The sequence below is a fragment of the Thamnophis elegans genome, chromosome 3, assembly GCF_009769535.1.
Source record: "Thamnophis elegans isolate rThaEle1 chromosome 3, rThaEle1.pri, whole genome shotgun sequence".
NCBI classification, from domain to species: Eukaryota; Metazoa; Chordata; class Lepidosauria; order Squamata; family Colubridae; genus Thamnophis; species Thamnophis elegans.
In genome coordinates, this window is record NC_045543.1 from 128,646,814 (window position 1) to 128,718,902 (window position 72,089).

A 72,089-nucleotide genomic window follows, 5' to 3' on the forward strand; every position below is an offset into this window, starting at 1 on the left:
CGGCAAGCCACTTCTACAAAGCAGGCCAACCTACAGAAGAGGTTCTTAAACTTTTTGAACCCCACCACTGATTGGCCAGCTGGTCTTTGGGTTTCCAGCATTCCAGCATGCACACATGCACGGGCATTCCAGTTTGGGCACTTGGGGCCGAAAAGGTTCGCCATCATTGCCTTAGAATGATAAAAAGCACTTTTGTTTTGCCTAGGCAAACGAAGTCAGAGTACTATCAAAACTAATTCTGAATTTGTCCAGACAAAACTAGTGGAAAACATAACCTATTAAACAAAAGTATATGCCCCCACTAAGTTGCTTTCAATCCTACAGTGAGTTGTAAATTATACATTGAGAAGTTCCATGTCTTTGCGTATGATATGAAATCAGCCAGTAGCTCTTTATGGTCTCCTCCAGAGACATTGTCCATCAGGAAAGGACATGAATCACGCGTGGAATCATTTGATGGGCATTTTTAACACTGTTAGCTGTTTTAAAGTGTTCAATTCCTTTAAAATTCTTGCAAATCTTCAGCTGGGATCTGGCTGCTATTTAATTGGTTTCATTTTGTTTGCTCTGCGTGTGTGCATGAATTCAATATGTGTTTAACTCTTCTTGTAAACTCTCTAATTAGCCATCAAAAGCATTTTGGGAACAAAATAGACAAGCTAGAAATGGCTGTCTTGAATTATAATTGGTTGAGCCAAAGTATCTGAATCAAAGAATAAAAATTTTAGTAGCTTATATATATATATATATATATTTACTGTAATATTTATACATGGTTCACTCCATGTGAATGCCTCTACCCATAAAATCATAAAAACTGTAAAATATTCCATTCAACTATAAACACAGTCTCCCTTGGTGCTCAAGCCAGAAACATCACAGATTAAAAGCTCTGTGAAACAGTTCTGTTTTTGTTGCCTCCCTTACAATCGTTAGGAAGGGAATCCAGATTATCAGTGTTCATTGATAAGACTTGGTGGCACAGTGGTTAGAGTGCAGTATTGCACGCTATGTCTGCTGCCTGCCGGCTGCCTGCAGTTCAGCAGTTCAAGTCCCATCAAGCTCAAGGTTGACTCAGCCTTCCATCCTTCTATGGTTGGTAAAATGAGGACCCAGATTGTTAGGGACAATATGATGACTCTATAAACAGCTTAGAGAGGGCTGTAAAGCAGTATATAAGTCTAAGTGCTATTGCTATAGCTATTGCTAACTATTCTATGGGGTATGAAATAAAACCTGATAAATTGTAACTTCCTCCTCTCCCTCTTACATCCAAATCTGAATGCAAATCTACTCCAAGCAGCTTTTCCTGAAGTCAAAGCACATCAGCACATAAGGAGCATTTTGAATTGTGCTGGGAAATCTACTAACTACCATGCAATGCTCACAACTCTGGTCATATACATTTTCAGCAAATCTCACTCCCCAGTTTGGGGACTGCTGTCAGCTAACTTCCAAGGAGCCTGCAAAGACAACCCCATGTAGAACACATGGCAATTATCCCTTGTGGAAGTGTCATGAGCATGGATGACTTGAGAGACTGCCTACTGCCAATTACCTCCACTAGACCAATAAGATCCCATAGATTAGGCCTCCTCCGAATTCCATCAGCCGGGCCAATGTCGACTGGCAACTACCCGGAGGAGAGCCTTCTCGTGGCTGCTCCAACCCTCTGGAACGAACTCCCCATGGAGATTCGTACCCTCACCACCCTCCAGACCTTCCGCATAGCCCTTAAAACCTGGCTGTTCCGACAGGCCTGGGGCTAAAGACTTCAACCCCACTCGAATGGTATGACTGTTGTGCTTTTTAACGGTGTATTGTCTTCATGTTTGTAACTTGTCTATTCTTCCCTTCCCTTGAATTGTGAGCCGCCCTGAGTCCCCCCAGGGAAAAGGGCGGCATATAAATAAAGTAAAATCTAAATCTAAATCTAAATCAGACTATTGCCAGAACCTCACACATTCCAGGAAGTCCTCAAACAAAGGAGAGAACCAACCTAGAACTAAGGATAAATTTCCTGACAGAATCATTAATCGGTGGAACGATTTGCCTCCAGAAGTTGCAGGTGCTCCATCACTGGAGGTTTTTTTAAGAAGAGGTAGGACAGCTGTATGTCTGAAATTGTACAGGGTCTCCTTCTTGAGCAGGGGGCTGGATTAGAAGATCCAAGATCCCTGGCAACCCTATTATATTGTAACTGGTGCACCAGTCAGAGGTGGGCAAAAGCCATCCTAACCACAGGATCTACCTGCCTATTCAACAATACTATGAATGCAAGAAATTTCCCAAGTGTCCATTCCGGGGGAGCAGAACCACAATCTGAGCAAATAAAGAAGCACTTTACTAACAGAAAAAATATATATTTGTAGCTCAGGATTGAATTGTGGGGTCTTGGGTACTCTCTGAGTTTGGTTGTTTTCTTTGAGATATTTCATTACCAAACTAGGCAATAACAACAGTCCTAGCAGGGAATGGGGTTTGGTCTCATTTTATATATTAGTGACTTGCCTTATCAGTGTGGGTAGAGCATTAGTAGATCCTTGATTAGGCTATTGTCTAGTGTTAGCTTGTTTAGCAGTTTCTTAATTGGGGGGTATCATTTGCTTCTTGATTGTAAATCTAACGTTAATTCTGATGTTAATCTTGCTTCTTTGGGTATTGGTTGCTGGTGAAAAGATGGTTGATCTTTTTGTTTCCTTTTGACTTTTTGATTGTCTCTTTTGAATGGTATTGTAGATGTTGTTTAGATCTGTGTGCCTGTTGATTGCTGATTGTCTGAGTGTGAGGCTTCCAGGAATTCTCTAGAGCCTAGGAATTCTAGGATGCTCACAGTTTCCCAATTGAAACTATGGTTAAACCTATTCATATGTTGTGAAATTAAGGGAATTAATTTCAATTCTATTCATCGTGAAGACATGGTTCACTTGATCTGAAAAGCAGATGTAACAATGTAGATTTCCCATCAGCATCTTATACATTGGTTTCAAATTTCTCAACACTAAAGACCCTGTTTTATGCTTAGGTAAAGGTAAAGCTTCCCCCCGCACGTATGTGCTAGTCGTTCCCGACTCTAGGGGGCAGTGTTCATCTCCGTTTCAAAGTCAAAGAGCCAGCGCTGTCTGAAGACGTCTCCATGGTCATGTGGCCAGCATGACTAAATGCCAAAGGTGCATGGAATGCCTTTACCTTCTCACCAAAGGTGGTCCCTATTTTCTACTTGCATTTTTACATGCTTTCGAACTGCTATATACTGCATTCAGTTTTGGTTGCCACGATGTAGAAAAGATGTGGAGATTCTAGAAAGACTGCAGAGAAGAGCAACAAAGATGATTAGGGGACTGGAGGCTAAACATATGAAGAACGGCTGCAGGAACTGGGTGTGTCTAGTTTAATAGAAAGAAGGGACTAGGGGAGACATGATAGCAGTGTTCCAATATCTCAGGAGTTGCCACAAAGAAGAGGGAGTCAAACTATTCTCCAAAGCACTTGAGATGCAATGGGTGGAAACTAATCAAGGAGAGAAGCAACTTAGAACTGAGGAGAAATTTCTGTCAGTTAGAACAATTAATCAGTGGAACAACTTGCCTCCAGAAGTTGTGAATGCCCCAACACTGGAAGTCTTTAAGAAGATGGTGGATAGCATTTGTCTGAAACAGTATAAGGTTTCCTGCCTATGCAGGGGGTTGGACTAGAAGACCTCCAAGGTCCCTTCCAACTCTGCTATTGTATATTATATTGTATTGTATTACTAGGTTGGCTGAAGCTGGTACAAGTAACGGGAGCTTACTCTGTTATGCGGTGCTAGGGATTCGAACCGCCAAACTGCCAACCTTTCTGATCAACAAGCTCAGCATCTTAGCCACTGAGCCACCACATCCCTTTTGGTGCTTACTGCTTTGTTGATGACTTCTTGCCTCCAGTTTTTTTTTCCTACTGATCGGGGTCATTTTCTGAACTACATCATGGCTTTTAGTTTGAATTTTCTCTACGGCCTTCACATCTTTTTGAAATTGTCTTCCTACAATATATTTTAAGGGACCCAAGAATCCTGAAAATTGTAGCTAGCTGAATATACAGAAAAGGTTCTAGTAATATAGGGAGGATTACTGATTTTCCAGGATTATGTATCATCTGGAAAACTCTTTATACTACACTGACATTCAAAACAATTAGAACAATGCAAGGAGAATAAGTTAGTGCTTTGTCTTCTCTTCCCTATTTGTGGAGAATGCCAGAAAATGATTCAAAGGTTATTTCTTTTTTTTAAAAGGGGGTGCAGTTGAACAGAGGGCACACTTTTCTTTTTGTATATATTTTACTGTGTCTGTGAAAGTATGAAAAGTATGTTCTGGCATGATAAGGTAACCGAAATTTTTAAGTCTTGTGTTAAAAATATTCTTAGGGTTTAGTGGGATTCTTTTAAAAAAAAAATCACATAAATAGAAATTTTAAACTCCTCTATTATTTCTGCTCTTAATGGTATTTTTTTAAAAAGACAGAAAATTGTGCTGCTTATTTTTGGCAATTTATTGCCAAATTTTAGCAGTTGATTTCATGAGATCTATAGATGTACAAAACTATGAAGAAAGGGGGGCAAAACTAGCATATGCTATCAGAGTTTGTTGCAGAAAAATCAAATCCAGAGAACGCACAGAGATACTGATTCAGCTGGATTCCTTAACTTCTTTATATACATAATAACAGATGAATAATGTACACTACCAATAGTAGATTCTTTCAACGTGGTAGAAGTTACAGCAGAACACAAGCAGGAGAGAACAGTTAGTTTCATTTCAGAGTTCAGAGCAGACAGAGGAGTTTCAGTTCGATTCTCAGCACAAAGTTCAGATCTGTTAAAACTCCCATTGGCTGACTTAGTTGCTGTGCCTATCATTGGCCTCACCTTGTAACCACGTCTCTCCCAGTCATAAATATTCTAACATATGCAGTATATAATCTACAGGTAGTAAAGCCTCCACCTTCATTTATTTAATTAAGCAGAACAGAGAAAGAAACAATAGAAAAAGAAAAACAATAAAAGCAAAACACCAATACAGCAAATCAATTGTCTGCTCTTTTCTTACCCACAAAACCAAAGAAGAAGCCAGCGATATATCTAAGGTGAACCCAACTGAAAAATAAGATAAAATAAAGGGTGAAAAACTGCTGGCTAGTGAGTATCAAGAACATAAAATAAATGAAACGAACTAAGTTGGCAGGAGGTTGTAGTAAAGTAATATGGGAAAGAGATTAGAGGGGAGAGGGACAGAATGCAGAAGGCAAGAAATAAGGACGGGGAGGTAATAGAAGCTGAATCCAGTATTACAATTCTGGAAACCTGATATGTGAATCATAGTTGTTCGATAAAATCAGCATTCGGTTTGCAAAGGATCTAGAAATAGTTGAGACATTTTAAAAAATAGCCTTGCATTTAAATACACATTGCACTTTAATTCTGAAAGTAAATGTAGGTTTATCTTTATTTTCTGTGTTATTGATTGTAATGGAAAGCATCTTTCTTCTTTTCTCAGACCTCACCTGGAGAAATACAAGGAATTGGCTATCACGTTAGGAGAACTAATTTGAAATGAAAGGCATTCTTGGAAACAAAGGTGATGTGCATTGCTGGCAGTATGCCAGTTTCTTCCCTTTAAAAAAAAAATTAAGAGAGTCCTTTTGCAAAAAAAGGTCAATGTGGAGGAGAAAGCCTGGCAGATGCCAAGGAGGATAGCCTTGACCATGGGAGATTATGGGGGCTGGGAAAGTAATATGAATAATGTGCAATAAACAATTAACCGATTGGAGTTAATTACCTGCTTATCTCATATAGAGTCGTTTAGTTTGGGTGGTAAAAAAAAGCCCAAGAGGAAGAGATTCAGAACCTTCAAGAGGATCCAACATACGAGTGGTGGGATTCAAATTTTTTACTACCGGTTCTGTGGGTGTGGCTTTGTGGGCATGATGTGGCTTTGTGGGTGTGGCAAGGGAAGGGATACTGCAAAATCCCCATTCTCTTCCCCTCCTGGGGGAAGGTTACTGCAAAATCCCCATTCCCTCCCCATCCCACTAACCTGCTTTCCAGCTCCGTTCTCCTGTCCAGGGCAACAAAAGAAGATCAGATGGGAGGCAGGGAGGCAAAGGGGGGCGGGGCCAGCCTATTTGCTGGTTCTCTGAACTACTCAAAATTTCCACTACCGGTTCTCCAGAACCTGTCAGAACGGGCTGAATACCACCTCTGCAACATAGTGAAGTACATGAGGCCTGGAAGACACTGACTGACATCCTGCTGTAGTGCTGAAGAATTCTTGATGATTCACAGATATAAATAATTAAAATAATTAATAGTTGAATTACAATTGGAACACACAAATCTATATAGAACGTAAGCAATCCTAACTGTTTATGAAGTTCATCCAAGATCTGCTTCCCGAAAGCAATTAGAATGGAAATTAGCTTAATTTCCGCTCATCCAAAATGACTAGTACTACGTCTGAGAAGGAACTTCTTCGAGCCTCTCCGCCACTCACCTCCCAAAAGTGGGGGAACCACTAGGAGCTTTGCAAGCATAACTGAATTTGTTGCAATTGGATTTTGACACTGGAGGGCATTTATGATGACTTCACAGCATCCTGTGGCCACAGGATAACCATTTGCGATGGTCCCAACTGACTTCTGACAAGCAGAGCAAATGGAGAAGCCAGCAGTAAAATTGCAAGTCTCAGTCCTGTGATGCTTTGCTTAGTGATGGAGTTGCCGATCCCAGTTGTGATTGCTCAGCAAAATTATCTAAATCAATTTATCAACAGCCCAAATAAGTGAGCTGCAGGAATTTTTTTCCTTGGTTATTTTTTCACCAAACAACTCAGTGACTTACAGGTTGCTAGAAAGGGTTACGTTTCCTAAATATTTTGTTGGATCTCAGCCAAAGTATTTTAAGGTCCCTCAAGAATTTAAGGAATTAAGCATTACCACATCAGCTCCTTGTCACTGATACTGTGGTGTAGCTTACTCATTTCTTTCCCTGTGGCCACTAAAAACACACATGCGCTCTCTCTCCCCCCCCTCTCTCTCTCCCTCTCCCTCTCTCTCTCTCTCTCTCTCTCACACACACACACACACACACACACACACATACACACAAGATATGAAATGGTTTCAATTATCATTTTACAATGAAAATCAGCTATTTCATTTTCCAATTTCTGAATCGTGAAATAAAACCTTTAACAGAGTCAGACTGCATATCTACTGTATTTCATTTGTTTGGAATAGTTCTCTAAAACTTTCTCCTTCACCTCCCAATTGTTTGAGATGGAGATGTCAGAGATTTAGACTTGCGTGGTATATAGTATACTTCTACATGTTCTTCTACAGAGGCCATGACTTCTACCCAAGCCTCAACAACATAATTCAATTTTGGTTGTAACTGTGGTGTTACAAAAGCTTTCTGGCATCAACCTGTCTCTTTAAAAGTCTCATTCACTTAACTTGGTTAGGCTTCTACGTTTAGGGTCTGAAAACTCATTAGAACTTAGCCATCTATAAAAGTTGATGAGCCATACAATGGTTACAGGTGGGGCAGGGTTCCTGCCAGTTCTAACCTCTTCTGTAGAAGAGGTTCCACAAATCTACAGTGTCATTTAGAACTGGTTCCAGCTCCCCTCCCCTTGCCCGTCCACACATCATCAAGATGAAGAGCAAGAGGAGGAATTCTGGGAGTTGAAATCCACAAGACTTAAAGTTGTCAAGTTTGAACACCCCTGGGTTTTTTCCCCAAAGGGTTAGAGGTGTAAGGGTCTTGTAACTTGACAGCTTTAAGACTTGCATGCTTCAAATGCCAGAGTTTCTGAGTCAACATTTTGGTTGCTAAGCAAGAGTGTTGTTAAGTAAGTGTCACCACATTTTAACAAGTTGGCCACGCCCACCCAGTCACATGGCTGGCAAGCCACTCCCACCCAGTCACATGGCTGGCAAGCCACTCCCACAAAGCAGGCCACACCTACAGAAGAGGTTCTAAAAGAATTTGAAACCCACCACTGAGGTGGGGGGGGATCTAATGTGAGGCCCAACAGACTCCACTTCCTTGGGGTCTTGCGTAAAAACAAGGTAGAACAACTGATGACTTCCTTTTACCAGTCCACAATAGAAAGTGTCCTTGCTTATTGCATTGTGGTATGGCATGCCAGTTTGACAGCTGCAGATAGAAAAACATTACAGAGGGTGGTGAGCACAGCACAAAAACATCGCGGGCTGCTCCCTGACACCACTAGATGAGATCTCTAGGGCTCGCTGCCTTAGAAGAATGAGGAAAATCCTCAGGGACGACCTCACACCCTGGGAAGCCTTTCTTTACCCTCCTACCATCAGGAAGGAGATGTAGAAGCACAGCCAGCTGCACAACAGGCTGAAGAACAGTTTCTATCCATGGGCTGTCAGACTCCTGAATGTGAAATAACATCATAACTACATAGTATGATGGACTTGCAGGGCCGACGCAACGTGTAACATGTACACACTGGTGCAATAGGACTGGGTGTTTGTTGATACGATTTATGGGGTTAGGGATTTTTCTGTCTTACACTGTGAGTTGTATTGTGTTGGGAGGGGGCACAACCAATCTCATTGTACATATGTTGTGCACTGACAAATCAATTATTATTACCATATTTTTTCGGACTATAAGACATACCAAAGTATAAAATGCACCATGATTTTGAGAGGTGAATTTTTTAAAAAAAGTTTTTGCACTCTGCAAGCCTCCCAAACCCTTTGCATGCCTCATTGTTTGCAAAAAAAAAATGGGGGGCAGTATGCAAAGGCTTGGGAGGCTTGTAGAGTGCTTCTGGAGGCTTGGGAGGGGAAACGGGCTGGGGGTTTTTGCTCTTTTTTGCCCTCCCCAGCCCTCAGGAGCACTCTGGAAGCCTCCAAAACCCTCTGCACATCCATTTTTGCAAAGGGGGCGGGGTTTTGGTAGGCCAAAAATGCTGTATTCAGTGTATAAGATGCATCCAGATTTTCACCCTTTTTTTCTGAGGGAAAAGGTGCATCTTATAACTCTGACAAAAACAGTATCTAATGTTAGAAAAATTCTTGTTAATAAAGGTCTGCATTAGGGAAAGATCTAAGACATCAAGACATTGGTCCTACAAAGGGTATAAACTGCATAACAAAAACGCCATCATTGGGAAAAGTTTGTAAATAAAAATGAAGGCAGTATTTTTGTATGGAACTTTTTTTAAAAAGATCTGTCAGAGCAACAAACACCAGAATCCAGGAGGAAGAGGGGGAGAAGGAGAAGAGGGAAGAGAGGAAAGGAGAGAGAGAAGGACAGGACAGAGGAGACAATGAAGGGAGGGACAGGAAGAGGAGGGGAGAAAGGGGAGGGAAGGGGAAAAAGGTAGGGAGAAGAGGAAGAGCCGGAGAAGAGAAGGCATTATTCATTCATCCAAAATGTCCCAATTTCATTCTTATTCATTTTAGCTGTTTTCATATTTATCTTTCCATCATTTTGCAAGCTGCCCAGAGTCATTCCATCAGTGAAATGGCAGCATATAATTTTAATAAATAAATACAATTGACTGTTTTGGGTTGCTTTTGTTCCTTTCACAATCCCATCACAGGGCTGTCATGCTGTTCAGGCATTAACAGAATGCCTAAAGTGAAGGACCAATGTCGGAATTCAGGAATTGAAATGCTCTGAAGCCATTGCACAAACTTCCCGTTTTCCCATCTGATGGGTAAAAGCTACCTTATGGGAACGACCAGAATTTCAAATCGAGAGCAAGATCGAGCAGAACAAAATGTAACAAAAACATTAAAAGACAAGCAGTTAAATCGTTTTCTGTCCTTGGGGGGAAATAATCATGCTTGTTGTACGAAAGACTTTTTTAAAAAGGAAAAACCTTCGTCTGGGCCTGATTCCAGTTCTCCAGCCCAGGTGTGAACGATGCCTTCCCCAAGGCACAGTCTTGTCCTCCGAGCTGACAAGCAGCAAATGCCTCAGCTTCTAGCCTGCACATCTGTTGCAACCGATTCTGGAATTAACCCTTTTCCTGTAGCTCAACTAGCCCAGTTTCTCCTAAGGGCCTGAAATGATCCTTCAGCAAGAATAAATGAGGCAGAGAAACAGGTCCCTGGGCATCAAAGGCAGAGGGGGGTTGCTACCGGTTCGTACCGGTTCAGGAGAACCGTAGTGGAAATTGTGACTGGGGGTCGCCGAACTGGTAGGGATGACAGGCTAGCCACCCCCTGAACTGGTTCCGGTCATCCAAGCCATTGCCGCCATGTTTTTTAGTCATTTTATATGTTCTGTGCATGCACAGAACAATGTACAGAAAACTGCGCATAGTGCAAGCAAAATGCGGCTGGCACGTGCAAGAAGTTAACTGGCAGAAATGCCAGCAGCAACCCACCCCTGATCAAAGGGATTCCTGGTGGAATGCTTCATAAAGGTAAAGGTTTCCCTCACACATATGTGCTAGTCATTCCGACTCTAGGGGGCAGTGCTCATCTCTGTTTCAAAGCCAAGAGCCAGCATTGTCCGAAGACGTCTCTGTGGTCATGTGGCTGGCATGACTAAACATGAAGGTGCATGAAACATTGTCCCTATTTTCTTCTTACATTTTTAAATGCTTTCGAACTGCTAGGTTGCAGAAGCTGGGACAAGTAACAGGAAGCTCACTCCATTACGCCGCATTAGGGATTCGAACGCCGAACTGCCGACCTTATCTGATCACAAGCCCAGTGTCCCCCGAGTTCTTCATAAAAGAGGACAAAAATAAAGAATTAAAGGGGGGGCGGGTGGTAGACCTTGCATGCTGTCCTTAAGACCATGGATATTATTAGGGGACATACAGTAGATGGAGCAGCATGGGAAGCTGTGGATGAATTTCATAGTGGGAAGGACAGAAGTTTAATGCATGATGATAATAATAATCTAGGTCAGTGATGGCTAACCTTTTTGTTGTTGGGTGCCAAAAAATGTGTCTGTGCATGCTGATAGCACGCATGCGTGCCAGCACCCATTATGCAAAGTGCACCCCCACATGTCCATGTGTGCACTGCTTGCTTCCAAGCTGAGCTTGGTATTTCCCCCGGGATTGCGCACGCCAGCCAGCTCATTTCTGAACTTCCGGTAAGCCCATTGGGCCCATTTTTCACCCTCCCCAGGCCTCCGGAAGCTGTTCTGGAGCATGGGGAGGGTGAAAATGGCGTCCCCGACCCTCCAGGAGGCTGAAAATGAGCTGGCCAGCATGCGCATGCACGTTGGAGCTGACGGCTCACATGCGGCAGATATGGCTCCGTGTGCCACCTATGGCACACATGCCATAGGTTTGCTATCACAGATCTTGGTCAATGGTGAAAAAATTCTGACCTTTCTTTCAGCTGGTTTAAATAGCAATACCAAATAGTCTTATATACCACTTCATAGTGCTTTACAGCCCTCTCTAAGCGGTTTACAAAGTCAGCATATTGCCCCCAACAAATCTGGGTCCTCGTTTTTACCGACCTCGGAAGGATGGAAGCCTGAGGTCAATCTTGAACCTCAAGCATTGAGAATGATGTCATAGCTTCAAATACTGGATATGTAATACTAATAGGTAGTCCTTGACTTTGTTGTAGTTGTTAGTTGCAAAGTCTCTGTCCCACCTATTGCGACCCAGGACAACGTTCCTCCAGGCCTTCCTGTCCTCTACCATCCTCTGAAGTCCATTTAAGCTCACACCTACTCTATGCCTAGTGTCTCCATCCAGCCACCCCATTCTCTGTCGTCCCCATCTTCTTTTGCCCTCCGTCTTTCCCAGCATTAGGCTCTTCTCCAGTGAGTCCTTCCTTCTCATCAGTGGCCAAAGTATTTGAGTTTCATTTCCAGGATCTGGCCTTCTAAAAAGCAGTCAGGGTTGATCTTCTCATAAGCATTCATTTAGCAACTGCTTGAAGTTAGAATGGCCCTGAAAAAAATGACTTAGGTCCGGTCCTAAAACTTACAACTTTCACAGTTTTCCTACAGTCACATGGTCAAACTTTAGGTGCTTGGCAACCAGTATGTATTTATAAACCGTTGCAGCATCCCAGGGTCATACGATTGCCAGCTAATGAACTTCTCAGGTGTCCACCAAAAACGAAGACAATGGGGAAAGCTGCCTTTCCTTAATGGTCCTGTGATTCACTTGACATGCAGTGATTTATTAACAACCATGGCAAAAAAAAGTCATAAAGGGTCATAAAATCAGGTATGATTCACTTAAACCACTTGATTTTGGCAACTGTTCCTAATTGTGATCAGGCATCCCTAGGCTTCCCCAAAAAGCACAGAGCCAATTCCTGGTCCCGACAAAACTCCTTTTATTAAATGAATGTGAATTCCCTCTCATTCACATTCAGCAAAGGCCTGGTAAACAGTGTTTCAAAGGTGAAGTTATGATCATAGACCTTATCTAGCTTGGAAAGCTGCCATGTAAATATTTTCCAAATGCAGTTGTTGTGCAAGGAAAGACTTGGCACAGAGTCTCTGAGATTCACGGATAGATCTTCACACTCCTGAAAGGAACTAACGAACAAGCAAACAATTTGTTTCCTGCAAAAAAGCCCACTCCCCTTTCGCTCCTCTTTTATTTCCTATGGGAGGGGCCATTCACCATCCACCTGTGGCTTTACTTTCAAGTGATCCTGATTTCTTAGCTGTTATTTTCTCTGGCAGCTCTGCGCATGTGCACATGGGAACAGCCTCCAGCTGTTCCTCTACCTCACTGCTATCTAGCTCTGAAGGCAGCTGAGAACTGCCAGATGGCCTTGGCCCCATCTCTACCTCTGATGCAGAGCCCCATCCGACCTTCCCCAGCCTCCATGACTGGCCCATGTTCCTTCCCAACTTCCTCCGTATCTGACTCCGTTGCCAGCTCTGCTGGCCGCTGGCAGGCCACAACAGATCATGAGTCAAGCACTGGCTGTATATTGTCAAAAATAAATTAAGATTTCTATCTGCAGTTTGGGGTTGTCCTTAATGATAGTAACTGGCATGTTTCATATTATGCCAAACTCTTCCTTACAGAGCTTTTTTCTGTCTTTCTCCTATTCTCAATGTTTTCAAACTTGGCAACTTGAAGTTGAGTGGACATCAACTCCCAGAATTCCCCAATCAATATGCTGGCTATGGAATTCTGGGCATTGAAGTCCACATATCTTTTAAGTGCCCGAGTTTGAAAAAGACTACTATAAAGCAACTTTTTAAAAATGTAAAAGAGATTTGAGAATAGTGCAGGCAAGGACAGAGCAATTATTTCTTCCTAAAAGCTTTTACGTGAGCTCAAGAGGGAGCTAAGCAACTACTCTGAATGCTGAAGTTTGGAGCACATGACTTGCAGGGCAATGAGGATTTTAATAGTTTGAAAAGTAATCAGGTATTCTCAGGTGTGTAATTGATTTCATTAATAAACTGACAGTTCTTGACTGGAAAATATAGTGGATTTATTTTGACCTAGATACAAAAGGGAGGTTGAACATAACATGTATTACAATGCATAGAGCTATCAGATTTTACTGCTAAAATATGGCTGTCCAGAGGATGGCAGCAAAGGATACAAATTTTCCAGTACTAAACCTCTTTGCTGCCATCTTGTGGCCTAATGGATTTTGAAGGCTAGATCTAGTAGCCCTACAATTCCAGAGACATATCAGTAAATATAGGTGATTCAAGCAGTTATATTATTTAGGGAGTGAGACTATACAAAAGAATGGAATAGCTATAATACTTGAAAGAACGTTGCGAAATAAATGTTTCGCTACTACCTAACAAATAATATGTGTGTGTTTGTGTGTGTGTGCGTGCGTAAGATTGCTCTTACACGGGAAAAGACCTGAATACAACAAGACCAGCATATTATGAATTACTAGATATCTAGTGACATTGTTACCCAAGACTGCATTTTCTTCAACTGTATTTATAGATATTAAAATACTGAGAAATTTTACATAAATTGTAAAACTGGCATAGTATTCATAATAATTGATTAGGATAAAAAAAGAGAAATGAACAAATTTGGACTAAAAGGAAGATTTGGATTAGGTTATGTAATTAATTCAGGAGGCAGATGAATTGATTTATAAAAGAGTTAATAATTATTCATTGCTAACTAGCCCAAGCAACATAATATATGAAACTGACTATATAATAGGAAACAGAAGATCAAGTAGTATGTGAAATTGACAGAACTTGTGAGATGGCCAAACTGACTTCTTTTTTCTAATCAAATATCATTCTTGATTTTCATCAATGACTGGAACACCCTTATGGATGGTTTTGTGTGTAGAAAAAGAAAATAATATTGGCAACTTATGGTTTTGTTGATTAGGTTACAGAAATAAGGGAAATATGATTGAGATCTTAGAAGGCCGCATTTGATTAGAATTGTAGTATAACTATCAAGTGAATGATCAGGAACCATTTATTTATATACTTTTTCAGTTTCTTGGCTTTATTTTTTCCCATTTCCTTTTTGTGTTTTCCCCTTTCTTTTTCCGTTCACTTTATTATGTTTTCTTTACTTTTTCTTTAAGTACATCATATATGTACTTTTAATAACTCTTTTAATAACTCTTTCAAAAAAAGAGATGCATTCAGTCAAGTCACGTCCAGATTATAAAACATGAATTGCTTTGTCAATAGGTAGGCTTAGTGCAGTGGTGGGTTTCAATTTTTTTAGAACCTCTTCTGTAGGTGTGGCCTGCTTTGTGGAGTGGCTTGCCAGCCATGTGACCGGAGGCGTGGCTTGCCAGCCATGTGACGTGGGTGGGCGTGGCCAACTTGTAAAATGTGGTGAAACTCTTGCTTAGCAATCAAAATGTTGGCTCAGAAACTCTGGCATTTAAAGCACACAAGTCTTAAAAACTGTCAAGTTCCCCCTAACCCTTTGGGAAAAAATCCCAGGGGTGTTCAAACTTGACAGCTTAAGACTGTGGACTTCAACTCCCAGAATTCCTCCACTCGCTCTTCATCTTGATGATGTGTGGACGGGCGGGGGGGAGGGAGCTGGAACCGGTTCTAAACAGCACTGTAGATTTGTGGAACCTCTTCTTAGAAGAGGTTAGAACTGGCAGAAACCCACCCCTGGCTTAGTGTAGCATAGTATGCCTGCAAGATATGACAGAGAAAGAATATAAAATCAGTAAACCTATGTTGAAAACTGAAGCAGGAAAAAAAGCCCCAAATTTCAAAGAGGAAATGATTGAAAAAAGGTTTAGAACAAGTTTTTTTTAGCAGCTACAAAAGCTGACATTGGTGGAGGAAGGACGTACAACTGAGCAGAGATTTCCATTAGACATTAGGCAAGAAAAGTTACCTTAGGTATTCTATTCTTGATACTTTAGCTAATGGAAAGAAGATGAGGTTTTTTTTAAAAAAATCAGAAAAAAATACAGCTAAGATAGGAAAACTGAAGTCTAATAAAAGCAAAGGAAGTTAAAGGAAAATGGAGAGACCATACTGAAATACTTTATAAATGGGTTTATAGAATGAAAACATTTTCATTGACAATTTATTCAAGAATCAGCACCACTTGAAAGTCAAGTATGACAGGCCATAAACCAGCTGTCAAAAAGAGAAAGCACAAGGTACAATTAAAGTGTTTAAAGCTGCAGAAGAAGCAGCCGTTAAAATGCTAATAACTCCGTGGCAAAAAACATTGGAATACCGTATGGAGTTTTGTTCTAAAGGTAAAGGTTCGTCATTCCCAACTCTAGGGGGGCGGTGCTCATCTCTATTTCAAAGCTGAAGAGCAAGCGCTGTCCAAAGACTTCTCTGTGGTCATGTGGCTGGCATGACTAAATGCTAAAGACGCACAGAACGCTGTTACTTTCCCACCAAAGTGATCCCTATTTTTCTACTTGCATTTTTACATGCTTTCGAACTGCTAGGTTTGCATAAGCGGGGACAAGTAACAGGAGCTCACTCTGTTATGTAGCGCTAGGAATTCGAACCGCTGAACTGCCAACCTTCTGATCAACAAGCACAGCATCTTAACCACTGAGCCACTGCCAAGTGTTTTGTTCTATGCACCCCATTTTTTTCCAGAGAGATCCAAGAGCCGAGGGTGGCGCAGTGGTTAAATGCAGCACCGCAGGCTACTTCAGCTGACTGCATTCTGCAGTTCGGCTGTTCAAATCTCACCGCTCAGGGTTGACTCAGCGTTCCATCCTTCCGAGGTGGGTAAAATGAGGACCCGGATTGTTGTTGGGGGCAATATGCTGACTCTGTTAAACCGCTTAGAGAGGGCTGAAAGCCCTATGAAGCGGGTATATAAGTCGAACTGCTATAAGTCAAAATGCCAACCACTGAACCAATGCAAGCAACGTTTTGCTTAAACTCTCCACTGAAGAGCAGAGGCAAACACAGAGTGGAAAGGTTCAGAAAAGAGAGAAGAACATGACATCAAGCAAGTAACGTAGATGAATACGTGGAAAAAAAAAACCACCTGTATTCAAGAAGATGTTCTTTCCCTTCTATAAAGCTTGATAAGGAGTCCAGTGGCCATTCTCAAAACTATTTGCAGATGTAGGTTTCCCCTCCTTAGACAAGTTTCCTCTCCCAAGCCCAAGAAAGGAGACTCTAATCAAGGGTGTCCAACTTTGAAACTTTTAAGTCTAGTGTTACTCAATTCCCAGCATGAGCTGGCTGGGGAATTCTGGGTAGTTGAAGTCCATGGGTTTTAAAGTTGCCAGAGTTGGAGACCCCTGTTCTAAATGCTTCGGATTGCCTGTACAGAAATTTCTCAGTTGAAAGAAAAAGGTACTCGCTAGGATTCTTGTGTTATCACTCCAACCCTTTCTTAATAAATCTTCCTTAATCTGAGCTCAGAGAGGTTCATTCCTTGGATTGTTCCTTTCCAGTCCTGGTTGCCCGAGAATTCTTGCACCTTCAAGAACAACAGCAAAGTCTTTTGACTGTGTAGTTCATGCCAGAATGTGGAACATATTAAGGCGGTGTGTGTGCCAGAACACCTGATGATTCTACTGAGAACTCTTAACAGTGAATAAGAAGATCTTGTTGGAAAAAAAGATGGTTTTTATCAGCAACAGCTGTGCTCAACAGGAAGTGCAGGCCAAGGAGCATTCAATTTAAGAGCAGAGTGTGGGAAAAAGCTCAATAACTCTAATTACGCTTTCTTCCTTCTTATGCCATAAATGAAACGCTGTCATTGATAAACTTGAATTAGGGTGGTTGGGTAACCCTAATTATCTGGACACTTACAATCTTCTAACATAGATAGATAGATAGATAGATAGATAGGATAGATAGATAGATAGATAGATAGATAGATAGATAGACAGATCGCTCTGAGTGTGTGGTGTGTGTGTGTGTGTGTTCCAGCATAACTCTGGAATGCCTCAAGCAATTTCAACCAAACGGGGTACACAGATTACTTATTCTCTGGAGAAAAATACTGTGGAGGTAAGACACACCTAATACCCTTCGGGATGTGTGTTCTGTTAAGATACAGCCTGTTGTGCCGTACTACTGTACTGGCTTCTACTGTACAGTCAGTGATGGGATTCAGCCAGTTCGCACCTATTCGGGAGAACTGGTTGTTAACTTTCTAAGCAGTTCAGAGAACAGGTTGTTGGAAGAAATCTCCTTTGTTGTGTCCCATTTTACAGGGCTAGTCCTGTAAGGAAGGCAGGAAGGAACATTCTGGTGTTGTTTCTAGCCTAATCTTTATTGCCCTGCTGTACAGAAACAGCCCTCTCCGGTTAATCCTTATTACATTGTAACAGCTAAGGCAAAGCGCCCATCGACCTGAGTGACATTGAGTTGGCCATGCCCACCCCAGTCACATAACCACTGAGTCCTGCCTACCCAACTGGTTCATTAAGGGCAGAGAACCGGTTGTTAAATTATTTGAATCCCATCACTGTGTACAGTGCAGTGGAGTTGCCATGGTAACTGCTTCACAGTACTCCTCAAAGAAGCACCCTCTGGTAAGGGGCAAAATCCAACATTAGAAATTACGTTTGGGACAATTAAAAAAAAAATCTGCTTTAAGAAGAAAAAGGAAGAAAGAAACTACATTGGTCCAGACATTTCCCCCCATAATAAATCCCCGGGCAACACCGGGTTATCGGCTAGTAAAACATGCTAGTTAGTCACAAGCAGGAGACCCTATACGGCTATGGCAGAGAATCACAGAATAACAAAAGAACAGGATAACTGAGTTGGAAGAGACAATGAAGTTTAGCTCATGATGAGTTCACATATACACAAAATGTCCCATCTAGTCATTTTTGGCTAATCTCAAAAATCTAAGTAGGGCTTGTTTTGGTTAGAACCTGGGTGGGAGACCATTATAAAATACAAGAGTTGCAAGCTAGCTATTCAATCAATCAATTAATCAATCAATCAATCTCAGAAGCCGCACTGGCAGCAGATATCATTCTCCATTGCTCCTCAGGATATTACATGCTCATGCCCAGTAATTTTCAAATTACTTGATTATTCTCATTTAAACTTCTATTATTTTAATTGCCTCATAATATGGTTTTTATATAAAAGTAAAACTTATAATGTATGCTTTACTTGTATGCCACCCGAGATTGCTGATTTAGAGATGGGTGTTTCTAAGCGTGATATAGCTTGAGTTTGATCTGAAAGTGACTGTGACTTGCTGAATTAAATGAAATTATCATCGTGCAGTAATCTTTGAGAAGACCACTTAACGAATTTTGCTTTTTCGCATTGTCTTTTCTTTTTCTTGTAATCCTCTGTTGCACATTACGTGTTCTGTTGTGTATTATTTGTTCTTCTCACAGGAAGAGGAAATGTTTTCCTTTTATTGCGCAGAGACAGCATTTGCTCTTCATTAGGCTTTACATGGTCTCTTCCATCAGTACTAATTTATCTCTATTGTCCACAAACCACTTCGTGCATAGAAGCAATGCAAAGCTTGGAACTACAAGGTAGAAATGCAGCCATTCCAGAGCTTGCTGCTGATTGTAATTTTCAAAAGGCAAAAATATTATGAGCCACAGTGGCACAGTGCTTAGAGTGCAGTATTGCAGGCTACTTCTGCTGACTGCCGGCTGCCTACAATTTGGCGGTTCAAATCTCACCAGGCTCAAGGTTGACTCAGCCTTCCATCCTACTGAGGTCGATGAAATGAGGACCCAGATCGTTGAGGGCAATAGGCTGGCTCTGTAAAACGCTTATAGAGGACTTTAAAAGTACTGTAAAGCTGTGTATAAGTCTAAGTGCTATTGCTATTAAATGCATATGAAATAATCTATTTTACACTGACACTTATAGAAAATCTGTTTGGCCTGGCTATTCTTTTTGTTGGCACCATCCATCCTGAGGTATTTCACCTGCTTTAGAAAATTCATCCCAATTGACTGTAATAAAATGATTAAGAGCCATTGCTGTTCCCAGAAACAGAAGTTGTGATTTAAAATTGTTTAATGCTAGAATGGTGAAGAGTTGCAGATTTTTTGAAAAGCATCCTTTTATTATGCTAAACTAAGTTACAAAACACATACAGGATTAATTCAATCTTCAAATTAATTCAAACTTCAAATATTTTCATCATGGTAGGAGGGAAAGGGGGTGTTTGGATTACCAGAACCACTCCCAAAACTTTGAACTTATTAACGATCAGAAATCTTATCCTTTTGTTTAAAAAAAAACCCACAATCACAATCAACACTTCCTCCTCCTCCACTTCCTCTTTCACCACTTCAGGTGTTGAGGGAGATACAAAAGTTCTGATTTTTGCTCTTCTGGCAGACTAAACCACTGTTAATTGATGTTGTCATATGGCTAACACGACCTCACGGAGAGTGGTACTTTCTCACTGAAGTGGTACCTATTTATCTACTTGCATTTGCATGCTTTTGAACTGCTAGGTTGGCAGGAATTAGGGTGACAATGTCATGCAGTCCCCGGGTCACGAATCTGGGCTATCAACTTTCTAGCATCTTAAGTGCTGAGCTATAGCACTGCCCCTACCCAGTAGCACTATCCTATTCCATGGCTTTTAAATTGAAAAATATTTAAACTGCTCTAATACCAAACTGTATATGATATATACAAATGTGGTGGGACCTCCAATACTGGGTTTTTTTAATCCTTAAAAAATAATATATTGAGGAGGCTATCATTAAACACAGACAGATGGCCATCTCAGACAGCTGGGTTTGGATGTCATGAAAAGAAGAGTATATTTAGGGTTATTTAGTATGTTATTATTGGATTTTGCTGCCAGGAAGTCGAATAATTATACCTAGGGGTTTAAAAAATTCAGCCTAAAAACCTGTACTCCCAGTTAAGATGGCTCCTCTTCTTGTACCTCTGTTTGATCATTGACTTTCCGGCTTTGCATTGCATGCTGCCCTGAAATATGATATGATGAAGGGCCATTATAAAACTTTTAAATAAGTAAATTATTTCCCCCTCATTGGTGGACGGGACTTGATTTGCCAAATATTAGAGCCATTTGTTGCAATGTAGAAATCATTTATTATTTGGCGAAGATTTGAAGTAGACCTCCATTTCTCATCCAGGAAGAGAAGCCAGACTCTGAAGTCCCAAGGAGGACACAAATCAGAGTTCTATGTTTTATGTCAGAGATCTAGAGAACCTGGAGACCCAGCACAGCTGAATTGAGAATGATCTAGGCAAAGGCAAAGGAAGAAGTTTTGGCTAGAGAGAAATTCCCTGAAGGTGGGCTCCAGCATGAATCCAAAAGTTCAGAAGACAAAAACCTCTGGTCCCAATAACTAACCCAGATAGGAACCTGCAACATTATCCTGGCTCACGTATATTCACCTTTATTCATGAAAGAAAGAAGTGTTAGAGAAGCAGTCTCAAAAATAAAAGGCTTGCTTTCAATAGATTAAACACTGCCATTTGTTTGTACCAGTGGTGGGTTCCAGGAGGTACGGCCTAGTATGGGCGTACCAGTGGTAGCTGGGAGCAGCAGCTACCGTACTGGAATGGTGGACCATTTGCCTCACCAGCCCGCCCACGTTCCTTACCGCTTTTTGAGGCAAACGGCCCAATTGCACACATACGCATAGTATGTGGCACCTGTGCAACCTCTGCCAAGCAGCTGAGTGCTGGGCGGTGGCGTGCGCATGCGCACACATGCCCACCAAGGACGCCTGGTCCCATTGCAGTGTACCAGTTGCAACGGGATCCAGAACTCACTACTGGTTTGTACGGAAACTATCATACAGAGTTGAAAAAGTTTAAAGATGTTGTGTTAGGAACTGAGTATTTTAGGTTCTGAAGGCTCATGCTTTATTTTGACCCATTTTTTGAAGCTGTTATAGAAAAACTATAACTGAAAGGAATTGCTGAATGTCTTCCTTTCTTTCTGTAGATCAAGGGTATACAAGCTGAAGTCAGCATGTACTCTCTGAATACGTGGTACGGCCCACAGTACTTTTCAGACTTCAGATGGCAATTTGTTAATGTAGAAGAAAGAGATAATTATTGAATTTATGGGAATAGTCTTTCATTTTATTTATTTAATGTTTAGTTAAATGTTACTTTAATTAAAACATAGTGGGAATTGTCCAATGTCCTACTCTTGCTGTGAGATTAGCAAGGCCCAAAATGAACCCCTGATCTAGATACGGTTTGGGACCTTCAACACAACATCCCACCCCTTACATATCCAGGATGACTGCATGACATATCCCCCAGTCTTTTAGTGCCGTTTCACTTGAACCCTACAGGAACTTCTCCAAACCATGGATTAAAGGAGAGTGGTATGAAAAGTCCTATAATTCAAATCGTGAGAGCACAGATGTTAGGGTGATCTTGAAGCCCATTGTAATGTCACCAGTGTGTCACTTTGCTTCTTTCAAACTTTAACACTTTTCAACTTGCCAATGAACTGGCGAAAGGGAAGGGGGAAATAGAATGCTAAGAATGTGTGTGTGAACTGTGAGAGCTTGGCAACCATCAAGGTCACCACTGCAGGTGCTTGAGAAACAAATGGACTGTTCCAGTGGTGGGTTTCTACTGGTTTGGACCGATTCGGCTGAACCGGTAGTGGTTTGGTGGCCTGGATCACTGGAACCGGCAGCTACCCAGGCCTGCCATGCCCCTGACCAGTTTCCTGGTAGTGTCGCCATCTTGTTTTCAATTCTGCTTATGTGCAGAACAATTTTAATTGAACTGTGCATGCACACAGCACATGCACGAGCAAACTGGCAGTAGTACCTGTTGGAACCCACCCCTGGACTGTTCCCATAGCAAGAGGACGTCTCATAATTGGACAATGTGATCATCCATGAGTGGGGAGAAAGGGAAGTTACTGTTTAATTAAGCAAGCAATTGTGCGGGAAAACCAGATCTGGTTTTGTTCCTTCAGTACTGAAATGGTGTATCCAATAAAGTTTTACTTTTGGCAATTCAAAGCTCCCGAGAATGTTTCCTTATTTGGGTTCACTAGTCAGACAGTTGACACACTGGATGAATCCTGGGATCTAGAGGTCATCTCAGTTCATAACTGACCTGCTTAGCAAGGATTAATTTTGTATATCCACTAGATATCTTCATGCATTTAATGGCACAATTGTGACTCAGACCGAAGAAAATCCAACTATCGCTGTTTTTTAGTTTGATTCATCCTGGGCCACTTTTTCTTTGTTCTTTTTCCAGTGGATTAAGCCATGTTATGAACAGACATTGTTCTTTCAAAGTTTCTTGGTTCCATCTTGAACATGCCTGACTAATGGCTGTATAGATATACAGCTGTCTCCCTATGAGGAATGTTTCTCCACCAACAAACCAAAAAGCCAACTATGAAGCAAGAAACATCTTGTGCTATTACACAGCAAAGCCACGTTTCATAGTTTTGCCCTTCTTTGTGTGGTGTTACAAAAGCAGATTGCATGCAGATTAATTTCAAAGTATAAGCAAAGGAATTAGACTGCAGAAAGTATATGGGATCTTGTTGGAAGGAGAGGAAAAGGAATTTGCCCAGAGAATGGTTTTCATTGCTCTCTAAAGTTCTGTGGTCACATCTGATGAAGAAAGGAAGCAAAGCACTAGGGGATTCTTTGCACCTGTTTTCTGTGTTGTGGTTGCCATGTGCCAGAGTGTCCTAGAATGAAAAGTATCTGTTTAAAAAACAACAACATAACACATTACAGGAGAATGTGACACTCAGCTTCCTCAAAACAAACACACCCACACCATAATCTCAACCAACTCATCTCAACCAGTATCTAATTAAAAGAAGCAGTGGATCTCATGTGTGACAGACATGAAATTTGATTAATCATCAATCTATTACCGTAGATTAATCTAGGGTTCATCCTCATTTCTCTCTAACTTCAACACAGAGATGTCTCACTCATTGCTCTTAAAGAATATGTCCTCATGATGCTCCCTTCGTCTTATTCCAAGCCCACCATAGAGAGTTTACATTCAGCTATTCCACTTTTAAAGTAGTCTTTTCTCTTCTCCTGACAATTTTCATGTAGCACATCAACTAGGATGTTTCTCCTGTTTGAGGCTGGTCAAGATACATTTTGGGGATGGGATCTGGCCAGGATCTACTGACTACTAGCCAGGACATGTCTTCCTCAACCTAATTGCTCAGCAATGAACTCTCTTTTGGGTTGTTCTGCACAGAAAAGTGGACTCTTGGCTTTGTGGAGGTATCTAATCATGTAGTGTCTGACCAGCACTTTCTGAAACACTTGTCAGGCTTCTTGAGCTATGTCACAGACTCATGGTTGAAGGTAAATAAATTCAGTAATAGTAATTGGAAAACATTCAGTGCTTTGAGCATTTTGTTGTTAGTTGCGAAGTCATGTCCGACCCATGGACACTGTTCCTCCAGGCCTTTCTGTCCTTTACCATCCTCTAGAGTCCATTTAAGCTCAATCCCACTGCTTCGGTGACTTCACCCAGACACCTCATTGTTTGTTGTCCCCTCCTTCTTTTGCCCTCCATCTTTCCCAGCATTAGGCTCTTCTCCAATGAGTCCTTCCTTCTCATTAGGTGGCCAAAGTATTTGAGTTTCATCTTCAGGATCTGGCCTTCTAAAGAGCAGTCAGGGTTGATCTCCTCTAGGACTCACCTTGCAGTCCAAGACTGGTGGGTCTGGAACCTTTTCCTTATACCCTGGAAATTCTTTCATTGGGAATAGAACAGAACGGAACGGAACGGAACAGAACAGAACTGAACAGAATAGAATAGAATAGAATAGAATAGAATAGAATATGATTCTTTATTGGCCAAGTGTGATTAGACACACAAGGAATTTGTTTCTAGTGTGTAAGCTATTGTTGTATATACAACAATTACTATTGTTGTATGTACAGCAATCACTATTGTGCATTCAACAATAGTGGTTCATAAGAAGATAAGGAGATAGGTAATAGGGAAGATAAGAATAATGATGGTAATTTTTCCTTTTTAGATAGTTGACAGTGTTGTGGGAATTAATTGTTTAGCAGAATGATAGCATGGGGGGAAAATTGTCCTTGGGTCTAGAGGTTCTGATGTCCAGTGCCCTATAGTATCATTTTGAGGGTAGATGTCCGTGGTGGGTTGCAGGCGGTATGTCCCGGTATGGGCGTACCGGAGCCTGCCCGGAGCACTGGGTACCGTTCCGGTACCATGCTCCGGAGGGCCCACCTACCTGCCCGAAGTCCTTACCTGTCCTTTAAAGCCTTTGGTGCTTCTGCGCATGTGCATGGCACATACAGCACCTGCATGACGCTCCGCCAAGAAGCTGGAGCGTTTTGGAGGCTTGCGGAAGGGTTGCTGGCAGCTACAATGCATGCATGTGCCATGCGTGCATGCGCAAGTGCCACATGCATCCATGTGGGCAATGCCGGGCCCGTTCCAACCATACCGGTTGGAACAGGATCCAGAACCCACCACTGGTAGACATCTTATAAAAGTAATGTGCACTTTCAGAGAATGGTTAAACAGCTCCAAAGCAAGCATTTGGGAAAGGAGAGGAAAAGGTGCATTTTCCCCAGAGCATCCATTCTGAATAACTATTTTTCTTTTCCAGAAGTGTAACATCTCTTTAACCAACATAATGCAGACAAAAACTTGTAATTGCATCAGAGAGCTTTCAAAACCACGGAGCTCACACTGGAGCTCATTGATGGAAGACAGGGCTACCCTTTTTTTTTTTTCTTCAAGACTTCAGCATCTGGATTCAGTTCTTTACACACATGGACCAATGTGCACTATTTCAGACAAAAAAATAACCCTCTGTTATCCCATGGAAATAATACATTCCATCAAATTGCTTATACAGGCAAGACAAGCAATGAGATAATCAGAACATGCTGAGCCCAAAGCGAGTTTTGTTGGTAGTATTTCCTATGACATCCATCCTCTATTAAATTATTCAGTCCTCCTAAAGGTAATACAGTACAAACAAAAACAATAATTTTATTTTATGTAACCCATTTTGGGCCAAGAGGATCATTTGATCTTTCAGCAGCCTGCTATGAGCTTGCAGGAGTGTTTGGAACCAGGTTAAAAATGAGATGGATGGCAGCAAGATGACAATACACTACATTTAATTTAATGTTTTAATTTAAATTTGTGGTTGATGATTTACTTCCTCCATGCTGTATTTTAAATTTTATAGTGTTTTCCTTTTTAATTATTAGAGAGATAGACAGACGGACGGACAGACGGACAGACAGACGGATGGATGGGGGTATGGGTAAGGGTAAGGGTAAGGGTAGATAGATAGATAGATGATAGATAGATAGATAGATAGATAGATAGATAGATAGATAGATAGATAGATAGATAGATGATAGATAGATAGATAGATAGATAGATAGATAGAGATAGATAATGATTCTTTCCATATTTTTTGTTGTATGCTACCCATAGACACTGCTTGTGAGACGAGTGACCATATTAAACTGTTGATTAATAAATAGATGATAAGTTGGTAGATAAGTAGATGAGTACATTGATAATTTGGAAAAGACATATGGGAACACAAACAGAGCATTTGTCTACAGCCCTTTAAAATAGCTACAATTTTTTTCTTGGGGCTGCTTTAAAGAGCTGCAGACAGATGCTACAGTGGTGCCAGTATATGCTCTGAAACACCTCTTGGAATTGAACATAAGGTTTTGCATGCCTTGTAAATACAGATGGATCAATGACATCAGAAAATATGGTGGGCCCAATTGGGAAAAGAAAGCTCGGGACCATATTGGTGGGAAACATGCAAAAGTTGCCTTAATCCTGCAGTGGATAGATGATGGCTAAAATGATGATGATGATGAGGAGGAGGAGGAGGAGGAGGAGGAGGAGGTGATGATGGATGATATCTTCTAAGATTTAGTACCATTTGCTTACAGATAGAATAGAACAGAACAGAATAGAATAGAAGGTTGGAAGGGATCTTGGAGGTCATGTAGTCCAACCCCCTGCTTAGGCAGGAAACCCTACACCACTTCAGAGAAATGGTTATCCAATCTCTTCTTTAAAACTTCCAGTCTTCCAGCATTTACAATTTCTGGAGGCAAGCTGTTCCACTGATTAATTGTTCTAACTGTCAGGAAAGTTCTCCTCAGTCCTAAGGATGGATGGCTGAGTCAACCTTGAGCCTGCTGAGATTTGAACTAAAAAACATACATACAATAGCAATTTAAGTACATTACAATACAATTAAATAGCAGAGTTGGAAGGGACCTTGGAGGTCTTCTAGTCCAACCCCCAGCCTAAGCAGGAAACCCTATACCATTTCAGACAAATGGCTATCTAACATCTTCTTAAAGACTTGCAGTGTTGGGGCATTCACAACTTCTGGAGGCAAGCCATTCCAATGATTAATTGCTCTAACTGTCAGAAAATTTCTCCTCAGTTCTAAGTTGCCTCTCTCCTTGAACAGTTTCCACCCATTGCTTCTTGTTCTACCCACAGGTGCTTTTGAAAATAGCGTGACTCCCTCTTCTTTGTGGCAGCCCCTGAGATCCTGGAACACTGCAATCATGTTTGTCCAGAAAATTTCCTGGACAAAACAACATAAGCTCCTCTCACCTAAACAAAAACAAAAAAAAATTCATGTGCTTTTTCAAGATGACTTGAAAACATAAATATAGAACAGAATCATTGTGCAATATTATATGGAACCATTTCAGTGGACTCTTGCAGTGACTTGCCTTTCTGGCAGTGAAATAAAAAACATTTGCAATATGTTTCCAATTGTTTAGATTGCTGTGAAGGGTTTTTTTTTTCATTCTTTTTACATTTCACTGTCTGCAAAGATCAAACAAATCTTGGTCAGGATATAAATGCAGTAGAATAAATGTATTTTTAGGATTTGCATATCTTGCCCCCTCCCCAACACCTTCCCCTGTGAGCAAAAAAAAACAAATTTCTTTACTGCTCTAAAATTATTGTGCTTCATCATTCAGTCAACAAGATGTTTAGATTGAATTTGGCAGTTTTATCCACCTATCAAATCCTTCCCAAGGACCAGGAAAAGGCAGATGTTGTTAATAAAGATTTCATTGCAGGATATAAGCTGATCCAAGTAGAGTTGCCTTTTGTAATTAACTGGTGGTGATTTTGTCAATGCCGGTGGGGTTCAAGTGATGCTCCAGATGTTTAGAGATTGCACCCAAGACACTGATTACTAATGGTGCTATCTTTGTTTTCTTTCATCACCGCCATTCTACTTCCATTTTCAGGACTTTATATTTTACGATTTTTCTCCAGTTCTTCCTCTTCGGTTCTGCTGTCTACTAGTATTGTAATGTCCACTATCCAGACTGTTTTGCCTTTCTTATCAATAAATGTTAAGTCTATGGCATTGTGTGGCAGGTGCTTCTTCATTTCAATTCTAAAGTCTCAGAGACCTTTAACTACTTCATTTTCATTTATTTTGTCAATGTTGTGGTCCCAACAGGTCTTGCTTTCAGATATGTGATATTTCTTGCAGATATTCCAATGCACCATTATTGCTACTGTCCTTCTGGGTTCTGCTCCAAGTGGGGAAAAAGACACTGGAGGCATGGAGGCTGCTTAGAAAGATGGTTTAATGGTGAACAGGACCGCGTGGCTTGAGGTCCTGGGAGAAAAGGTGATCACATGCTTCCAGGTGTTGGGTGAAGAAGAAGAAGGGCTGAGGGAAGGGCTTGCAGGGCTTTTTTATAATCTGTTCAGCCCCACCTATCTGCCTCCTGCTCGTGTGCAAGAAATGTATTCTGATTGGTTGTCAGACTCACATGGGGCCATGCAGGGGCAACTCTCTAGGCTGAGTCCAGGTTTGGTTGAATCCTCAGATGCCATGTGGTCAGTTGGGTAAAGGGCTTATACTAGCATGCCTTGATTCCATCACCCTGGAGTTGATGAGGTGGGGTCTTTGTTATGTGAATAGACTGGCTTGGCATCTTAATGGCCCATTGACAAAAAAGGGGAGAGGCAGGTGTTAGGTCGGGTAAAGGAGGCACACAAAGGCTTCAGTAATAACAGCTCTTTATTGCAAGTCAAGTAAACATCCGGCTGAAGCAGTGACGTGCGGTCAGCTTTAGCCCTGGTGAGGCACTTTTTAGATTTGTGGACTTCAACTCCCAGAATTCCACAGCCAGGCATGCTCAGTTCCGATTTAAAGTGACAGCATTTTTCCCCCTTGCAAAATAAGTTTTCCCATGTTTTTCTTCTCCCTCCCCCTCCTTCCTCCCTCTCTCCCTCCCTCCCCCCTCTCTCAAACAGACACACGCACACAGAGAACTTCGATCCCTCTCTCATTCACTCACTCTCAAACACAAACACAGAAGTTGGATTGGATATATTTTCCAAAGGCTTGAAAGCAGCTCCTCTGCCATACCCCCCCTTCCCCTGCTGCCTTCCGATCAAACTTTTTGAATTCCTCCCCCCTCCCCACACGCACCTTTTCCAGCTGTTTCAGAGATGATTTCAACTCTGCTTCGCCCTGCCATGCCCTGCCCTCCCCTCTTGAAAAGCCAGAGCTCTGTCAGACTGAGCTAGTTGCTCTCAGAGAACTCTAAAAAGCCTCTAAAAATGCCCTCTATAGGAAGCGAGAGAATACGTGCCTCATGTGCATAAGGAATTCTTTGCTTGTTAACCCTTGCTTAACTCTTAAAAGGCGAAAAATTCCTTATGCAAAAGGGGCCCCTAGTTCTCTGGCCTCCTCCTAGTTAATACTGAGAGCAGACACCAAGCCACTGTGACTTGAAATCTGGTAGCAACTACCCTGGCTTTAATTATTTTAAGAAAATTATTTAAAATCCTTTCCTTTCCCTGAGGAGACTGTTGAGGCCTTGCCTCCCTTGCCTCTAGTGACTGCACGTCCCTGGGCTGAAGGATGGTCGGGCAGCATCCCCTTTTAAAGGGATCTGTCAGACCTCTTGACCAATGGGATTCCACCTCTGTTCCAGCCGGAACAGAGGACCTTGGTGGAAACCTGTCTGGGGGGGGGAAATATCTAACACCCCTCCCCTCTAGGATGCAACTGGTGACATAGTCACCCAGGTAGGCAGGCTTTTGCATAGCTCTGCCTGGCCTGCGCAATTCAGTATTGTTGGTTCCTTTGGACAAGTTGGATGGACCTGTTTGCTCCGCAGTTCTGCCCAATGGAATCTCCTGGAACTTTTCACAGATCACGGCTGGAGCTTCTGGAGTTAACTCGCTCAGAGCTCGCTGTGGGCCTGCGTCAAAGTCAGATAAGTTTTCCGATATTCTTGGGCTTGAGTTGAACCTGGAATGACTGCCATTATGTTTTGCGCGGTTTTGACTAGTCCATGCAGGAGTTACTGTTGGTTGTCTAAGCACTGAGTTGGACATGCGGCTACGGAGTTGGTCTATATGCTTTCTCCAATTCCTACTGTCCTCGAGTTCTACTGTGTATGATCGAGGATTGGTAATTCCAATTATGGTGGCAGGAATCCACAATGTTCCCCCGGTGTAGTTGTTTGCGTTTACAGAATCTCCTATGGTAAAAGACTTAACCTTGCTTGTAGTGTCAGGGGGTATTGAGGTGGAATAATTTGGATGTAGCCGGTCTAAGTGAGACCTTAGACGGCGGCCCATGAGGAGCTCAGAGGGGCTTCTCCCAGTGTAATGCAGTGTAAGCACTGGGTGTGATGTGTTGAATCAGTAAATAGTGGTCGATTCGTGTTTCCCAATCCCCTGGGCCCATCCTAGTGAGGGTTTCTTTTGGGGATCTTACCATTTTCTCCACCTGATCATTGGAGGCCGGATGGAATGGCGCGACCAGGGCATGCCTGATTCCCTGCGATGCTAGGAAGGTCTTGAACGCCATAGCCTTAAATTGGGGGTCGTTGTCAGAGACCAAAATATTGGGCAGACTGTTTGTGTAAAAGAGTTTCCGTAGTACTTTGATAACCACTTCCACTGTAGTGGAAGTCATCAGGACTACTTCTAACCATTTTGAGTAAGCGTCCACAACTATGAAGAACGTTTGGCCATGTAACAGTCCAGCAAAGTCAATATGTACCCTGGACCATGGTGCTTGTGGTCACTCCCACTCCTTAGTGGGGGCCTCTGAGGGAGCCAGTCTGGATTCCTGACAGGGTGTGCATGTGGCTACTCATTCTTCTATCTTCTTGGCCATGTTAGGACACTATACGTAACTCCTTGCCAGGGCCTTCATCCTGACTATCCCAGGATGCCCTACATATAATTCTTCTAGTACTGCAATGCACAGTTTGTTAGGAATAATTACCCAGTCTCCCCACAGCAAACACCCATTAATAACCGATAGTCATCACGTTTGGCAAAATACATTTTGAAATCAGCCCCAACAGGCCCCTTGGGCCACCATCTCCACACCCAGTTCAAAATTTGCTTAATTATGGGGTCCTTTGCAGAGTGGCATGCAACGTCACTAGATGAGATGGGTCCGGTTTCCAGACAGTCAATGAGTAGGACCAATGTCTCGGGGGTGGAGTCAGTGAGAACTTTGGGCAATGGGCAGCGGCTCAAGGCATCTGCTTTCCCTAAAGTTGAGCCAGGCCAGTGAATGAGGCGGTAGTTGTAGGCAGCCAGGAAAATAGTTCATCTGGTCATGCGGGGGGATAATGACACCGGGGTGGGGCGATCCCCGGCCAGTAAACCCAACAATGGCTTGTGGTCCGTAACCAGTTCAAAATCCCGTCCGTAGAGATATTTGTGGAACCTTTTCACTCTGGCCACTCTTTGGTTCTTTTGTATTTTCAAACCCAATTCTTTGGTGGTTATGAAGGCTGCTCCATACATCAGCTGGTTTGTTTCAGCTAATGTAGTGGTTTGAATGGTTTGCACAGTCTCATTGACCTTTTTTAGTACCTTTCTCAATTCTTTCCAGTTCACTTGGTTCAGCTTTGGCAAATGTGTTCTTTCGGCATCTTCCATTTGATGCTTTATTTTCTCAGCTAATTGAGCAATATCTGTTGGTGTTTGTTCTTTAGTGTTTCCTTGTTCTTTATCTTCATCCATTTCAGAATCCTCTTCCTCCCTTTCTTCCTCAGTTTGCTTTTGAGTTTGCAGATCATTCTTGATGTTACTCTTCTTTGTTGGTATACTCAAACCATTAGTTGGTTTCTCTTCGATTCCTATTAATTCTGCTGTAGTGAAACATTTGTGGCTTAGAATTACACGTCGTTGGTCCATTAGCCTTTGTTCACTGATATCACAATCTGTGTGGTTCATCTTCCAAATCTGATACATTCGTTTTTGAAATCCACATTTTGTTGGCTCAGACTGATAGTAAGCTTTGATAATAGAGATGTTTTCTTCCCTAGTCCAGATTTTTTGCTTTTTTGCTTTTTCTTCCAGTAGCTTGTCAGCCCCATGCCCTGGTTGCTAGCAGAGGAAGCTGAGCCCTGTAGCTCATTTTGCGCAGAATGCCCAGGAGCCATAGCATCCAACAGAAACCTTGTTAATCCGGGCAATGGTTCAGCCGGCATAAATTTCATATTTTTTTAATTCACCATATTTGAATGGGTTGTGGAGCAAATTTTGTGGCCCTTCACCTGAGACCTGTCTGATATGGTTGCACCTGTTCAGCATAGCCCTTAGGATCATTAGAGCATGCAAGCCCCTCCACCATGACAAGGTAAAGCTCCTTGGAGGGGCTATTATTATTATTATTATTATACAATTGTATCACAGCGGCCAGTTGTTTCGCCGGATTTGGCATTGGTTACTAGTCGGGCCCCACCCAGGGGCCTAGGACGTCGTAACGTATTTTCGTAATATGCGTGCAGATCCAAGCAGTGCAGCTTTTTGCATTTGACTGATGGTGATTTTGTCAATTTTTAACTGTTTTAAATGTAATTCCAGTGCTTTTGGAATAGCACCCAGTGTGCCAATTACCACTGGAATTACCACTGCTGGTTTGTGCCATAGTCGTTGAATTTCGATTTTTAAGTCCTGGTATTTTGCGATTTTTTCATGTTCCTTCTCGGCGACCCTGCTATCACCTGGTATTGCGATGTCTATGATTGTGACCTTATTTTTCTCAACCAGTGTGATGTCTGGTGTATTATGCGCCAGTATTTTGTCGGTTTGTATACGGAAATCCCACAAGATCTTGACCATCTGATTTTCTGTGACTTTTTCAGGCTGATGTTCCCACCAGTTTGTTGCTGTTTTAATATTATAATTTTTGCACAAATTCCAATGGATCATTTGTGCTACTGAATTGTGCCGCAATTTATAATCAGTCTGCGCGATTTTTTTACAGCAGCTGAGTATGTGATCAACAGTTTCGTCAGCTTCTTTGCAAAGTCTGCATTTGGCATCATCAGAGGATTTTTCGATTTTGGCCTTAATGGCATTTGTGCGGATAGCTTGTTCTTGCGCAGCCAGGATTAGTGACTCTGTTTCTTTCTTTAATGTACCTGTTTTTAACCATAACCAAGTTTGTTCCCTGTCCACTTTATCTTTTATTTTTTCCAGAAATTGACCATGCAGTGCTTTGTTCTGCCAACTCTCCATTCTTGATTTTATCACATCTTTTCTGTATTCTTGTTTTGTCTGTTGGGCCTTCAGTAGATTTTTGTTCTTTACTTCGATTAATAGATGTTCTTGACTTTCTTTTAAATAATCAGCCAGTGCACGTTTTTCTTCTTCAACTGTTTGCTTCACTTGTAATAATCTTTTATTATTATTATAATTATATAATAATAATTATTATTATTATTGTCATGGCTGTTGTGTTTGCATTGTTAGTATTGTCAGAGTCTGATTGACAATATTAATTGCTTTACTATAATGCTAGATTCAAGATAAGAAAAATTTTAGGTGAATGGAAATGTGCTATTATTATATAGGCTGCATAAACAGTGGGATAGAATCAAGATCACGTGAAGTGTAAATACCATTTTATAATGCCTTGGTAAGGCCACACTTGGAATACTGCATTCAGTTTCGGTCGCCACGATGTAGAAAAGATGTGGAGACTCTAGAAAGAGTGCAGAGAAGAGCAACAAAAATGATTAGGGGATTTGAGGCTAAAACATATGCAGGAACTGGGTATGTCTAGTTTAATAAAAAGAAGGACTAGGGGAGATATGATAGCCATGTTCCAATATCTCAGGGATTGCCACAAAGAAGAGGGAGTCAAACTATTTTCCAAGGCACCTGAGGGTACAACAAGAAGCAATGGATGGAAACTGGTCAAGGAGAGAAGCAACTTAGAAATAAGAAGAAATTTCCTGTCAGAACAATTGATCAGTGGAACAACTTCCCTCCAGAAGTTGTGAATGCTCCAACACTGGAAGTTTTAAAGAAAAGATTGGATAACCATTTGTCTGAAGTGGTTTAGAGTTTCTTGCCTAGGCAGGGAGTTGGACTAGAAGACCTCAAAGGTCCCTTCCAACTCTGTTATTCTATTCTACATTTATCATCATTATCACCATCATCATCATTTTACCCATTGTCTATCCACTGCAGGATGAAGGGCTCTTCCACATGTTTCCAAACATAGTAGACCACTACATATACCTTGACCAATGGAAGGTGATACAATAAAGGAAACTGAATGATATGTTAAATGTGATTGGCAGGAATTCGGCAAGCTAAGCATAATTTTTAAGAACAACCTCCCCCTATGCCTGAAGAGAAAAGTTGTTGATCAGTGAATGCTACCTGTTCAAACATATGCCATGAACCATGGACACCAACCTCACAATCAATACAAAAGTTACAAGTGGCACAAAGAGCCATGGAAAGATATACGCTTGGCATAACAAGAGAAGATAGAAAGAGCTGTACCTGGATTACAGACTAAACAAAATTATTATATTAATACATAATATAATTTATATCATATCATATCACATTACACATTGTAATGAATTCTCATAGTGACTAAGAATTACAGAAAGAGAAAGCATGACAATGAAGCTTACAAAGCAGTTTACTCCTTTGGAATAAACTTGGGACATTCTGCTTCCATTAAACTGTGTAGCAAAATAAATGCTGGCATCAAACAAATTCCAAGAGCATTCATTTTTCCTTGATTAAAGAGAGACAATTACGCCCCCCAAAGCATCAAAGTCCACAAGTATTCTTTTTTTTGTCAGATGAAAGTTCTATGAAAACCATTGCTACCAAACACTGCACGTAAAAGAAGGTAGCTATAGTACATACTTTTAAAACAGGAATACTTACAAAATCTCCATTAGATAACAATACATACATACATACATACATACATACATACATACATGCATGCATGCATGCATGCATGCAGGCAGGCAGGCAGGCAGGCAGGCATACGTACGTACATACATACATACATACATACATACATACATACATACATACATACATATATCAGTGGTGGGTTTCAAAAATTTTTGGAACCTCTTCTGTAGGTGTGACCTGCTTTGTGGGAGTGGCTTGCTGGCCATGTGACCAAGTGGGAGCGACTTGCTGGCCATGTGACCAGGTGGGAGTGGCTTGGCAGTCATGTGACCAGGTGGGAGTGGCCAAGACGATGTCACTGAATTATTTGCCCCAATGGATGATCTACAAAAAGATATAAAAAAGGAAAATTATTATTTTGTGTACTTGCTACTTAAATAAGATTAAAATAAGTACACAAAACAATAAAAGAGCTACTTACAGAAGGAAGATGACTGTTCTTGTCAGTCTTCAGTATCACTGACTCCAATAAATGGTCTGCACAAAAAAGAGTCACAGAAATGAACTCTTTCATTGCATGCACTGCATTAGGATGAAACCAGCACACAAAATAATAGAAAAGGAAGATTACTGTCCTTTTGTGTGTTGAAGTCACCCACTAACCACCTTGCTCCAATGAATGGCCTGCACAAAGAGATACAGAAAGGAAGACTTTAATTGTTTGCACTACTATATTAAGGATGAAACAAGCACACAAAGCAATAAAACAGCTACTTACATAGGAAAGATGACCATCCTAGCGGTCATACTCTATTGCCTCTTCATCCTGTTAAATAATACTAACTGTAGAATAAATAAAACAATATTGGATTCAATTGTGGTTGTAAGCTGAGGACTACATTACAAGTAACAGAAGGGACCTCTGTTTTCACCCAACAATGTACAGTCTTTTCAGGAAGGATGTCCCCCAACAAACAGGAAAGATATAGTTTTTCATCTAAGAAGTTAGATCAAGAATGAATGTCATAGGTAGATTCACCGTGCAATACAGATTTCTTTTTCTGAAATTTATTCCTCAGTTCAAAAAACAGAAATATATGAATTAGGTTTAGTACTTAGGATAGACCAAGTAGCTATTCAAGAGTTAGAGGTGTCATGGTTAGAAAAAATGGTAAAGCAAGATATGGATTTAAAACCAGTAATATTTGGTTGGGCATTTCAAAGGGAATACAATACATATTTAATTTTACACATGTTAACAGCTTCTGGAATTGTGTTTGCACAACAGTGTAAAAACAGAGATATGAAAATGAATAAATATTAGAATGTGCAGGAATGAATAAATTGACAATTAAAATCAAGAAGGCTTTGAGTACTTTTTCACATGGGATTTGTTTTATTAATTTCTAACTAACAGAAACAGAAATTAGAAATCTAAAAGTATGAAGGAAGACACCAACTATGTAAGGAAAGGTCACTAAAATTTATAAGGATATGTTATTAGTACTTGATCAGTATTAATGTGTAGATAACTGCGGGACATTTTGTAAATAGAGAAGTAGCTAAATTCCTCTTTATAATGGGGAAGGAGGGAAAGAGAAAGAGGGAGGGAGGGAGAATCAATCCTGGACACATCTCCACCCACTTGAAATCGTTAATAGCAATAGCACTTTGGTTCTGTTATACCATTTCACAGTGCTTTATATAGCCCTTTCTAAGCAGTTTACAGAGTCAGCCTATTGTCCCCAACAATCTGGATCCTCATTTTACCCACATCGGAAGGATGGAAGGCTGAGTCAACCTTGAGCCTGGTGAGATTCAAACTGCCAAACTGCAGTCAGACAGTAGTCAGCAGAAGTAGTCTGTAGTACTTCGCTGCAGCACCACAGCTCTTTATGTACTAAAGAGCCCACTCACTGTGGCTCTTTATGTACTAAAATATTTTAAATGGGGTTTGTGGTCACTAAAAGTGCTTTAACAGAACAACGGAGTTGGAACACTCCTGAATAGAATTATCATTTGTTTTGAAGCAAATCCCACTTCCTGCTTTCAATAAGCATATTCATTGGGCACAAGAATTGGACTCAAAAGAGTGACCTTGTTCATCTCCATTCTCAGCAACAATGTCTTCTGTTCCTCCTCACCCAGTCATGGGGTTCTGCCAGTTTGCAACTATTTGGGAGAACCGGTTGTTAACTTTCTAAGCAGTTCAGAGAACAGGTTGTTGGAAGAAATCTCATTTTGTTTTTTCCCACTTTACAGGGCTAATCCCGTAAGGAAGGCAGGAAGGAAATATTCTAGTGTTGTTTCTAGCCTAATCTTTATTGCCCTGCTTACAGAAACTGCCTCTCCGGTTAACCCTGATTTAATTGTAACAGCTAAGGCAAAGCGCCCATCGACGTGAGTGATATTGAGTTGGCCACGCCCGCCCAGTTACATGACCACTGAGCCACGCCTACCCAGTTGGTCATTAGGGCAGAGTTGTTAAAGTATTTGAATCCCACCACTGTCCTCACCTGACCATTCAAGCCGATTTCCAGCCTGTGCCATTTATTTACTGAATGTACTAATTAGATTTGTTTTCCATCAAATCCAAGCAGGCTCATGTTGGCCTTAACCTGCCAATAGCTGTCATGATTTCTATATTTTACCTTCCGATGGGAATAAGCATCCCCTCCCTTTGTGCGTGTATATAGCCTCCAACCATTAAATTGAAAATTGCACTCCACGGACCTTTCCCCTGGTTCTCCCGTTCAAGTTTTGTCAGCTATGGAAATCAACACCAGCTATGGGATATATTGAAAACAGGTGTCTGATCCATGCATCTATTTCAGTGGGTTGCATCGCAAATCTTTTCCCTATGTAATTTCAGACCTGCCAATGCTACTGGAAGTTGAGCCACCTTTTATTAAATCAACGATGAATTTTGAAATGTGTAGCTGAAGCAGGAAAGCAATCACTCAGCAGTAATTTTGGCACATTGGTAGCAAAATAAAGTACGCTAAGATATTCAAAAAAGATTTGGCTAGTCTTTATGGGAGTTTTTTTTTATTGCAGCTCTATTATTTCAGCTCTTGCAAATATGAAGTTGTAACACAAGAATGGTTTTTGTTATAAACATATCTCTCTCTCTCTCTCTCTCTCTCTCTCTCTCTCTCTCTCTCTCTCTCTCAACCTTTCACTAAATATTTCACAATTCGCAATTTAATAGGTTTATATGCCATCCAATCCTGGGGGACTCAGGGAGGCTTACAAATACGAATGAAATAAAATAACACACAGGGGGGAGATACAAACAATACAAACAGTTTAAAAACCCAACATACATCCGGTTTAATTGGGGGTTGAACCTGATTTGAGTCAGCAACCCCAGGCCTGCCGGAACAGCCAGGTTTTGGTGGCTTTTTGGAAGGCCGCAAGGGTGGGAAGGGTCCGGATTTCTGCTGGTAACTCGTTCCACAGAGCCAGAGCAGCTACACAAAAGGCTCTCCCCCGAGTGGTCGCCAGTCGGCATTGTCCGGCCGACGGCACCCAGAGGAGGCCTAACCTGTGAGTTCTTATTGGACGTTGGGAGGTGTGAGGCAGGAGACGGTCTCTCAGTTATCCAGGTCCAGTGCCATGTAGGGCTTTAAAGGTAATCACCAGCACTTTGTAGCGTGTCCGGAGACTAATAGAGAGCCAGTGCAGCTCGCGGAAGATAGGTGTAACACGGGTGTACCGAGGTACACCTGATATCGCTCGCGCGGCTGCATTCTGGACCAACTGCAGTCTCCGAACACTCTTCAAGGGCAGCCCCATGTAGAGTGTGTTGCAGTAGTCGAGCCTTGAGGTGACTAGGGCATGAGTGACCATTTGAAGTTCCTCCCTGTCCAGATAGGGTCGCAACTGGTGCACCAGGCGAACCTGGGCAAAAGCCCCCCTGGTCACAGCCAACAAATGATGTTCTAAAGTCAGCTGTGGATCCAGGAGGACACCCAAGTTGCCGGCCCACTCTGAGGGGTGTAAGCTTTCACCCCCCAGGCTAATGGATGGAAAATCCAGACTATCCTTGGGAGGAAACATCAAAAGCCACTCGGTCTTGTCTGGATTGAGTGCCAACTTGTTTACTCCCATCCAGACCCTAACAGCCTCCAGGCACTGGCACATCACTTCCACTGCTTTGCTGAGTTGGCACGGGGCATACAAATACAATTGGGTATCGTCCACGTATTGGTGGTACTTGATCCCGTGCCGGCAAATGATCTCACCCAGTGGCTTCATGTAGATGTTAAATAGGAGGGGGGACAGGACCGAGCCCTGCGGCACCCCATATTTGAGGGGCCTAGGGGTCGACCTCTGTCCACCAACCAACACCGACTGCGACCTGTCAGAGAGGTAAGAGGAGAACCACTGTAGGATGGTGCCTCCCACTCCCACCTTCCCCAGTCTTCGCAGAAGGATACCATGGTCGATGGTATCGAAGGCCGCTGAGAGGTCAAAAAGCACCAGGATAGAGGACAATCCTCTATCCCTGGCCCGCCAGAGATCATCGGTCAGCGCGACCAAAGCAGTTTCGGTGGAGTAACCAGGCCTGAAACCCGACTGGAAGGGATCGAGATAGTTGGCTTCATCCAAGGATCGCCAGAGTTGAAAAGCCACCACCTTCTCAACAACCTTCCCAACATAATCTCATCCTGGTAAATTAGTGTACAACAAGCTATTTACCATTGTGTGTCAAAAATAGATGTTGGTGCCTCTATATAATTCTGTACTAAAAAGAATTATACAGATACTCCTGAACTTAAGACCACAATTGAGCCCAAAATTTCTCTTGCTAAGTGAGACATTTGTTAAGTGACTTTTGCCCCATTTTACGACCTTTCTCACCACAGCTGTTAAGTGAATCCCTGCAGTTGTTAAGTTAGTAACATGATTGTTAAGTCTGGCTTTCCCATTGACTTTGCTTGTCAGAGAGTTGCAAAAGCTGATCGCATGACCCCAGGACACTGCAATCGTCATAAATATGAATCAATTGCCAAGCATCTGAATTTTGATCATATGAGCATGGGGATGTTGTAGTAGTCATAAGAGGGAAAAACAGCCATAAGTCATTTTAAGGCCTTTTTAACTTTGAATGGTTGCTAACAGCAGTAGCACTAGAACTTAGACTTATATACCACTTTATAGTGCTTTACAACTCTCTCTAAGTGGTTTACAAAGTCAGCCTATTGCCCCCAACAATCTGGGTTCTCATTTTACCCACCTTGGAAGGATGGAAGGCTGAATCAACCTTGAGCCTGGTGAGATTTGAACTGCCAATTTGCAAGCAGCCAGCAATCAGCAGAAGTGTCCTGCAGTACTGCACTCTAACACTGAACTACCATGACTCCTTTCTCTTTTTTAGATGCAAATCACTTATTAATATATACTGTTAGCTAATGGAGGTTTTGTAAGTATTCCTTTTTTAAAAACTATACACTATAGCGACCTTCTTTTACATGCAGTTTACAATACAATACAATACAATAGCAAAGTTGGAAGAGACCTTGGAGGTCTTCTAGTCCAACCTCCTGCCTAGGCAGGAAACCCTATACCGTTCCAGACAAATGGCTATCCAACATCTTCTTAAAGACTTCCAGTGTTGGGGCATTCACAACTTCTGGAGGCAAGCTGTTCCACTGATTGATTGTTCTAACTGTCAGGAAATTTCCCCTCAGTTCTAAGTTGCTTCTCTCCTTGATTAGTTTCCACCCATTGCTTCTTGTTCTATCCTCAAGTGCCTTGGAGAATAGTTTGACTCCCTCTTCTTTGTGGCAACCCTTGAGATATTGGAACACTGCTATCATGTCTCCCCTAATCCTTCTTTCTATTAAACTAGACATACCCAGTTCCTGCAACCATTCTTCATATGTTTTTGTCTCCAGTCCCCTATTCATCTTTATAGCTTTTCTCTGCACTCTTTCTAGAGTCTCCACATCTTTTCTACATCGTGGCGACCAAAACTGAATGCTGTATTTGGTAGTGTATCTTTTTCCTGTGTGGTTTTGGTAGAACCTTCTCACTAAATGAAATGTTGTAAGTTGAGGACTACCTGTACTTGTTTAAGTCAGTTCTAATGCTTTATATCATTTAATTCAGACTGCTTCTGTGTCCAAGTCCATCAAAGCAATCTGTAGGTAGGTCAGAAAGAACAAAAAAATCCTCCTGTAGGATGATTTAAAGCTATCTAGACTCCATTCATCCTTAAAATATTTGGTGGTGGAGCTGAATCCCAGATTCCAGGAAGGAAGGTGAGATAAACATTCTTACAAATGGAGAAATGGCCAACCTAATGTTTTAAAAAAAATACTAATTTTTCTGCAGTTTTAAAGATATCACGGCTGAACTGGAAATAATTCAGCTCAATGATTTGCCAGTCAGAGATAACCAGGTAAGATTGCAGAAGCACAAAACTGATTCTGAAATGGGAAAAATGGGGAAATGTGTACAATCTACTCACAATCGTTATTCGTTTTTTCGCTGTCATTATGTACAAAACATGAGGCGTCTGTGAGAGTTATAAACAAAAATCTTGGGGGGAAATTATCCTATGTACAGAAGACACACAGACATGGGCTATATTTGGTTAAATTAAGCCACAGTAAGAAAAGTTGTGACAAAAATAATATATTACAACACTCATATGCAAATAATAAACTATGGAATGCTATGAAAGTTGCACTGAAAACATTTAGGAAGTACCGTCTATAACTAAAATCTGAAGCAATATTGCAGATTTCGTTAAAGTTTCTATGTTTACCTGATCTGAATGACATACAAGTCTAAGCAATGTTGACACAGAGAGGATTTATGCTGATTCACACATTTCTAGTATTTACTTAATCCAAGATAAACATACCTAGTGCTTTCAATCAATTGTCATAGGAATTGGCTTCCAGACCACCAGCCATTTGGTCTCCCAGTGCAACATCTGCTAAGCAGAGAAACATATGTGTTACTAAACAGATTCTCCCTCCTCATTAGCGAGGCTAAAACAATTAAAGAATTTGACATGCATGAATTTACCTACACTTTCAAAACATGACCTTATTCCTGGCCATTGTAGTGTTATGTAACTACTAACAAGGTCCTGAGGTACAAGCTAGTTTCTCATGTCATTCCCCCTAACTGTTTTACATTAATACCAAACAGAAAATTGGTCCTTTCCCCCCCCAGACATTCTCATTTTCTTAATGAACGCAGAATTAAAGAAACCAGGAAAATTCTTATGAGTCAGATACGTTGTTCTATGTTCTTGCACTTAGTGAATTGTGAAATAACCAAGGGATGTGGTCTGTATCCTCACTGGCTTCCATATACCAATTAAATATCTAGGGAAGACGTTAAGAGAACATTTTCGCATTGGGCTTTTCCAGTAATGGCATTACAATCCCAGGGAAAATCTATGTTATGGACTTTTCTTTTACTTAAAAGAAATTCACAGAACCTTTCCACCCCATTTCAACCAGTGATGGGATTCAAAAAAAATTACTACCAGTTCTGTAGATGTGGCTTTGTGGGCATGGTGTGGCTTTGTGGAAATGGCAGGGAAAGGATACTGCAAAATCTCCATCCCCCCCACTCCTGGGGGACGGATACTGCAAAATCCCCATTCCTTCCCCATCCCACTAACCTGCTTTCCAGCTCCGTTCTCCTGTTCAGGGCAACAAAAGAACATCAGCTGGGAGGCTGAGAAGCAGCAGGGATGGGGCCAACCTATTTGTAGGTTCTCCAAACTACTCAAAACCTCTGCTACTGGTTCTCCAGAACTTGTCAGAATTGGCTGAATACCATCTCTGATTTCAATGTCCATGCACCTGAGGCGGAGTCCTTGACTTGCGACCATAACTGAGCCTAGAATTTCTTTTCTTTTTTTTGAAATTGTATTTTTATTTTAATTGAACAAAAACACACAAAAAAAATCATCCTTCATTACCTCTTGTAGAAAGCGTGCCGATTGGTTACAGATAACTTTCGGGCATTACTTCCACAGTCATTACTTATAGTTCATATTAGATTATATACTTTAAATCAAAAATCTTTGTATATCTTGCTATCAATGTACCACAATTCTCATTTGACTACAATTATTTGAACGTGCTTTTACCTCAAATCATTCATACTTAAAGACACAACCACATAATGGCATTCATTAGCTATTTCAAAAAATCCTCCAATAACATTACCCCTTTATAGCATCTTGTAAGTAAAAGTCAATGAATAAAGTTTCTAAACCTTTTACCTGAACCCAGAATTTCTGTTGCTAAAGTGAGACAGTTTTTAAGTGAATGTTACCATTTTTTTACGACCTTTCTAGTCACAGCGAAACACCACAATTGTTAATTTTAGTAACATGGTTGATAAATGAATCTGGCTTCCCCATTGATGATTCACATGACTGCGGGACATGTAAGCGTCATAAGTATGAGTCAATTGCCGAGCATTTTAATTTTGATCACATGACTACCGGGATCCTGCAAGAGCGTAAGTGTATAAAGCAGTCATAAATCACTCTTGTGCCACTGTAACTTTGAATCGTCACTAAATGAACTGTTGTAAGTCGAGGACTACCTGTATTCTAAATTAGCCCGAATTCTAGCATTTGGAGAAAGAATAGATTATTTATTTTTAACAAGGATTCGGCTAATTCCTAGTTACAGGATTCCATGTGGTTTACTACAAGGAGATGCTGGAAATAAATGTGTTAAAAGCCATTTTATCGTAGAACAAATATTTGATTAAAATCCAAACCATCCAACACTCCTATAGTATATAAAGAAAAATCCTATGATCTAAAATTAAACCCCCAAAACCATAAACCATCAAAGGCCCTAAAACAATAAGTTAAGACCAACATTGAGAACAAAGGTGGTATTCAGCCGGTTTGGACCAGTTTATCTGAACCGGCAGCGGAAATCGCAGGTGGGCCGGCCCGCCCGCCCCAGCTCTATGCTGTCCTATATAGGCATGTTTTTGAGGCCAGGCGCATGTGCGGGAGGTGTACGTGCAAGCAAAGTGCATGTACAGAAGGTCAGGCGCATGTGTTGAAGCATGCACATGGGGTGAACCAGTGGTAACAAAATGTGAAACCCCTGATTGAGAAGAACTTCTTTTGATAATAAGCTGGGCAGCATATAAAATGAATGAATGAATGAATGAATGAATGAATGAATGAATGATGAATGAATGAATGAATGAATGAATGAATGAATGAATGAATGTTTTAAAAAAATCTGGCTCCAAGCAATCATCTCACCTTGGATTCTGAACCAACTGCATTTCTCAGTTGTCTTCAAAGGCAGCTCAAAATAGGTTCACACTACAATCTTTTCATTTCATAATAATAAGGAACAAGCCACTGTTATAAGTACTTCCTGAACCAAAAATAAACTGCAACTGATATGCCAGTCTAAGGTAGACAAAGGTGCTCCTAGCTATAATCTCAATATCATGATCCTCAAACAGGAGCCATGATTTCAAGAGGAGTTATTTTTCTTTATTTTGCTTTCTTCTTTTTCTCTTTCTTTTTCTTTTCTTTCTTTGCACTAGTATTCTTTCTCTTCCTTCCTTCCTTTTTCTCTTTGTTTCTCTGGGTTTAGTTTGTATTTGACTAATGTAATAATATTTTTCAGTAAGAATAATAACTATAAAAAAGAATTTAATTGCTCTATGGTTATGCAATATATTTTTTAAGAAAACTCCTTGCTCTAAAAGAGAAAATATTTTTCTCAAGATTTATTTATAGCAATAAGCTTAAACTTTAGGCCACAATGGGGACATTTACATATGAAAGATCTACCCTAATTCTACAGTTACTATAATGATGTATTTTGTGCAATTTTATTGCCTTTTTTAAAGTTTTATTAATCATTATAGTCTATTTAATTTATTGTTGTGCTTTCTGGCACAAAACCCAAAATAGAGTTGAGTTGAGTTGAATTGAGTTGATTTGAGTTGAGTTGTTGAGTTGAGTTGAGTTGGAAAGGATCTCTCTGTGTAGTATACACAATGGAATCTCTGACCAAAGAATATGAAATGTTAAAAGTGCGGTGGGGAGGAAGAATAGTAGAAAAATAGAGGAGATAGGAAATGAATTGAAACATCATAGAAAAGACCAAGGAAAATTGGTTAGAAACCTAACTACTACCTTTTACATAGTATAGTCGTTATTGTCATTGTAAAAAATAAATACAACGAAAATGGCATTTTCTCATTATAATATCTTCTATATATGATATTCTGAATTAACTTAAGTGCATTATGCAATTTTGGAAGATACTGTAGATATCAGAACTTACTGCTAGGAGAAAATTATTTACACAGTATAAAAATGATAAATCTGAAGTGATCTTTTATTATTTTCAGAGATTATCAAGAAAAGAAGAATTCGAAATGCATGTTGACAGGAAAGATTGAAGCCATTCTTTCAAGAGCATTGTAGTCTATTTTATTCCTGCAATTGAAAACATATAGGAACATCCATTACAGTGGTGGGTTCCGGATCCCGTTGCAACTGGTATGGTTGCACCACATGAACGTGTGCAGCTCGTGCATGCGTACTTACTGCCTGCGATGCTCCGTGACACTCCAGCTGCTAGGCAGAGCATCGCGCAGGCGCCGTATGCTCCATGCGTGGAAGCCCCCAAAACCTCAAATACCAGTAAGGAGATGGGTGGGCGGGCCCTCCAGAGCACCGGAACGGAACGGGTGTACCGGTCGTAACCCACCACTGATCCATTAGAAACTAAAGTCTTAATCAAACTATCTTGTTCCGTAACAAGATCAGTTCCGAAAACAAATGTGCCAAACTTACTGCTCTGTATTGCAGAGATGTTATGCAGAATATGAGGTTCTCTACAACTCCAAACATCAAAATGTATTTTTCTAAAAGAGGAATAAGATACGATCTGAGACCAGCAGTATCCACACTTCACCTTAAGAAGTTCCACCTTCAAAGAGAAGAGCAGAACTTTCAAAATACGTCTCCAGCTTTGTTTCCTATTTCACATGTGGAACTGGGGACATATTTCATACATCCTCTGGAGATGAAGCTGCCTTATACTGCAACAGATTTTTAAATTCCTGGTCTTGGCACTGTTGCTGACAGAGGTTCAGTTTTCCAAAACTGAAAAGGCCTCAAAAATGGGAGTGTGAGAAACATTTTGTTATGGAACATTCTGACCTAAAAAAAGACTGTTCCACACGTTTCTACCCCATGTATAACCTCCACATACTCTTAGCTGTGGTTTAGATAGCTCAGTACAGGGAATAAATGGTCAACCAGTGGCTTCACACAGCTTCCTATTATACCCCTCAGACTTCTTTCTTATCACACCACTAGAGATGGCATTCAGCCGGTTTGGACTGGTTCGAACGAACCGGTAGTGGCAATCTGCAGGTGGGCCTGCCCACCCTCCCTGGCTCTATGCTGCCTATTTAGCCATGTTTTCTAAGCCACACACATGTGTGCAAGCCATGCACATGAACAAAGTGCATGCACAGAAGTCTGTACATATGCACCGAAGGTGCACATGCTCTCAAAGCGAGTGTACATGGTGGGGTGAACTGGTGGTAAACTTATGTTAAACCCACCTCTGCATCCAACAGTGGATTTTGTTGGCATAATTTTTCAATATGTCTCAGGAAAGGACAATAGGGAACAAAATGTTCCCATGTTCCCTTGAAGAACATGTACTGTTCTTTAAATCTGGCTGATTAGCAAAGAGATCTTGGTGGACAGCTTGATGAAAAGATCAACCAAATGTGCAACAAAGAAAGAGAAAGGAGTAAGGGCATGCAACCAAATTTCATGTGTGGAATAATTGGGAATGGAACTGCAAATGAAGCCAATATTACCCCAAATCGGGTTCTGCCTGGCACAAAAAGACAATAGAGACATCAAAACACATGGTGCAGTTTATCAGAAACTTTTGTTGAAGTGCTTCAGCAAAAGAGTCCTAGCAGCTAAAGGAGACCAGGGGTGGGTTTCAATTTTTTTTTACTACTGGTTCTGTGGGCGTGGCTCATTTTGTGGGCGTGGCAAATTTATGTTTCAGATTGGACATGGGAAATAAAATATGCCGTAAAACTTTTTTTTTAAGGCCAAAGAAAGCAGCAACCGGAGCCGTGCCGAGCTGAATGCATGCGAGCTAGAGGGTCCAAAGAGTATGTGGTTTTGTTTGCTGCCTGTGAGCTCCGGGGGGTGGGGGGGGCAGCAGCCGCGTGAACAAGCCAGCAATCTGCCAGTTGCCAAGCACCCTGCTCATAAATAAACCTGCTCATGAGTAAACTGCAGATTAAAGGCAGCCAGCAGATCTTGACATGCTTGCTTGGCTGCTCACACACACACACCCCTTGGAGCTCAAAGGGAGCAAACGAAACTGTCCCCTCCTGCCTCTGTGCATTGAGGAGGCGGTGGTTATGAAGCCTCTGGGCTCCCTGAGCAGCCCATGCTGCTTATCTGTATGTATGCACCAGGAGGGAGTTGTGTGGATGCTCATGGCAAAGATGAGGCAGGGCGAGTGTCGCAGCGAACCAGTTCAGGGGCATGGCCAGCCAGCCATCACTACCGGCTTGGCCCATGCCCAATTGTTACTATCAGTTCTCTCGAACCGGTCCGAACCGGGAGCAATCCACCTCTGGCTGAGACCCTGAACAACAGCAAAGCACAATCTTTTATACAATTGATTTTCAGAAATAGGGAAGTAAAATTTCATAAAGCTGTTACCTTTTTGGGTAACCTTGTTACCTTGCTTTTAGGCTTCATGTCTGTTTGTCTATGGAGTTGTGCCTTGCTTGAGCACACATGTCATTTTGCTCCTATAGAGTTATGCCTTCTTACACCCTACATGTCTTTTTTGTCCTAAATTTGGTTTTCTGCTGCTTATCTTCTTGTTGCCATATCTTGTAGCTTCCTATCTTATTTTGAGGATGTGTTCTTACATTTCCTTTATTTCAAACTGACATGTTACTTTCCTCAAAGTTTTTACTCTTTCTTAGGATGGGAGTATATTGCTTCTTAGAAGGGACCCGGTGGCTCGGTGTCTAAGACGCTGAGCATGTCGATCAGAAAGATCAGCAGTTCAGTGGTTCAAATCCCTAGTGCTGTATAACAGAGTGAGCTCCCGTTATTTGTCCCAACTTCTGCTAACCTAGCAGTTCAAAAGCATATAAAAAATGCAAGTAGAAAAATAGGGACCACCTTTGGTGGGAAGGTAACAGTGTTCCGGGCCACTTTGGCATTTAGTCATGCTGGCCACATGACCACAGAGACATCTTCGGACAGTGCTGGCTCTTTGACTTTGAAACAGAGATGAGCACCATCCCCTAGAGTCAGAAACAACTAGCACATATGTGCGAGGGAACCTTTACCATATATTGCTTCTTAATAGGTGTTCCATTTTTCCCCCAATGCATTTTAATTCTATTTAAAGAAATAGATCATTCTTTTATGTTTCCCTAAAAAGCTGTTTTTTAATTTTATTTTCATGGATGGAGTTTGGTGTCCTTTTGATAATTTTATTCCTAAGCAGGACTCACACACAAACTGCTGGCAACCGTGTGTGTGTGCACGGGCACGTGTGTGTGTGTGTGTGTGTGTGTGTGTGTGTGCATGTGCGTGCTAATGAGTGTAAGAAAATCTTGTGTCCCAAAAATGCTTTTTCAAGAGGCAACTGGACTGTCTTTGTTTTTCCTTGAAGATGTTTCATTTCTCATCCAAGAAGCTTTTTCAGCTCTGACTGACACCATTAATTGCCACTTTACCTGTTTGGCTAAACACATACCTTGCAGATGGGAATATCAGATGAACCCTCTTGGCAAGTCTAATCCAGTATTGTCATAATAATGTCAAACTAATGTTTTAGATAAGATGTGAGACATTTTTGGTGGGGTACTGAAGAAGCTTTTTGCATGACAAGCACAACGTCTCCAAGGAAATACAAAATAAATCCAGTTGCTTCTTGAAAAAGCTCCTTTGGGACAACCAAGACCTGGATGACAGAGAATTTCCATAGACAAGAAAATCTTATCTTTCACTTTTAACCAAATCTCCAGAACTCAACAGCCTCCCTGACCTCAAACTCTTCAATTAAATTGCAAACGTATGATGATTCAAAAGTATCAGCTTGCCTTGTGTCCCATTGATTAAGCAATGAGCAGGACCCCAAAAGTGAGCCTACTCTGTTATTGCAGCTTCCCTCTGGAACAGTATTCTGCCATGAATTAATATAGTCCCCTCCAGGGGTGGGATTCAGCTGGTTCAGACCGGTTCGGGTGAACCGGTAATTCTGGTGAGCAATTGGCTCCACCCACACGCCCCTGCCCTTTCCTCTCCTATATTTTCCTATTTTTTAGCTCAGCTGATTCACTCAGCACACAGAGTGCCGCACATCAGCTGTTTTACTCATCAGCACTGACATAGAGGTAAGTTTTTAAGCTTAAAATGGGCAGGTTTTGAATGCTGTGCATGTGCGTGAAGCATGCAATAGATGCAGATGCATACAAAGCACGCACTCACCAAACCGGTTTTAAAACCAGTTGCATCCCACCACTGGTCCCCTCCCCACCTTTAAATAATCCTTAAAAACCTGTCTCTTTTCCCAGACTTTGAGTTAGTCTGCTCTTGGGTCCTTATAAGTCAAGAGAAGGGGTGAATAGCTTTGAAAACTCACCCAGAATTAGGTACCCTAGGCACATAATGAATAGAGAAATGAATCAAGGGGAAACTCTTCCTCGTAGGGCTTTTCCAAATGGGGAAATGTTAGCACTCAGGAAGGTTTCAGAATAATGGAAAGACGTGTTCTGGGAAACAACACCAGTAAGTTCTCCAACGTGTGGGAGAGCAGGTTCCAAAACGCCCCAGGAGAAATTGGAAAAAAAAAATACATTCTCAAACTCTGTGACATTACACTAGAAAAGCAGACATTTTCCCATGAGGAAAGAAGACATTTGAGAAATTAAAAATCAGATTTTGACACAATGGGATAAAAATCACATACAAATAAAATGCAGAGGCTTTTATGTTTTGTCAGGCACACATTAGCTTCAGGGTGTGGGTAAAGAGGAAATTCAGTCTTGAACCAAATGTGGAAAAAATGGTAAAATCGTCTCCCAGGACTCAATGCCAAGCTGCCATCAACATCAGATTTCAATCCGCGCAAACATTTGCTCTTGCTTTTCTTTCTTGTTCCTCAACTCACCAGATATTTAAATCCTCCTATGATGATTGGGCAACCTGGAAAACTAAGTCAGGGAGAAACAATCTATTGGTAAAATGGACAGCCACTTAATGTTTTAGGGAAAGTCAAAAGTCTTTGTGATGGAAGCAATGACATAATCAGGGGTGGGATTCAGCCAGTTCAGACTGGTTCGAGCAAACCGGTAACTCTGACGATCAGGTTGGTCACCCCCCACCGGCCCTGCACTTTACTGACCTATATCCTCTCAGCTGATTCATGTGGCAGAGCAGATTGCCGCGCCTCAGCTGTGTTACTCCCTAGAAGTAACGTGGAGGGTAAGTTTTGTTAAAACTGCTGATGCGCATGCAAAGCAATCACCGAACTGGATGTTAAACCAGAAGGATACCACCACTGGATGTAATGAGTGGGGTTAATAGGTCAAATTGTGATTCCCATCCAATAAATTCTTTTTATTCCCTTTATAGCAATAGCAGTTAGACTTATATACTGCTTCATAGGGCTTTCAGCCCTCTCTAAGCGGTTTACAGAGTCAGCATATTGCCCCCAACAATCCAGGTCCTCATTTTACCCACCTCGGAAGGATGGAAGGCTGAGTCAACCCTGAGCTGGTGAGATTTGAACAGCCGAACTGCAGAACTGCAGTCAGCTGAAGTAGCCTGTAGTGCTGCATTTAACCACTGCGCCACCTCGGCTCTTTATGTCCATTCTCTTTTTTGTTCTAGGTCCTCTTCTCTCCTTTTAAGGAAAAAAAAAACTATTTTAAACATTATTCTACAATTATATACAAATTTACCACAAAAATGCAAGAAAGCCATACTATTAGTCACAAGATGTGATGCCACAGTCACATGTTGTGATTCCTCATTTATATAGCAGACAATTTATAACCCACTTCCAGATTGCAACATCGGTGCTGTTTCATCTACCCAGTAAGGTCTGAATCTAGTAAATGGGACATCATAAAAAACCAAAAGGGACATGGTGGCTCAGTGGCTAAGACACTGAGCTTGTCAATCAGAAAAGTTGGTAGTTCTGCGGTTTGAATCCCTACTGCTGCGTAACAGAGTGAGCTCTTGTTACTTGTTCCTGCTTCTGCCAACCTAGCAGTTTGAAAGGAGGTAAAAATGCTAGTAGAAAAATAGGAACGACCTTTGGTGGGAAGGTAACAGCTTTCCATGCGCCTTTGGTGTTTAGTCATGCTGGCCACATGGCCACGGAGACATCTTTGGACAGTGTTGGCTCTTCAGCTTTGAAACGGAGATGAGCACCGTCCCCTAGAGTCGGGAACGTCTAGCACATATGTGCAAGGGGAACCTTTACCTTTAAAGAACCAACAAAGAGGATTTTTTTCCTGGTGGCTTCTTGAAGTGTATGTTGCTGTGATCCAGATTCCATATACAAAAGGCTGTTTTCATTTCATTTTACTTTATTTTTAAAAAATGGATCTCATTAATTGATTTCCTCTAACGTGACCTGAATTTGGCCAACATACTCATTTTGATTTAAAACATTTTCTTAGGTTTCTTCTACACCCATGGTAGCCATCACTCTACTAGAAGGACTTTGTAAATACCAATGGTATATTGATTTATATAATATTAAAAACAAGCATATGTTGCCGCTGGAGGAACAATAATGACATTTTGAAAAACTAAGTTTGTGTTCTGTTTTAAAAACCCTCAATGCTTAAGGCAATGAAATGTCATATTGTTGTGCAATTGCAGAGAAGCAGAAAAGAACAAAAGGATTCTCCCTCGTCTTCCTACCCACCCACCCAACCCATGGAAATAACCACCAAACATGTGAATCAGGGTGGGAAAATTGGGGCGAATGGAAGGGACATTTGGCAATTTTTCAGAGCAAGTTGTATGTGCTCTGGTAAACCACTGGATACCACTGAGAATGATCTTCATCCCCAAACACCTGCTATTCTGAAGAGAATTAGTCATCAAAAGTTTATTTACCAGAAGCAAATAGGAAGATTTTTCCCTAATGCCACAAAAATTATTCCAGAATCATTCAGAAAAAGTTCATCTTACCTTACCTTTGAGTTTATTAGTTTTTTCTTAAACAGGGAGGCAGCTTGTAAGTAAGGATGGTACAAAAAGTTGGTGCTTTATTGTGGCAACCTGCCACTTCCAATTTTGTCTCCAGAAGTTGATCAGGATAGAAACTACAGAGAGAGACTGAGGGAACTAGCAATACTTAGTCTTGGGAATGATTGGGCAAAATTATAGGCCTCTTCAAACATCTGAAAGGGTATCACAGACAAGAAGTTCAAGACTTCTTCTACGTCCTTCTAGCATTCAGGAAATGCAACAGCACTTAGACTTATATAACACTTCACAGTGCTTTATAGCCCTCTATAAGCAGTTTCAGAGTCAGCATATTGCCCCTATCAATCTGGGTCCTGATTTTACCCACTTCGGAAGGATGGAAGGCTGAGTCAACTTTGAGCCTGGTGAGAATTGAACCGCCAAACTGTAGCCAGCAGTCAGCAGAAGTAGCCTGCAGTGCTGCATTCTAACCACTGTGCCACCGCGGCTCAAATAATGGATTTAAGGAGGAAGAACGCAGATTCCAATTTAATAAAAGGACTCTTTTCTCCACAGGGAAAAACAACACAATTCAAAAGCAATAAATGGAACCATTTATTTAGAGAGGTGGTGAAAGTCATCGATGGCTACTTCCAAGTAGGGATTAGAGCAGTGGTGGCAAACCTGGGCATATCAAAAATTCAGAAACTGGTTAACTTGATTCTATTGCAGTGGTTGGATTCAAATAATTTACCAACCAGTTCTCTGCCCTAATGGCCATCTGGGTAGGTGGGGCTCGGTGGTCATGTGATCATGTGGGCGTGGCCAAGTCAATGTCACTCAGGTCGATGGGCACTTCACCATAGTTGTTACAATGGTAATAAGGGTAATGGGAGAGGCAGTTTCTGTAAGCAGGGCAATAAAGATTAGGCTAGAAACAACACCAGAATGTTTCCTTCCTGCCTTCCTTACAGGATTAGCCCTGTAAAGTGGAAAAAACAAAAGATTTCTTCCAACAACCGGTTCTCCGAACTGCTTAGAAAGTTAACAACTGGTTCTCCCGAATAGGTGAGAACTGGCTGAATCCCACCACTGCTCTATTGACGTGTCTCTCTCAGAGAAAGAGAGGGGGGAGGGAGGGAGGGGGAGAGAGAGAGAGAGGAGAAGATATACAATTCATAACAAACAGTAATATATCACATAAAATTTATTTAATTAATAAATAAATATTGACATAATTGTAAGTATTTTTTGAAATGCCTATTCAAGGCAGTTCTGTATTGCATGAGACCTAGAAGCGTGGAGTGCACTCCTATGTGGCCTTGCAGCCTCCAGGAACAGGAAAGCACGCCCCATTTTTTGCACATTTTTGGGGAGGTTCCAGATACCACATAAGAGGAGGGTCCTCTCGCATGACTTCCAGAGAGACTTCCAGAGAGTCTGAAGCAGAGGTAGTATTCAGCAGGTTCTAACCAGTTCTGAAGAACCAGTAGCAGAAATTTTGAGTAGTTCGGAGAACCGGTAAATACCACCTCTGACTGGCCCCGCCCCCATCTAGTCTCTGCCTCCAGCTGATTGGGAGGAAATGGGGATTTTGCAGTATCCTTCCCTTGTCATGCCCATCAAGCCATGCCACACCCACCAAGCCACGCCCACAGTAGTAAAAAAAAATTGAATCCCACCAGTGGTCTGAAGTCCCAGCATGTCATTAGGTTCGACTTTCTGCTCAGTAGTAGAACTCAACTCAAAACATTATGGATAGATTATACAAATTATCCAATAATTTGTATTGTTGAGCAAACAAAACAACCCAGACAACACGATGTTTATTAAGCACTAATTAAATGTAATAATAGAAAATCAACACAATTTTATTTAAAAAAAACATTCTGGATAGATGTCTAAGTGGTGCTGGCAAACCTATGGCACATGTCTCATGGATGACATACGATCATGTACAATGGGACATTCTGGCTTTCTTTTTCTGAAATAAATGTCTCGTACCTGGCAATCATCACCTCTTAGAGATTTGTGTTAATTTTATTGATTGCATCCTACTCTAAAATTTATTTGTCCAGAATGGATTAAGAATAACATTAATTAATTAACTAATCTTTTGATTTGGTTTTTTTAAAAAAAAAAAAAATTGGTCCTCGGTGAGGTTTATTTAGCAGTCTGGATGGCACCCAGACAGAAGTAAACCTCGGTTTGTAAAGACTTTTCAAGCAATTGAAAATTTGAGGTTTTGATCAGTGGTGGGATTCAAAAAGAATTACTACCGGTTCTGTGGGCGCGGCTTGGTGGGCATGGCATGGCTTGGTCAGCATAGTAGGGGAAGGATACGGTAAAAATATCCATTCCCTCCCCATTCCAGGGGAAGGTTACTGCAAAATCCCCATTTCCTCCTGATCAACTGGGACTCGGGAGGCAAAGAATAGATGGGGGCATGGCCAGTCAGAGGTGGTATTTATTGGTTCTCCGAACTACCCAAAACCTCCGCTACTGGTTCTCCAGAACTGGTCAGAACCTGCTGAATACCACCTCTGGTTCTTAAAAAGTTTCTGTCTGAAAGCTTCTGTGTCTTTTTTTTAAAGGATAGGTCACATAATTTTCATAACCTTAATTTTCAACCTCCGTATATGGTGCTCTGTGCTAGACATATCTTTTTGATATAATACATAATCTTGCTTAAGAAATAACTTATTCTGAACACATCTACTTATTGGCAATATTAACTATGCTGCATTCCAAGCTGCTGGAACTCTCATCAGATACTTATCAACATGAAATAATGGTAGTTCAAATTGCTGGATTTCAAAATAATGGCTGAAGAATACATTTACTGTTCCCCATTTGAATTTCTTGAAAATAGTGACTCCTACTAAAAGATAAGAAAATAAAGGAAAATGCATGTAATTACAAGGGGAGATATGTGTAATATATCTGTATAAAAAGCTGAACAAAGATTTTATAGCGAGCAGGAAAGATGGATATTAAAAGCCCTGGGCTTTGTTTCTTTGCCTGCCACTTTTACTAGAAATTAAGGCATGAAAGCAGAACTAACTCTGGTGGTAATCCAGTCATTTTAGGCTTTAATTCCTAAGATTTATCGTATTCCTTTATAAAGTGTCATTTTAACTCCCAGAACATCAACAAAATGATGGAAGAAACTGCCAGGAACAAATTCTTTTATTTTTATTATATTAGAAGCTGGAGCTCGGTCAAAGATATCAACAAAATAATATCAAGTCATACATTTTCTTGTCTATCACACTTAACTACCGCAGTTGGAAATCTAGTAAACTTTATCACCATATTTCATTCCCTGATAGAGCTGATATGTTAGACCTTGGATTGCCAAGATATAAACTAATGGCTGACTGCTGAAGCCAAATACTTTGATAAGATTTCTACTGAGCTCAGTTCAAACTAATGTAGTTGTTCTTTCTGCCTAAAGGTAAAGGTTCCCCTCACACATATGTGCTAGTCGTTCCCGACTCTAGGGGGTGGTGCTCATCTCCATTTCAAAGCCGAAGAGTCAGTGCTGTCCGAAGACGTCTCCGTGGTCATGTGGCCAACATGACTAAACGGTGAAGGCGCACGGAACGCTGTTACCTTCCCACCAAGTGGTTCCTATTTTTCTACTTGCATTTTTACATGCTTTCGAACTGCTAGGTTGGCAGAAGCTGAAACAAGTAACGGGAGCTCACTCTGTTATACAGCACTAGGGATTCGAACTGCTGACCTTTCTGATTGACAAGCTCAGCGTCTTAGCCACTGAGCCACCACATCTCCTCTTTCTGCATAAAATATACTATTCCTATTTATTCCAAAGAGAATGCATGGAAGCTACAACTTTTTTTTCACTCTTATGTCTGTGCCAATCTAGAACACAGAACATAAATAGGGTTGGAAGGGACCTTGGAGGTCTTCGTCCAACCCTCCTGCTCAAGCAGAAGACGCCAAGTCTCTTCTTTAAAACCTCCAGTGATGGTGCACCCACTACTTCTGGAGACAAGCTGTTCCACTGATTAATTGTTCTCACTTTCAGAAAATTTCTCCTTAGTTCTAGGCTGGAACTCTCTTTAATGACCTGCCCCTTGTTACTTCTTCTAGGAATCATCTTGTTCATTTCTAGATGCTCGCAAATGTGCAAATTGTGAACCTGAAGATGGCCTCAGTCAGGCCATTTTGACACTTCAGTGCTGACACACGCCAGAGAAGAGGGATAGGGAGGAGGGAATAGAGATAGTTGGGGTGTTGTAACCAAAACAAAATACTTTCTTGTGGGAATCAAGGACATTCTTGCAGGTGCTCAGAAGGAGGGGACTGGAGTCACCTAGCAACTGGACAGTATCCTGATTGGACCATGTGACAGATTGCTTTGAGAAAGTTTACAAAATTTCACTGTTAATTAAGTGGGAATATTCAGAGTCGGTTTTCCACCAGCCTGTGCCAATATGGCATATTCAATAAACCTATCCATTGAGGAAATTGCCTGCCTCAGACTTTTGTTTGCTATGGGTATGTTACTTGGAACCCTGACACAAATAATATTTTCCAGGATTTTCCCAAGTATTGATGTCAGGCTGATTTATCTGTAGTTCCCTGGATCTACCACCACCACCATCCCTTTTTTTTTTTTTTTTTTTGTAGACTGGAACCACACCAGTGGTGGGATTCAAATAATTTACCAACCAGTTCTCTGCCCTAATGACCAGCTGGGTAGGCGGGGCTCGGTGGTCATGTGATCATGTGGGTGTGCCAAGTCAATGTCACTCAGGTCGATGGGCATTTTGCCTTAGTTGTTACAATGGTAATAAGGGATAACTGGAAAGGCAGTTTCTATAAGCAGGGCAATAAAGATTAGGCTAGAAACAACACCAGAATGTTTCCTTCCTGCCTTCCTTACAAGATTAGCCCTGTAAAGTGGGAAAAAACAAAAGATTTCTTCCAACAACCGGTTCTCCTGATTAGGTGCGAAGTGGAATCCCACCACTGAACCACACCAGCTCTTTTCCAGTCCTCTGGTATTTCCCTGGTGTTCTAAGAGAGTTGCAACATTTTGTTCAATGGTCTGACAGCTCCTTCAGGACCTTGGAGTATAATCCAATTGGTGCTGGGAATTTGAACTCATCTAGAGTGGATAAGTGTTCTAACATTTTCTTGCCTATTTTGACTTCTATTCCTATTCTGTCTCTCACAGTGCTAGTTTTAATTTTAGATTTATATACTGCTTCACAGTGGTTTACAACCCTCTCTAAGAGGTTTACAGAGTTGCACCCAACAATCTTGGTCCTAGCTTATCATGGCTGTTAAGTGAATCCTGGAGTTGTTTAATGGATCACGTGCTCATTAAGCCAATTCAGCTTTCCCCATTGACTTTGTTTGTTGGAAGGCAGCTGAGGAAGATTGCAAAGGCAAGTCACATGACCTCAGGATGCTGCGACCATTGTAAAAAGAGTACATGCTTGTTGTCAAGCATCTAAATTTTGATTACATGAACTTTCCAACTGCTGGGACAGTTGTAAGTGCGAGGATAAGTCATAAGTCACCTTTTCAATTCTGTTGTAACTTTAATCACTCACTAAACAAATGGTTTTAAGTACTTAAGCCATGCATCACTTTTGATATGCTGAGCATTGTTAGAAATTATGAATAGTTTAGAATAGTTCAAAGCTGTGCCAGAATGTGCAACGTTTCATATTCGTTTAAGGCTTTGGGAAAGTTTGCTCTTTTGTATTTCTTTTCTTTTTCTTTCCTTTCTTTTTTTGAAGTTCAGTAAAGATTTTTTTTGGGGGGGGAGAAAATCCTCCTCTATTAAGTTGCCTCAATTAACAGAATCGTATTCTCTGCCATATTACTTTCTTGAATGCTTTCTGGCAGTGTTATTCCGGGTTTTAAAAAATTAGAAAGCGAATTGTATCAGGAGCACTTTGCCTGACTAGAAAAATAATGGATAATGATAGCACTTAAATTTGACAAGAGAAAACTTTCACAATGAGCACTGCCTTTGCTTCTTTTGAAACAGCAAAAGAGCTGCCACTAAATTAATTATAGAATGATGGGTGTACATCGCAGTAGATTGTGTTGTACTGGACTTATCACAAGAATGGTGTGCAATTCTTTTCTCAGACCTTCATGCCACTTATGTTTAGGGCAACATTGCCAATTTATTTTCAGCAGGTTTTTCCCCCCTCCGTTGATGCTATCTATGGAAGGAGCTAATCCTTTAGCAAAACATTCACAGAACTGCATCATATAAAAAAGCAAGTCAAAGCAAGAACAGCCCAAGGCAATTTGCTTCTTAAGGTGAAGAGCAAAAAATGTCCCGCTTTCCCACTGGCTTAAATGGCATAATAGCCGAAGTGAAATAACTTATTCTGGTACATGAAGCAGAAACTCCCACAAGGGCCTCCTCCCAACTCTGAGGATTAAAGGAAAACAGAATTATAAATAAAATGAGTAAAGTTGTGCTGCACTTTTCTCAAATCAAAATTTTTAGCATGCTAAAAATAGGTAGTTCTTATCTAATGACCATTTGTTCAAGGACATTTCAGAGTTAAAATGGTGTTAAACAAGAGGGGAGGACTTATGATCAGTCCTTATAGTTGTGACCATCACAGCAAGAGCCAAGGTAGCGCAGTGGTTAGAGTGCAATACTGCAGGCTATTTTAGCTGACTGTTAGCTGCAGTTCAGCAGTTCAAATCTCATCAGGCTCAAGGTTGACTCAGCCTTCCATCCTTCCGAGGTGAGTAAAATGTGGACCCAGATTGTTGGGGGCAAGATGCTGACTCTGTAAACTGCTTAGAGCGGGTTGTAAAAGCAAAATGAAGCGGTATATAAGTCTAAGTGCTATTGCTATCCCTTCAACCATGTGATCATGATTAAGCCACTTGGCAACCAACTCGCAATTATGACATCATAGCACCCTGCAATTACATCAGGGGTGTCAAACTCACCATGGTGGCGTCACGTGATGTATCAGGACTTTTTTCCCCTTTGCTAAACCATGCGCCCATGTTTGGTTTAGCAAAGGGAGAAAAAGTCCTGATATATACCATGTGTATTGTATTGTATTTGTATTTATTACATTTCTATGCCGCCCTATTCCCGCATCCAACCTGCGGGCTAGGAGTTTGACAGCCCTGAATTACATGATTGCATTCTGCGTGCTTGGCAACCACCTCACAATTAAATATTCAAAGTGGCCATGTGTTTGCCATTTGCAAGATTCACAAGTAAAGTCAATGGGGAAGCCAGAAAGAGGTCACAAATGGTGATCACATGACTGTGAGCATGTGATATACACCTAACGAGAGCAACTGGGAGGGCCTGACCCGCTACTGCAAGTTGGCAGTCCCGTAATGTTGCACCTTTCGATCTTTCCCTTAGTAATGGGGTTCCCAGCCCCACTTAATGTCAGTAAGCAAGGAGTTCCTGTATCTGATTCACTTTCTTTCTTTTTTTTTTGAAAATTTTATTAATTTCATATATACATTCACAATTATATGATCTCATAACTATTATTAATAATATGTATTTATAACAATTTTTCCCCTACAGTTGACAATATACTTGAAATTGCTTTCTTAGCATCCTATAACTCCATCTTATCTTACAACATTCCTACTTCTTCTTCCTTCCTTTCCTCCTTCCTTCCCTCCCTCCTTCCCCCTTCCCTCCCCCCTTTCTTCTCTCCTTCTCTCCTTCCCTCCTCCTTCCCTGCTTCCTTCCCTCCTTCCTTCCCTCCTTCCTTCCCTCCTTTCTTCTCTCCTCCTCTCCTTCCTTTCCCCCTTCCTTTCCCCCTTCCTTCCCCCCTTCCTTCTCTCCTACATTCCCTCCTTCCTTCCCTCCTTTCTTCTCTCCTTCTCTCCTTCCTTCCCTCCTTCCTTCCCTCCTTTCTTCTCTCCTTCTCTCCTTCCTTCCCTCCTTCCTTCCCTCCTTGATTCCCTCCCTCCTTCCTTCCCCCCTTTCTTCTCTTTCTTCTCTCCTTCCTTCCTTCCTCCTCTCCTTTCCCTTCCCTGATTCACTTTCTAATGATACAGTTGGTCTTTAAAACTGAGCTGAATCTTCTAAGGCAGTAATGGCAAACGTTTTTCTTCTAGGGTGCCAAAAGGGTGCGGACATGTTATATAGTGTGCGTACATACGTGCCCACACCCATAATGCAATGCCCTCCCCCCCCCCGTGCATGCACACACAATCCCAACTCCACCCCGTGCATGCGCACCAGCCTCACTGAAGTCTCTGGACTTCCAATAGACCCGTAGGGTTGTTTTTTGCCCTCCCCAGGCTCCAGAGCTTTCCTGAAGCCTGGGGAGGGTGAAAATGGCCTTCCCCGCCCTCCAGAAGGCCGAAAATCAGCTGGCCAGCACACACACGCACGCACACTGGATCTGATATAGGGCAACACCTCACGTTCACCATCACGGTTCTAAGGTCTTGGATAGCGCACATGGTTGGTCTTTTTCTCCTGTCATGATATAGATTTACATACCAGGTAAGAATTTGCACACAATTTATTTACGTGAAAATTTTCTGTCACCATCAGAGCAATGAGATGGCTTTCATGCTAATGGCCACATTCACTGAGGTACTGGCTAGAGAATTTCATATAAGTCACTTTCCCCTTGAATGTCAGCCATATCAAATAAAATCTAAGGGGGAGAAACACATTTGGCACTAAAGTGGCAAAAGACCATAGCATATCTAAATGGGTTGAACATTTGTCATAGTTGTTCAAAACTCAGCCTTACTGGAGGGTCGCCACTCTCTAGTCAGCGTGCCTTCATTGATTATTAAATTAGTTTTCTATTTCAATCAATGACATTCTGCATAGAAACGAAACTATTGAGTGATCTTTCAGTGACTTTCATAGAATTGAGTTATCCTGGATACCCTGGCCTTCACTCAACTGTCACATTCCTTGTTAATTCTGCTGTTTCTCCTTGCGTACTCTGCAAATTCTATTTTTTTCTTATTCTGCAAATTCAATTTTAACTCATCCCTTGAGATCAGCACTCTACATTTAAAGAAAGGGTACAGAGGGCCAGAGGAGAGGAATTGCTTACCCTAAGAAGAGGGACAAAGTTTTACCTAACACTTTAAAGACCTCCAAGAGGACAGAGGGGAACCATTGGTTTGAAAGAGGGGTAAAAGAGACCATTTATATTAACATTGAGTAGCCCTCTAGCAACAGAGGGGGAGGGATAAGACATCACCTATTTCCTACCTACAATACAGCCCTTGCAGCAATTCCAAGAAAGCTCCACCTCCATTTGCACCCTGATACCAGGTAACCCTGAGGGGACAGATAAACTGCCTCAAGAGATCTTGAGCAGAGTTCTAAAGATTAGATAACTGCAAAGAAATATGATCCTTCCAATCAGGGGTGGGTTTCTCGCCCCGTTCCTACCGGTTTGGTTGGAACGAGGCCAGCGGCGTCCTCGCACACGCGCGCGGCACACGCATGCGTACTAGCATCTGTGCGATGCTCCAGCTGCTCCTGGAGGATCGCGCAGGCACTGTATGCGTCCTGCGCATGCGTGGAAGCGCAGAATTTGGCAAAACCGGATAAGGAGCGGGCGCGGGCGCGGGGGGGGGGGCCTTCACCGTTCCCAGAAGTTACTTACTTCCGGGTTCGGCGACCAACCGGATCGCAGGGACCGCCGCGAACCGGTTGAAACCCACCCCTGCTTCCAATACACACACAAACACACACACACACACACACCATGTCTTGCCCCAACTAATTCTTCCATTACCCCCACCATCCTACCACAACTGATGAACCTTTTTGGATGAGAAGCAATTTTTTTCTTTTTCTCCTCCTCCTCCTCCCTTTTCTTCTTCTCCTTCTTCTCCTCCTCCTCCCCTTCTCTTCTTCTTCTTCTTCTTCTTCTTCTTCTTCTTCTTCTTCTTCTTCTTCTTCTTCTTCTTCTTCTTCTCCTCCTCCTCCTCCTCCTCCTCCTCCTCCTCCTCCTCCTCCTCCTTCTTTTTCCTCTTCCTCCTCCTACTGGAAAACACAGCCCAGTTGCCTTTTGAAAAAGCATCTCTTGGATAACTGAGAATCTCCAAAGACAGCTTCAAAGACTATCAAATGTTTATGATGTAAATGGCTCATATTTTCAGGATAGTTCAGCATGCATGACGAGGCCATGAGCATTAGTGCACACATAGGGAACTAATCCACAGAATAATCTCTTAGGAATATAACATTGTGAGTGCCAGAATGCCCAAAACAGCCTTAGAAAACTTGCCTATATCCTCAGCCTTAAATAAATATAAATTATTTCTTAAACTGCCAAAATCATGCACGAATGGCATGCAAGCAATTTTCTAATCTTAACCCATATACTAATCTGGAGATTCACCAACTGGAACTTTTCAATAGTTTTCCTCCATTATTTCCTCCTCTTGATGGTCCCGTCTAGAATAAGGTGACAAGACAGGAGTTGCTTTACGAACAATGAAAAAAAAATATGTTCTAAAAATAAATGTCATTAATATAAGTACAGCTTTGAAAAATCTGGAAACAATTATTTAAAATCCAAAATATATTCTGGAAGTGGTTAAAATAAAATATTTTCTACAATTGGGAAACTCTAGAAAACCAACCACAAAATGCAAATTGCAAGATTCCTACAGAATTCTCTTTACAGTCATGCCAATAAGTTATTACTCATTGGCAAGGATCCTGAGTCACAAGGAGCCACAGTCTTACTTACTGAACCCATTGGACCCAGAATGACGTCTTGTGCAACCTAGCACAGATCTCTAACAAAAAGCAGAGGAAGATACGAGAGGTAGAAATTAAGAGAATAGATAAATTATTCCTTTTTGAGTCATTGGTAATTTTCCTGATTTCAGTGGCTTGCTTTGTCAACCTGATATCTTCTGGCTCCTTTGAACTATAACTCCCATTGTCCTCAGCTACCAAAAGCCAATCACTTCATGCTACCTGGAGCTCATGCTGCATCTAATGAGCTGTGATGGCGCAGTGGTTAGAATGCAGTACTGCAGGCTACTTCTGCTGACTGCCAACTGCCTGCAATTTGGCAGTTCGAATCTCACCAGGCTCAAGGTTGATTCAGCTTTCCATCCTTCCAAGGTCGGTAAAATGAGAATCCAGATTGTTGGGGGCAATATACTGATTCTGTAAACCGCTTAGAGAGGGCTGTAAAGCATGTAAAGCAGTATATAAGTCTAAGTGCTGATGCTAATGCCTGCTATTGTGGTCAAGAAGATCCACCAGTAGAGGAGTGAATCCACCAGAAGCCAAATTGCCTAGAGATCCACTTGATTTGGAGCATGCAAGTGTGCTAAAATAGAATCCAAATTGAAACAGAAAATAAAATCCCATTGGTGAATACTACCATAGAGCTGTTTTAATATAACAATGAAAGCACACCAATGAACAAAGACCAAAATCCTTGCACAGCAATAATCCCATTCATTCTGTGCAGACTCAACACTATTCCATTTTTCCATTCTAAGATCAATTCCCACTCTGTTCTCATTACCTGCATCTCTTAACATCTGCCTAACATTCAATCTGCTTTTCCTTTGATTGGCAACTTCACATGTTTTTCAAGTGCAAAATAAACACTCATTATGCCTAGCTGAACCTTTTTAAAGGTCCTATATAGGCTGAGGCATTTCTACATTGCCTCTAAATGCAACCTGGATATTATTCACTAACAGTTAATTTGCATAACATTGCACAAAATTGACTTTTCATACAGAACGATTAATCATGTGCCCAAGATTGTACATGAAATACCAGATACTATCTTATTCAGAGCTAAAGAACTAAACTCAGAGATGCGTCCATAGCAAGCCAACATGGTAAAGCACATTTAAACACTAGAATGAATTTGCTAGAATTGACAGATGAACAAAATCAAAGACAAGAACTCTCCTCTCCACCAAAAAAGGGAGGAAAGACACAGGAGTGTAGTTAATGTTTCCTGCACATCAACACCAAACCAGTTCTCTTTCTCTCTCGTTCTTTGAAAATAAAGTTTCAGATTTTTCCAAACATTCTTTGCTCTTCCTCAATGCCAAATACCTGAGGGTTTTGTTAGATGGAGAACTAAAAGTTTTCCCAAGGTTAAAAAATAACCATTACCAGTTGCTATATGTTAACATTGCTGGAAGTGGATAAAAATTCTGAAGAATAAACACTAAAGTGTATGCAAAAAATATACAAGGCACACAATGTACCTTATAAAAGTATACAAAAATATACAAGTTTATCAGTTTAAGCGCAATTGGCTGGAGTGGAGTGGAATAGAATGGAATGGAATAGAATAAGAATAAGAATAAGAATAAGAATAAGAATAAGAATAAGAATAAGAATAAGAATAAGAATAAGAATAAGAATAAGAATAAGAATAAGAATAAGAATAAGAATAAGAATAAGAATAAGAATAAGAATAAGAATAAGAATAAGAATAAGATTGGATGGAATGGATTGGAGTGGAGTGGAATAGAATAAGAATGGAATAGAATGGAACGGAACGGAACAGAACAGAACATAACAGAACAGAATAGTCAATAACCACTTTCTTACAAACCACCATATCCTTAACTAGAAGATTCCTAGATGATGAATTGTGAGGTTTTGGGACTTGTGCAGCAGAAAGTTCTAGTGATCTGGAAATGATCCAGAAAATTGTTCTTATAACCCTTTTCTAAGTCTACCTCTCCTACGATAGCAGGTTGTACTACATGACTTATTGATGAGATAGAGCCATATGAATAACTTTCGAGATATCTGGGATCCAAGTTCCAAGGTTATGTTTTGAAGTGTTATAACTGTGTGAAACTTAGGCAATGTTAATTCAGTACTAGTCTCACAATCTGCAATTCGAGACTTTTTTTGAACATGTTTTCTCTCTCCCTAATTGCAAGAGATATCTTGCTCATTTTAACTATACTGAGAAGTGTCTGTAAATCAGCATTGCCAGATTTAATAAAGGTAATAATACCATTCTTTTAAAATGCATTGCTTTTCCACCAACTGCTTCAGATACTTGCTTGAAAAATGGCTCCAGTCTTTAAAATTATTGTGCAAAGAGCTGTTTTAGCCTACCAATATGCTTAGGCCAATGGCTTAAAAAAACTAAATAAACTAATTTAAACATTTGTTTATTTTATTTTATTTAGATTTCATTTTTAATTAGAGCGGAATACAGAATGCAGTGATTTATCTTTTTGATATCTTCTCATTAGCATAGTGCTTAGGCTCTGGGGACTGACTTCATATTATCATATTTTTCAGAGTATAAGACACACTTTTTCCCTCCCAAAAAGAGGGTGAAAATCTGGGTGCATCTTATACACTGAATACAACATTTTTAGCATCCTGAAACCCCACCTCCTTTGCAAAAATGGCCATGCATAGTCTTTAGGAGGCTTCCAGAGTACTCTTAGAATCTGGGGAGGGCAAAAATGAGCGAAAATGGGCTGATTTTTTTCTGTTTTTTGCCTCCCCAATCCCCCAGGAGCACTCTATAAGCCTCCTAAAGGCTATGCATGCTCTTTTTGACAAAAAAGGAGCCACTTTTGTGAAAAACGGGCCGCTTTTGGGAAGTCTGCAGAGTACAAAACCTTTTTTTTTAATTTGACCCTTCAAAATCTTGGTGTGTCTTATACTCCAGTGCATCTTATACTCACAAAAATATGGTATATAAATCATATTAGTCTCATAGATCTTATCAAGCTAATCATCTCATAGGTGAAGCTCCTCCATATGTATGTTTCTGATAAACACGACACAATAGTATGTATCCAAATAGTCCTCTCCATCCAGTTTTTCATGGCAAAGAAAGGAAGTCAAACATTAGTGCTATTTGTTTATACGTTCCAGTAGTATGTACGCTGACTATGATAAAACCGGATTATATGTTATGCCAGAGAATTATTCATGAAATTATGTCTTTGTGTCACTTTCAAGTCAAATGTCAGCCAAACCTTTTATCACATCATTGGTCTGGAGTTTATTAAAAAATACTTTTTCAGGATGCTTTGCTGGATTTTTTTTTTTACTGGCAAATTAGAAAGGGAGTTTGTTTTTTAGCTTAAAGCCTGCTGCCTCTTTTCTGTAGGCAAGGAGGATGAAATACTTTTTCTATTAAATCAGCTAGGAGGACGAAGAATGGATTTGCACTGCAGCCAGCAACATGAACAATCCCGAATGATTTCCTTTTAAAGTAGATTGTTACGTCCTCAAACCCCCGTAACTTTAACCTTAGACTATCTACTGTTGACCTCACCCCATTCCTAAGACGTCAGTAGGGGCGTGTATAAGCGCACCAGTGTGCCTAACGTCCCTGTCCTATTGTCCCCATGTATTTGTGCCGATTTCCTGTGTTCTTATAGTCATGTTTATTCTTATTCCTGTTATCTTCTGCATGATTGACAAACTAAAATAAATAAATAAAATAAAATAAATAAATAGATCTGGGCTGCAAAAATCCAGATGGCCACTAGATTGCACTATATTTGTCTTTATTGAATGTCTACTTAAAAGCAGTCCCAAATATCTTGATGACCCTATAAGCAGATCACTCAAATAAAGATGTGACATCCACCCCCCTAACGAAAGGTTTTCTCTTTGAGCATGACTCAAGGTTCAAAGCTTCTTGATATGTTGTCTCAGGTGACTGGAACTTTACTGTTTTGACTTTGATGGAACATCAACCTGAAAGGGATGACTGCCAGATTGACTTACTAGCATCTCTTTTAACCTTTTTTCTTGCTGTGAGGTGTTTTGATTCTTTGGGAAATGTTTCCCCCCGCCTTTAGAATTAAAGTTTAGTTTTGTTCCTCCTAGTTCATAACCCCATCCCATGATAGCATGGGGAAACTTCTAGAAATTTATATTCCATTTTTTCCCTAGATGCTAATTCTACTTATTCTACCTCTAATTGTGAGGAAATAGACTCTGCTGGAGTATGGATGGATGGATGGATGGATGGATGGATGGATGGATGGATGGATGGATGGATAGATAGATAGATAGATAGATAGATAGATAGATAGATAGATAGATAGATTAGAGATAGAGATAGAGATAGAGATAGAGATAGAGAGAGATAGAGATAGAGAGATAGAGAGATAGAGAGATAGAGAGATAGAGAGAGAGAGAGAGAGAGAGAGAGAGAGAGAGAGAGAGAGATTCCATTCACTTTACATACAAGTCACGTTGAATACGGCTGTTGTCACTGTCTGTGTTAAATGAGGGCCTGTAAAAGTATAATTATTAAAAATAAAAACTTCTCATTGATGGCATCCCTGATTGGGTCCAATTAAGTAGCAGCTCCTGGGTTATTTTAAAAAGCTAATGAAGGTTGAATGTTGTTGGTCCTGGGATAGCTATCAGGAAATTGGAACTTGATTCTAGATAAGAGATTTAAAACAAAATCCCAGAATCCCATACCTCATTTATATTTGCCAAGAAAACACAGATCAGTCCATGAAATCACGAGGAGCTAAACTGAAGTTGAAGGAGATATAATCATATTTCTTCTTATTAAACAGGAGGAGGAAGGAATATTGAATATGTTTGTTGCCTTGAGTTATTTGTATAAATAATAAAGGAGGGAGGGAAGGAGGGAGGGAGGAAGGAAAGAAGGAAGGAAGGAAGGAAGACTGTGGAGGCTCAGTTTCTATTAACCTTCCACCTAGCCTCCACTGTGTCCCTCTCTGACTTTCTGAACTCCGCATAAGCCCCTAAACCAGTGGTGGGTTCCTGCCACCATTTCTACCGATTCGGTGCCCAAAAATTTTTGCATTCCGCACGTGTGCACATTTGCACTAAAAATGTTCTGCGCATGCGTACAACATTTAAAAAGGAAAAAAATAACATTTTTTCAATGAAGATTGTTCTGCACCTGTGCAGAACAAAAAATCAAGATGGCGTGTGGTACGGTCACGTGTTTGCCAGAGTTACTACCTATTCAGCCGAACCGTACCGTACCTGTAGGAACCCACCATCTCCCCTAAACTGACTTTTTAGCTTTAATAAATGAAACTTGTGGCAGTAGTTTACTTCTCTTTTTTGCCTCTTTTTATTTGACAATGGCATTTAAAATGTAATCTTTTCAGGCATATAAGGAGGAAAGCATTTATTTATTTATTCATTCATTCATTTGTTTAAATTTTGCCACCCATCTCCTCTATAAGGCAATTCTCACATGTTTATAATCAATTCCCCAATGAACTTAAAAGTAGGTGGGACAGAGGTATTACAGCCATTTCTCAAAAGAGAATTCATACAGTAGGTATTGCTGACTGCTGTTGGAAAAGACAGGTGGCTTCTACATCATTTGAACTGAAATGAATGAAGGAATGGGACTGTGTCTCAGCAAAGCCAGGTGTGATGGCAACAAGTCAAACTCATCCGTGCTCATATTTGACAACTGTCTTTCTGTTTTACCAGCTCCTATTGATACTTCTCTTATCCTCTCTGGGATGAAAGAGGTCCTCTCAATGAGAGTCCTCTATAGAAGAGACAATGGAGTACCTTAACTGAAAGTGAAAATACGGCTCATCCATCAAACCCTTGGACGTCCACAAACACCCAGTAGGACGCAGAGGGTGCCTTTCATTTGAACAAGTTCTCCCTTTATTTAAACCAACAATTTCCTATCACTTTCCATGCCTGCTCTGGGAGCCTTTGAGCTGCCTGTCAACTAGCAGCTGACAGGATAAATCAACACAACACTGAAGCTGAGGAGCACTTGTTCGACCTCACTTGACATGACTCTAATACCTTGTTGGCTGGGAATGGAAGCAGCCCTCCCTTTGGGAAGCTAAATATTTCCTGTCTAAATATTTCTATATTTTTTTGAGTGAACAGAAGAAGGATGGTGGTTGGAAAGGCATTATGGCTTAAGCCTCCTTCTCCGTTCCATTCCCAGCATGTTTGGACCTGTTTGTTTTTATATATTTATATATTTATTTATATATTTATTTATATATTTATTTAATATTTATTTATATATTTATATATATATATATATATTTATATATTTATTTATATATTTATATATATATTTATTTATATATTTATTTATATATTTATATATATATATTTATTTATATATTTATTTATATATTTATTTAATATTTATTTATATATTTATTTATATATTTATTTATATATTTATATATATATTTATTTATATATTTATTTATATATTTATTTATATATTTATTTATACACTTATACACATATACACATATACACATATACATATATACATATTTATATATATTTATATATAAATATATTTATATACTTATATACTTATTTATATATTTATATTTATATATGTATATATATTTATGTACATATGTATACATATATACATATATACATGTATACATGTATACACACATCACACAGGGAAAAATCTTTTGTTTTGTTTCTAGGAAATCATTCTTTGCCCCGCCCCTCTCTTTCTCCTTTCCTTTCTTCTCCACCTCTGTAACTTAAGTATTTATTTATTTGATTTATTTATTTTAGAAAGTTTATATTGCCACCTACTCACCCATGGCAACTCAAGGCGGCTTACACAAATGTAAAAGCATCATATAAAAATAATGAAAGAAAATAATAAAAAACAATACATGTATTATTTATCTAATTAATAAATAATAAAGTATACCAGGATTAGGATTAGGATTCTTCTTCTGTCTTTATTATTCCTTTTGAGAAGAATCAAGGACTTCCAAAGAGGTACATTAGTAAAATCCTAAATGAATAAATAATAAATAAATGAGGGATGTGGTGGCTCAGTGGATAAATCGCTCGGCTTGTTGGTCAGAAAGGTTGGCAGTTCAGCAGTTGGCATCCCTAGCACCGCGTAAGGGAGTGAGCTCCCGTTACTTGTCACAGCTTCTGCCAACCTAGCAATTCAAAAGCATGTAAAAATGCAAGTAGAAAAAATAGGAACCACCTTTGGTGGGAAGGGAACAGTGTTCTATGCACTTTCAGCATTTAATCATGCCGGCCACATGACCACGGAGACGTCTTTGGACAGCATTGGCTCTTCGACATATGTGCGAGGGCAACCTTTACCTAAATGAATAAATACTATAAATGAAGCGTATCAATACATTAACTGCTTCATTACAATTTTATTTAAGTTTGGGGAGAGTCATGTTAATTTATTCTAAAGGACAAAGAAGCAGTTCATTCTCAGAACTTGGGCCAACCTTAGCATGGCAACTCGGTGCCGCCAAATTGCTGCAGGACAAGTTACCATAGCCAACTCACTCCTGGAATAATTCACTGCAGGATAAGAGTTATACTTATATCAAAGAAATGGTGAAAGAGAATTGTTAAAGAAAGGTTGCAAAAGGAGGAACAAAATGAAATGTGAATGACAAACATTAAAATGTTTTTTTTATTATTTTAAATACTTAAATTGAATTGTTAAATTGTCCCGCAGCAGGCTGTCCTGCGGTGAGTTGACCATATCAAGTTGCTGTGATGAGTTGGCTGCAACAAGTTGGTTGCAACAAGTTGTCCCATTCCAACCCAACTATTGGGGAACTCTTAATGAAAGGTTTCAGGATTTTTTTAAAAAAAGTAGCCAAAGAATCAGTTCACATTATTTATTTTTAGTCTTATATACTCACCTTGGTTTATAAATGAGCACTATCATATGTACAGCACTTATTATTTGGAGATATGGTGGGAGTGCAATGCACATTTCATGAGCTACATTCAAACAGGTACATATTCTTAAGCAACCTCTTTTTTGAACCAGAGTTACTTGGAATAGGTGGCATTATCCCAAGAGGAATTCAGCTACTGATACACAACCTTTCCTGCTGCAGACTTTTACAGAAAATTCTGAAATACAGCGGTGTAGGAATAGTATTAGAAATTGACTTTTCTAAGCACGTTGATTTTCTTTGCAGACCATTTAGTACGTAGTAGTAGCAAATCTTGTTGGTGAAACTGTGTGTAATGTTTTGGAGAACTCTAAAAGTCAATTGTGAAGGAGCAGAAAAGGGTAAAATGGAAAGGATTCTGTTTTAGTGGGAAAAGTCATTAGTGTAAGCTTTACATGCAGAAACCGTCCAAGTCGAGAATGGGACAAGTCACAGTGGCCAACTTGCCATGGCCATCTCACTTTGGCCAACTCACCACTGCCACTGTTTCTTCAACATTATTTCCATTAACAAAATTTGTGTTCATTGCATTGAATTATCCGCCGTGGATTGTCTAGCAGCGAGTTGTCACAATGAACTGGCTGTGGCGAGCTGGCCACAGTGAGGTGGCTGTGGCAAGATGGTTGTGGCAAGTTGCCCTACACCCCTTGAAGTCAATGCTTTAGCACCACAATTCTCTTGGTTGCAGTTGAAGAGATACATCCAGCCTAGAGATATGAAAAAAAAATCTTCGAAAAGCAAAGTTGAGCATTCCACTTCCACCAGACTTACAATAAAACAAATGGCATCTTATTTTTTTCAAACAAAAGTTGGCAAGGTTGGACATTATGTACAAATATCCCAATTACAATTTAAACGTGAATGTGTATTGGGAACATTTATGCATCTATTCCATTTCTACGTAGTTGCAGTCAGAAGACCCTTAGCATTGCACAAAGGCAAGGTAAATGTTACAAAATGAAATTTCCATTAAGCAGAAAACAGTTTAATTTTCTTTAAAAAACCATCAGTGTCTGATATAAGAATGGAACGCATGATAACAAAATTCAAAAGATGCCCTCTAACTTAATGCAAGTGACAGAACACAAGTAATTTTCCCAAGGATGTGTGCATTAGACAGGTGAATTTAAGCTGAAAAAGGCAGCCTTGGGGATATCTTGGCACCCAGCCACAAAAGACTTTCCAAGTCAAAAACAACACTTTAGATCTCTCCTGAAAACCGATTGGTTAGTATTTTAAAAGTCTGTGTTGAGGAAAATTGCAAGGATTGGAAGCAAGAAGATTTTATTTTTGAAAAAAAAGTTATTAGACTCTTTGCATAATAGCCATGTAAACAAAGAGTATGTATATAGAAAGTTTTCATACGTAATAAAACCTTATAAAATTTTCTAAGATTTTTTTAAAAAAATATGGAGATCATTAGCATTCAGGAATGCCAGTATACTAATGTAAAGATAACAAAATATTCAGGAGTTGCTTTTTTTAGTTTTTAGTTTGGTTATTTGCAATTTTTTTTAAAAT